The sequence below is a fragment of the Terrapene carolina genome, unplaced genomic scaffold (assembly GCF_002925995.2).
Source record: "Terrapene carolina triunguis isolate 2854851 unplaced genomic scaffold, T_m_triunguis-2.0 Scaffold120, whole genome shotgun sequence".
In the NCBI taxonomy this organism is placed as follows: Eukaryota; Metazoa; Chordata; order Testudines; family Emydidae; genus Terrapene; species Terrapene triunguis.
This window is the reverse complement of record NW_020664471.1, coordinates 663,033-735,121: the sequence shown is the minus strand read 5'-3', so window position 1 is coordinate 735,121 and position 72,089 is coordinate 663,033. Positions and strand designations below refer to the sequence as shown.

General features: G+C 42.0%; 1 protein-coding gene across 3 annotated transcripts; it reads left to right on the top strand.

The window, feature by feature from the left end:
• Positions 1 to 36,534: 36,534 nt before the first annotated feature.
• On the top strand, positions 36,535 to 47,970 carry ATF3 (activating transcription factor 3). Of its 3 annotated transcripts, none has more exons than XM_024197742.2 (4): positions 36,535 to 36,759; positions 41,647 to 41,890; positions 43,369 to 43,476; positions 44,966 to 47,970. In XM_024197742.2, the coding sequence occupies exons 2-4, from the start codon at positions 41,651 to 41,653 to the stop codon at positions 45,161 to 45,163; spliced, it is 546 nt and encodes a 181-aa protein (XP_024053510.1). In that variant the 5' UTR covers positions 36,535 to 36,759; positions 41,647 to 41,650; the 3' UTR covers positions 45,164 to 47,970. The 3 variants fall into 3 exon arrangements, with proteins under 3 accessions (XP_024053510.1, XP_024053509.1, XP_024053508.1); XM_024197741.2 differs by having other exon boundaries at positions 36,535 to 38,706; XM_024197740.2 differs by lacking the exon at positions 36,535 to 36,759 and having other exon boundaries at positions 39,470 to 41,890.
• The last annotated feature ends 24,119 nt before the right edge of the window (positions 47,971 to 72,089 follow it).

The window sequence follows — 72,089 nt, the reverse complement described above, 5'->3', positions numbered from 1 at the left end:
GCAATGTCTATATTGGAGTTTAGGTTGGCTTAACTACATCTCGCAAGAGTGTGAATTTTTCATACCCATGCGTGACATAGCTAGGTCAACTTAAGTTTTAAGGTGTCCTGTGCATACCTCTAGGTGTAGACCAGGCCTTAGTTGTTTCTTATCTCAGGTCATCCACTAAAGGGCTGTTTGTTGGTATCCTCTCTGAAGTTTGATAAGTGTGGAAATTAAGGTTTCTGGGTGCTATATACCTAAACACTGGAATTTGTTTTTATTAAGAATGTGGAGTCCCTGTTGTTTTTTAGGTTAGGATGGTTTAAAGCTTATTTTCTTTTACATACGGGCTCATTCTGGTTTTTAATCTAGAGTTTTAATGCAGCACTTAGCACTGTGCAAGATTCTGTTATGTTCTGTAATTGAACAGCAATTTGCTAAATAAAAATATGGCAATGACACAGAGTACTGTATCTATTATAATATAGATTTGCTTAACATAGACATTAGAAATAATTATTTTAAAACTGGTCAGCTAGTTTTCATAGTTCATCAAATTTATTACAAAAATATATTGTTAACATCTGTTTCATATTTACCTCATTTTATGTTAAATGCACTTGTGAATAGATAATCCCATTTTCTGGGTAAAAACAGATCTTTGTGGCCAATAGCTACTCTAGCGCCTACGGAAATCAGTGGGAACTTTTACTCTAATGGGAGCAGGATAGCCGCCACTAAGAGTGAGATTTTCAAAAGCCCCTACATCACTTAACTACTTTTGAAAAACCCCACCCTGAATCATTAATTTTCATACAGTAGGGACCTGAACTTATTACCATGGACTTCTATGGGAGCAGGAGCAAGCCAGTAACAGGCTATTTATAAGCAAAACTAGTCCCTTAACAGATGTGAGAAAATACATTTTTCCACCTCAAAATCTACAAATTGACAACAGGTATGAAAAATGAGAGTCACAGCCCTCCCAACACTATCTGTATTTTATCACAGATGTGTTCCTGTTTATAATACATGTAAAGGGATGCAATTTCTTTTAGTCTGAAATAAGTGTTTGTGTTTTAAATAGAACGACAACAACAAAAGTAACCGAAGACCTTGTCAGGCTAACACGGAATTTCCTTAATTGCACTTTCAAACATTTATAAAGACTTCACAAAACACAGTGGATACAACAACATTCCAGCACAACTGACTTGCAAATGGCAGCAGACGACTATTTAGTACTTGCAACAAAAATTATTAGGACTAGCCTGAGTCAGAGCCATTATATAGTGAAAACAGTAAGACATATGAGTGTTATGTGCAGTCTAATACACCTCTACCTCGATATAATGCTGTCCTCGGAGCCAAAAAATCTTACCGCATTATAGGTGAAACTGCGTTATATCGAACTTGCTTTGATCCACCGGAGTGCGCAGCTCCCCCCCCCCCCCGATAACACGCTGCTTTACTGTGTTATATCCGAATTCGTGTTATATCGGGTCGCGTTATATCGGGGATGAGGTGTATAAGGTTGAAAATACGTCTGTGTATGAAAATTTTAAAACCCATATTTGTTCAAGACTATAGAAATATTATCTTCTGAAGGACTGGCACAATTAATATTTCTAAAAACTTACTGAACAACTAACTACTGGTTAAGCACAGGTGAACACAAACAGGTTTTAGCACAGAGATTAGATTCACTGATTGTCCAGGAAAATATTTACTAAAACTCAACCTTTTAAAAATGTTTAATTATGAAATAAATAAATCAGAAAACTAAAAGGTTTCTATTTACAAGCACCTTGTACCTAAGATTCAAGAACAAATCAGTATCTTTGGGGGGGGGGGAATCAAGCTATAATAATAAATGTCCCAAACCCATCAAGGATTTGAAGTTAAAGAAAAGAATTAGCATAGAAAAGCCCCAGAAGACCATCTACATACAACAAAATAATATAAAAAAAGAAATATACACATATTAACATTTAAGTTCATAGAGAAATCACTAGGAAAAAGGACAATTTGTGAACCAACAGCTATTAAGAAAAAATAAATCAATTAAATGATTACAAACAAAACAAGAATATTCAAATATAATCTTAAAAAAATAAGTGATTTCTCATAAGGAGGCAGGCAAAGAAATATATAAACTTTAAACACTGATATTCACTTTTAAACATGATTTAGAGGGCATGTATTTTAGCAGCCAAAGCTCTGGCTTTTGATCACAGATCCATAAATATGAAAAAAAAACCCATCACAAGAGAAAGCTAGTTTTGAGCCTGATCCTGAACCAGTGAAGTCAACGTAAGCTTTGCTATTAACTTCAATGGGCACAGGTTCAAGCCCTTTATTAGCAAATCAGTTTTTATCATTATTTACATTACTTTTGGGTGCGGGGAGAAACAGGACACCTTTACAGGATCATTAAGAATATAATTAAATTCAAATACAATATTACACCTGAGATTTTAAATGCAGACAAGTCAAGGAATTAAAAGATGTGGTTCCCAAAGCAGCAGCAGCAGCAGCAGCAATTCTGTCCCCTTGTGTGTATGTCATATTTTATGTTTCTATTCATGGCATTTAAATATAATGCCTTAAAGGAACATAGAATGTAGGCCATTCTTACAGGATGGAGGAGTCTATCCTGGGAAGCAGTGACTCTGAAAAAGATTTGGAGGTTGTGGTGGATCATCAACTGCGTAAGTTCCTAGTGCAATGCTGTGGCCAAAACGGTTAATGGAATCCTTGAATGCATAAACAGGGGACTCTTGAGTGGGAGTAGAGAGTATGCAGTGGTGTTGTAGTCCTGCTGGTCCCAGGCTACTAGAGAGACAAGATAGCTGAGGTAATATCTTTTATTGGACCAACTTCTGTTGGTGAGAGAGACGCTTTCAAGCCACACAGAGCTCTTCTTCAGGTCTCGGAAGCTTGTCACTCTCACCAAAAGAAGTTGGTCCAATAAAAAATACTATCTCACTCACCTTGTCTCTGGGAGTAAATATAGGGTTGCCAGGCGTCCAGTCGGCAGTGCATTAGGGGCCCCGGCCTAAGGCAGGCTCTCTGCCTGCCCTAGGTCCGCGTGGCTCCCAGAAGTGGCCACCAGGTCCCTGCAGCCCCTGGAGGCATGGGTGGCCAGGGAGACTCCGTGTGCAGCAATGGGAGTTGCGGGGGCAGTGCCTGCCAGCGCGAGGGCAGCATGTGGAGCCTCCCTGGCCACCCATGCATCTAGGGGCTGCAGGGACCTGGCTGCCGCTTCCTGGGAGTCACGGTAAGTGCTCTGGGACCCTGCACCCCCTCCCGCACCCCAACCCTCTGCCCCAGCCCGGAGTCCCCTCCTGCACCCAAACTCCCTCCCGGAGCCCGCACACACCCCCAACCCCCTCCCCCTGTCTCAGCCCCATCCTGCATCCCAGGCCCCACCCCAGAGCCCACATCCCTAGCCAGAGCCCTAACCCCTCCCCCCCCCCCGTGCACCAACCCCCTCCCCAGCCCGGAGCTCCCTCCTGCACACCAAACACCTCATCCCTGGCCCCACCTCTGAGCCCACACCCTCAGCCAGAGCCCTCACCCACCCGCACCCCAACCCCCTGCCCCAGCCCCCTCCTTCACACTGCACCCCAACCCCCTGCCCCAGCCCAGAGCCCCCTCCTTCACCCCAAACCCACACCCCCAGCCAGAGCCCGCATTCTAAACCCCTCAGCCCCAGACCAGAGCCCCCTCCTGCACCCCAAACCTCTCATCCCCGGCCCCACCCCAGAGCCCACACCCGCAGCTGGAGTCCTCACCCCCCACACCTCAAACCCCTGCCCAAGCCCAGAGCCCTCTCCTGCACCCTGAACCTCCCATTTCTGGTCCCACCCGGAGCCTGCACCCCCGTCCCAGAGTCCAGAGCCCCCCACACCCTAACCCCCTGCCCCAGCCTGGAGCCATCTCCCCCACCCCAAATCCCTCATCCCTGGCCCCACCCAAGAGCCCACACCCCCAGCCGGAGCCCTCACTCCCCTCCTGCACCCCAACCCCCTGCCCCAGCCAGGTGAAAGTGAGTGAGGCTGGGGAGAGCAAGCAGGGGTGGGGCCTCGGAGAAGGGGTGGAGCAGAGGCAGGGCCTCGATGTTTGGTTTTGTGTGATTAGAAAGTTGGCAACCCCAAGTAAAGAGGATATTTTACTTCTGTATTTGGCACTTGTGCGATCACTGCTGAAATACCGTGTCCAGTTCTGGTGTCCACAATTCACGAAGGATGTTGATAAATTGGAGAGGGTTCAGAGAAAAGCCCCAAGAATGATTACAGGATTAGAAAACATGCCTTATAGTGACAGACTCAAGGAGTTCAATCTATTTAGTTTGACAAAGAAAAGGTTAAGGGGTGACTTGATTTATAGCCTATAAGTACCTACATGGAGAACAGATACTGGATTATGGACTGCAATGAAGCCAAGAAAGGTATAACACTATCCAGTGGCTGGGAATTTATGATAGACAAATTCAGACTGGAAATAAGACATACATTTTTAACAGCAAGGATAATTAACCATTGGAACAATTTACCAAGGGCTGTAGTGGATTCTCCATCACTGGCAATTTTAAAATAAAGAGTGGATGTTTTTCTAAAAGATATGCTCTAGGTATTATTTTGGGGAAGTTCTATGGTCTGTATTTTACAGATGGACAGACTAGAGGAGCACAATAATCCCTTCTAGCCTTGGAATCTATGCATCTATTAGCGTATATTTTCAATGTACCTGTGTTGTGCTTGCTGGCCATTTAATTAAACCTGTGATCACCAGATCACAGATTTACTTCAAACTGTGTGCACCTTGCAGCTGTGTTCCAGAATGTGCTGTGCCCTACAGATGGTGTGAAATCAGAGCCAATGCCATCATGGTCCAGCTGGAAGGTAGACAGACTGGTTGAGCTCCTTCTGCTACCACATTTCATGCTGGGATAAGGGTTCAGAGGAGGGATAGGCAGCCCAATTGCAGAAGGGTCTGAATCTAAATAACTATACACGAGCACTTAAGGAAAATAACATGGCTTTCACTTGCTGATAACTTATTTACACATTTCCCCCAAACGTAACAAAGCATATTCCTCATTGAGGACGACACACAATCCATGCTAAATTTGAATTTTCTAATCACAACTGTTTGACTTTAGTGCATAAAATCATCTGAAACATTTAATATCCGATGAAAATAATAAGCCCACATTCTATCAATCCACTAGCAACCAGGGCCGCCCAAAGGATTCAGGGGGTCTGGGGCAAAGCGGGGGAGCTTGTACTCATCAAGCGGCGCTCCGAGTCTGCGGCGGCGGCATTTCGGCAGCGGGGGGGCCCTTCAGTTGCTCCACGTCTTTGGCAGCACTGAAGGACCCGCCGCCGAAATGCCGCCGAAGACCCGGAGTGACTAAAGGGCCCCCCGTCGCCGAAGACCCGAAAGGGATTCTCGGCCAGGGCTCACAGGCCCGGGGCAAATTGCACCACTTGCCCCGCCCCCCGGGCGACCCTGCTAGCAACACTAAGGCCAAGTAAACATAAACACATCATTTCAGTGCAAACAAAATAAGACCTGCAGATGTGGAGGAAATGACACAGAAAGTTCCAGAACTAACAGAAAAAAACAAGAGTTTCAAAGAGCTGGAGCTGCATTAGAAGGGCTTTTGTGGTACTTTTTGGTTTGAAAGTGTTGGAAACCTGGATTGGGGGGTGACAGGGAAGGTTCAAAAGGGAGAGTGAAGCTATGGGGCTTAATCTTTTTCGGAGCTTTGAAGGTCACATTTAATGTAACCCTTCAAGTCATGCACCTGGAAAATAGCAGCGACAACAAAAACAATAATAACAAAAACTTTGCACTTGTATAATTCATTCAATCTAAGGATCTCCAGGTGCTTTACAGATATTAATGATTTAGGCAAGTCACTGAAAGAGCCAGGAAAAGAACCCCATACTCCTCAGTCCTGTACTTCAACACTTAGATCATGGTTCCTTTCCCTTTCTAGAACATTGGAGGAGGAGGATATAAATAGAAGTAATGAGATAATAATAAAAAAGAACTCATTAGACTGCATACCAGGAAAAATGTTGTGCCAGTGAGATCTCAGAATGTGGAATCATCTTGGAAGAGAAGTGAGGGACATCCCTCATTTAAAACATTTAAGACAAGACTAGACAAAGCACTAAAAAGTATACCATACTGTATAGGTATCAATCCTGGACTGACCTCAGGGGATGGACAGGATGATGTAATAGGTCTTTCCATCTCTAATTTCTATAATATACTAGTTTAAAGCTAATCCCAGAACTATGACTATTAATAATAACCTTTAATTTACAGACACCTATGACAAAGTCTATAAAAGTGAAGCATTCTGAAATCTGGTTGACATTTAAAAATAAAACCTTTAAAGGGTTTTCTTTTGACCAATTACATACCTTCAAAATACAATTCTCCATTGCCAATTAGAGAAACAAGACTGTAAGACTATGCAAATTGAGCAAATTGATTTGTGAGGCTAATGCACTAGAAGCTGATTCTATGAAAAGTCATGTTTTGGTTAATTCCTTATAGTCCTACAATATGGAGATTTTAGTTCTGCAGGAAACAGAAAAAAACTTTTCACTAGGAGTAAAAGTAAAATGAAATACCCAAACACCTTCTCATCTGACACCCCTTTTATCTATTTTAACTATTTATATGGCTCCCATAACAATAGTAACTGACTACCTCAGAATCTTTAATGTGTTTACCCTCACAACACTTCCGTGAGGTAGGGAAGCACTATCATCCCCCTCTTTATAGATGGGGAACTGAGGCACAGAAAGAATAAATGACTTATCCAAGGAAGTCTGTGGCAGAATAAGAAATTGAACCCAGGTCCCCTAAGTCCCAGGCTTGCACCCTAACCACGACTAGACCATCCTCTCTTCTCTTAGAAGAAATAAAGCCCAAGGCTTTTGCTTATAATTGCTGAAGGCGGAAGTATCATCACCTTGCCACAACCTATTGAATTAAAGAATTGCTTTATCTTTGGCCATGAAGTCATGATGTCTAAGGCTTTGGTGATGCACAAAAGATGGAGGAGACCACTGAATCCTTCCATGAAGAATAAGCTGTTGGCTATTGGCTCTTGAGTCTATATTTGAATAAGAAGTGCTCAGGTGTTATGGTAAACTGTATGCACTAAAGGACATGTAAACCCTACATTACAGTAATTTTCTCATACATCTTTAACATCCAGATTGTCCCTACATTTACAAAAACTGCTATCATGCCTTTCCTTGAGTCTTGTCTCTGCTCATTTGATTCAAGTATAGTGGGATGAAAACTAACTGGTATTTGCTTAACTTCTAAGTTTCAACAATGACTGCTGTCCCTCACCTTGCATAACCTAATGATCTAATGGGATAATGGTATTCCAGGTGGTCACATTTTGTCTGGAATGAAAAAGCTGAACTGTCAGAACCAGCTTAATGTTCAACTCTGGCTCATGATATTTGAGCAAGTAAAACTCCTAGTTCTGATCATGAAAGGGAGAAATAGGAGCCAGAAAGAAAAGAATTTCTCTTACCAGAGACAAAGCTTTAATTTACCTTTAAAAAAAGCTCCCATATAAGGGCAGATCAAACACAAATCAGAAGTGCCACATACCGAAATCTCTCTCCTGGCCAAGTAGCTGGGGGCAGGAAAGTAGCAATTATAATGTGCCAACAAAATAGCAACTCCTCCAGACTGAACTAATTCAGGAATATTACACTTGGAAAAAATAACCACTCCTATCCCTACCTTCAGACTTATAATTAAAGGAAACGTAGGAGATGAGAAACACAGTTGTCTTTACTTCTTATGCTTGAAAACAAGAGATCCTGTGGAGCCTGAAAACACCTCTCTGTGGGCTGAACAGAAAGATTACTCTCTCCCAACCTACTCCAGAGACTTCTTCTAGCCTGTGATTTCCAAGCATGACACTGCATTGTGCTGTCACTAAACCAACCAAATAAGGTAGAGTAATATAAACAAGGAGGCAATAGGTCTAAGCATTAGAATAGAAAATAGTGAGGCCAGATTTCCTGGATTCGATTACCAGCTTTGCTCCCCGGAGAACCATAGGCAAGTGACTGAACCTCTTATGTGCCTCAGTTTTCAAATCTGTACATTGGGTAGGCTAATGCTTATCTACTTTCTATTGAGAGAAATAACTCCTTGAGATCCTTGAATTAAAAGTCCTAGCTATATGAGACAGAAACAAACTAAGCATGATTAAACGAGAGTCACTCTTGGTAAATGATCCCCCAACCAAAAAATGGCATGACTTTTTCATTCTACCTTGAATGGCAAATACTCTAGTGTTCATTACTTTGTCCATAAAGAATCCAGAAATTGTTGCTGAAATAAAAGGAACTTGGTTGTGGGGTTTCTTTTCCTTTTATCATAACAGAATTTCATTCTTTCAAATAAAATCCCACAAAAATTAGGATAAGCAATTTTGTAGACTCCCTTGAAGATGCTGGAAGTCAATAAAAAGTGATGGCATTTAAAGGAGAAGCCTCCCCCTCCTGCGGTAAAATTCTAAATTTAATCAAGTAAAGTTGATCCAGTAACTCATAGACATGGCCACAAACAGAATGTAACACCTTCTCAGATCCCCACCAGAAAGAGACTTCCTTTTTAAAAAAAGAAAGAAAACTGATCAAACTGAAAGAAAAAAAAAGATTTCAAAAATACCATTTTCTAAGCTTGGAAGGTGAATCTCTGTCCTTTCAAAATGCTTGGAAAATACTATTTTACAGATTCATAACACTTCAGTGAGATCTGTCTAGCCCCAGATTATTATTCCCGGTCTAGTTTTTAAGTAGCAAAACAGGTTTGAACATACAGAACTTCTCATTGTTACAAGCTACGTCACTCATTTACCTCCATCCAACAGAAACCTGGGGCTGTCTCGGTCTCTATTCAGCCTGCACTGATTAAGAAGTCTGTAGAGATTAAAAAGATAACCCTACAGCATTTCAGACCTCATCAGAAGTTGTATGTTGTTTCTGTCACTTGGGAGGCTCTTTGTCAAACACTAAAGAGGACTGTGGATCATAGTGATTTATGGGTGATGATTTGGGGCTGATGGAAATCTAGACAAAGCTGTGGATCCAAGTAAACAGAAACAGGCCTTGTCTACACTAGACGTTTTCCCCTCAAATTTCCCAATGTGCCATTACTGGTCTAGCACCCTCTTAGTAGCAATGGTGGGCACTCTAGTGTGGTCAGTGGTATGGAGGCTACTGGCATTTTGCGCATCTGCCATCCAAGCCTGCAATGTCACAGGGACTAAAATCCTAGCACCCAATCTACACTAACTGTACATGGACACTGGGGAGCCCATGTGAATGCTTGTCTGGGCCTGGAAGGAGGCCAAGGGGCTACTGTGTGGATGCCCTTGAAGCTGAACACCATCTTTGTCAGAGGTCTGGAGTGGGGTAGGGGGTCCTGTACCAGCATCTGCAGTGGGGCCCCAAGTCAGTGCGCTTAGTGAGAGGAAGCCCTGAGTCAGTGCTCTTGGGGTGGGTTGGGGCCCACATTGGTGCTTTTGGGGTGGGGAGGATGTTGGAGCGCTAGAGCTGTGGGGGCCCATGTCAGTGCTCTCGGGGTGGGGGGGGGGTCCCATGTCCATGTTCTTAAGGTGGGGGACCCATGTTGGTGCTGGGGAGGGGGCAGTGTCAGAGCTCTTGGGGTGAGGGGGCCCATGTTAGTGCTCTCAGGGTAGCGAAAATATCAGTGCTCTTGTAGGGTTGCCAGTTTTGGCTGGACTTATTCCTGGAGGTTTCATCACATGGCATAATCTTTAATTAAAATTTTATCTTTAATTCCTGGAGACTCCAGGACAATCATGGAAGGTTGGCAACTCTATCTCAGGGGGGTGTCGGTGCTCGGGGGGGGGGCGTGTCAGAGCTTTTGGGGTGAGGGGATGTCTGTGCTCTCGGGATGGGTGGGGCGGGGCCCTGCCTGCATGGCCGGGTGGGTGCGCTCGGAGTTGGGGGCCTTGCTGTGCTGGGGCGGGCGGGGGGGCGCGCTGACCGACCCCTCGGGCTGGGGCCCGTGTCGATGCTCCTGCGGTGGGGAGGGCCCGTGTCGATGCTCTTCTCCCTCCCTACTCCTCAGTGTGTCAGCCTGCGTTGCTAGGTAACCGACAGTCCCTGCTGTAAACAGCTCGAGGCAGCGAGCCGGTGACGCAGCACGCACAGCCCCCTCAGCTGCTCCCCGCGTTACATCATCCCGCAAGAGACGGCTATAAATAGCTCGGTCTACTGCGCATGTGCACGGGTGGTCGTGGCGAACGGTGAGTTAAGGGGGAAGGTGGTTACCCCTGTGAGTCATTCCCCCCCCCCGTCAGCCGAGTGCCTCCCCCCGCGGCGAAGACTGGAGCCGAACAGCCCTCGCCAGCCACCGTACTCCGGCGTGGCTCGTAGCCGAACGGCCGTGGCGTGCCCCAGTTCCCCCGCCCTGCCGGTGCTATTTTTACTCCTTTGTTTCAGGTCCGCGCTGCTCAGTCAGCCGCCACCCGTCAAGGGCGGAAGGGACGCGATGACGCCATCCGTTTCCAGGAACGATGACATGTCAACTGGAATGTTCACTGGGGTTTCGATTCCTTAAAGGGGCATTGACCCGTTTTCTTCCCTCTCCCCTTGGCCAAGGCTGGAGGCAGCGTGGTGCGGTGGTTAGAGCAGGGATGACTGGGAGGCACTGGGACGCAGCTTCTAATCTCAGTGCCACACGGGCAGCCCGCTTTGCCCCTCCGTGCCTCAGTTTCCCCTGTACAATGAGAACCACATTTACTGGCCCTGTGGCAGGTAGGTTGGCGTGTTATAACCCTCAGCCATAGCCCCACACTAGAACTTGTGCCAGAAGATGGGGAGACGGCCAGATTTGGGGTGAAACACTGATGTAGTTACACAGTGCTGTGCCTGAATCCTCGGTTTGCCTACAGAGTGGGGGAGAAACAAACCTCCTCCCTCGTAGTAGGGTCTTGCTTACTAAGGGTCCCAGTAACACGTCTCCTCCAACACTACTGCTTCCCTACTCTAGCTAAGGTACTTATTCAGCCACTATCACCATAGTATCTGAGGGCCTCGCTGTCTTAATGTATTTATCCTCACAACACCCTGTGAGGTAGAGAAGTGCTATTATCTCATTTTACAGATGGAGAACTGAGGCACAAGCAGGCTAAGTGACTTGACTAAGGTCATACAGAAAGTCTGTGGCAGAAGCAGGAAATGAGCCAAGGCATCCCAAGTCCTGGGCTAGTGCCCTAAATATCCCACCTTTCCAAACCCTACACTCTCTTGTTTCCCTCCCAAACAACCCCACATTTTCCCATTTTGTCCCCCTTCATTCCCTAATGGACCCAAGTCTTTCTTCTCTGAAATCAACCCCCTTCTGTTTGCTTCTCCAGTGTCTCCCTGTTCTTCTCCATCTTTTCCAATATCCCTCTGTCTCCCAGAAATCTTAAAAAGTTACACTCACTATGCCCCCTCTCTGCCATTCAAGGTCACCCATCTCCCTTTTCTCTGCCTTTCCTACATGTCTATTCCATTCCTCCAGCTCCCTTGACTTTACCCGTCTTCTTTCTGCTACTCCCAGATCCCCTCTCCCCAAGTGCCCTCCCAAGTCTCTGCCTCCTCTCCTCAGTTTTCTCTCCAATTGTCCCCTAAGTATTTGGCTCCCTCTCCTGGGCTCTGTTCTTTCTCCCCAAGGTCCCTCTAGTTAGTACCTGTTCCCTCATCAGTCCAAGATTCCCCCATACTTCTCAGCTCTCCCTCCTCACAGTCCTCCCCTGTAGCTATCCCAAGGTCCCTATCTGTACCTGACCTCCAGGTCTCTTCAACCATATTTCTCCTCAGCTCCCTCACCTCCAACCTCTCCTGTTTCCAAAGTCCCTCACGGGGATTAGGGTAATGAGAGACAGTGAAACAGATAGAGACAACAGACTGAGAAATAGACATGCAGACAGAGAGGGACAGACATATAATGAATGAGGCCTAGCTAGAAAGGGATAGACAGATGATTGATAGAGAATGACAGATAGACCAATGATAGACAGACACAGGTGATAGCTAGATCGACAGACAAACAGATAACACTATTTTTTGTTCAAATACATAAATTCCCTGTCACATGGTATGATTTTATTTATATGTTTCACTGACGGGGGCAATGGGAATTTGTTGTGACCAATTAGATAATACATGAGACGGGGTCAGAGGCTGAGGGCTGATATGGCTTAATAATATCATGTAGGAACTGTGACTGCTTGAAAGCTGTTCTGGTGGTTTCAATACAATCCTGTTTATAAAAAACAATTCTGGGAACACAATAAAGATTCAGATAAACAAGTAACTGTTTATCTGGATAACTGTGAGAGGGGAAAGACAGCAGAAGGTGGAGTTACTGGGTATGTGCTTTGTGCCGGGGGAAGAAAATGAGAATTGGTCAAGAGGGAGTTTTGGATTACAGCTGCCTTTTGTGGGCAGTTTGATTTTACATCTTGCTTTTTAATGTAGGTCATGAATCCAGGTACTATGAGCATGGACCCATGAAAAAATCAATAAAATAGAGGAATCCAGGGTAAATTAAGTTTTACATTAATAAACATGGGCCATCTTCATCCCAAGTTTCATTCCATGGGTGAACTGGGATGATATCAGGGATGTATTTGTCCAGTTTTATTTGTAATCACTCTATTTGGGAGTCTAAACTAACTAACACACTGAATAGTATGAGACTCTCTTCCCCTCTTGCACCTGTGTGTGTAATGGACAAAAACAAGATGGGTTTAGTGTATTATTAATTATCATTATTATTATTCATAACCATTTATTTATTTAGAGTAGCTCCTAGAAGCCTCAGTCAGGAATCACAGCTCAATTCTGCTATGTGCTGTACATGTAGATTAGAGACAGTCCCAGCCCTAAAAGCTCTCAATCTAGGTAGCATCCCTTTATGGATATTTGTGTGTGGGCATCTTTGTAAGGACTATTTTAAAATTATAAATAAATCATTAACAAAATATAGACTTTTTCTGTTGTGAATTAGTCTATTAAAATGCATTTCATAAATGTTCTTTAGTTGAAAAACAGAAATACCCCGAATATTCCAAAAAAGGTTCAATTGAGAAAATAACTTGATTCTACTGTATCAAAGCCTGTAATAAATCAAACAAAAATAATTATAACTCAGAGCTCTGCTGGTTTCAACCTACAGGTATTGTCCATAGTAGGCTATCTTTGATTGAGAGATGTGCTGTGAAATAAAGCCCCTCACTCACTTTAAGGTCGAGATGATGCTGTGGCTTCATATTTAGATCATGGCTAGTAGATAAATCTAGGATGCAATTAGTCACCTATGACATGACTTCATATTTCCATTTAATTTAGTAACAACAGTTGGTTCCAGAGGGGGCAAGTGAGATTTAGTTTATTAACAGAGTTTCTAGGATAAGTGAGCAGAAAGATTTGAAAGGGATGATCTGAGAAGTCGAGATGCGAAGGGAAAATATTCTGAAAGGGACATAGAGTTTCTTAAGGATTTTAATACAGAGAAATGTAAGTCTTGTCTCATAATTTTCTCAACTAGGGCTGTATACATTAATATACATATATTTAATATATATTTACAATCAAACAATCTTATACATAATGTTTGTGTGAATTGATTTTACTAGTGCTTAAAATATTTTACTAGTGCTGTCATTTCAGCTGTTATCTGTTGTCTAGTTTTTTAGCTCACTAGTTGTTTTATTTTGATTTATTTTAGTACAGTGGGTTCTATTGAAACAATGAAAAGCACCTATGTTCTAAAAGTAAAACATGTTTTATCTGGAAAAAAGTGCATTCATTTATACTCAGATGATAAATTTTGTTCATAATCAGACTGTTAAGATCTGGTAAATTTATATATTAATTTATGTTTTAATTTATAAAATCCTGGTTAGACAAATACAAAAGAATTAGTAACTGCCTATTGTATGCTACAGAAGAAATTCCACAGTTTAGTGTTGAGATGTCCAGTGTTTCACAAATTTAGAATCCTTTCTTTTTTAATACTGGACCAAGTCCTGTTCTGACACCTGTTAATGGGGTTGTAAGTAAGTCAGAACAGAAGTTGGTGCAGTAACTGTTAACTTTTCAAGGACTTCCTAGCTCCTGGCAATTGATGGCCCAAAAAAATGAGCTAAAATAGTTTAACAAATGCAAATGATATTTAAAAGATAAGAAATACCCAAAGAAGTAAAATTCATAAGACATTAACCATATTAAATTTCAAAATTGATCATCTTTAAAATGTCAAATTATATAAGTCAAACATTGCAGATTAGTTAAATAAGCAATGGCAAAAGTTGTTTATGTTCAACAGATCTCTGCCAAGCTTCCCTCATTACTTTTTATTTTTTCTAATAAAGAAAGATCAGGTGATCTTTTTCTCTTAATAGTAACTTTATGTTCCAGTGAATCTGAATTTGATTGTCACTCATTCTCCCTTGTGTGTCATTATCATAACTTCACATGACTTCAATTAAATGAAAGGATTTTTTCCCCTAAACCTCCTGTCTTACCCCTCCCATGTCGGCAGGAGTAGACAGTATTCAGAAACTGGCACGAAGGTGAGGCTCTGATACAAGGAGCTTGCTGTTTCTCTGTGACTCATTTGACATTAACATAATTATGTTACAGAAGTCAAAGTGGTTTTCAAACTATGAGTAATGCACAATACTAGAGAGAGTGTTTACAAGACAGCAAGGCATATCAACTAGCTGAAGTAACCAGCTGCTGATAACTGCTGAAGTAAGTTAGGGAATTAAAAAGTCTTACAGTAAAATTATCCTTCTTTGGAATTCAGAATCATGTACAGAAATGAGATAGGTAGTGTATTTTGAAGAAGGATCCAGAACCGACATCATACTGTAATCAGGATCAGACTGAGACTGTGGGTAGTTCACACAAGAAGTCTTCCCTACATTTCTTCCCACGTGCATATTTATGGAAAAGTCGTGTTCAAATGATAACACTGATCTTTTCAAGAAGTGAGTGTGTACACAGAGTTCATTTCAAAATGCAAGTGACAAGCATCCTGTCAGCAAAGACGAGAGAGGATCAAAAACCAGAAAAAAAAATGAGGTCATCCCACAAATATTTTGAGTCTATAGTGAATGTGAATTGACTCAAAGAAAGAAAACAGATAACAATAAGATACATTTGTTGTGTTTGTTTGCTCTGATCATATATTTTTAAATAAGTACAAGCTTAATTCTAGTACAGAAGAGAATCTTTGCTTTGTAATACAAATATTTAACTGAAAGGTTTATGATGCTGAGCATATTATGAATAAATACTAAAATGGTGTCTGCTAAATAGATTAAATGTAAGGAAAAATAAAAAAAAATAGTGGTGCCTACTTCATTCAAATGTAATTCTGCTCTGTTTAAAAAGCTATAGACACCTCATGGAAATGTTAGAAAAAAATTATTGAAAAACAATCTTGACAATATATTTTTTTCTGTTGATTTTTCGAAACTTGGTTTTTATTACAATAGACATTTGAATGAAAGTGGGACACTTGCTGTTTAGAAGTTTATCTATGTTGCCTTGCTATTCCTCACACAGGGCCTGACTCTGTGAGGTGCCGAGCATCCCTTGAGAAGTGCTGAGCACTGTGAACTTCCTGTGACTTCAACAAGAGTTGAGGGCACTCAGCACCTCCCAGGATTGGCTTATCAAACACAGTCACTCCTGTGGAGAAGTAAGTTACAGAGGACTGTCATTTACAGTAATCAGCAAACAGCTTTCTTGTAAAAGTGTCCGTAGTAATAAAAAGAGGGAAGGGAGAGCAATACAGAAAATATGTATAGATAGAAGTTTACCATGAGGCATCAGAGGATCTCTAAACAATTTTAAAAAATCAGGAACTCCAAACTTCACCTAAGCCACTCACATCGCTATGAAAAAGCTGCTCAGAACCCAATCAGACACTTAATATGCTGACATTAATCTCCACTGGCCTCTTGCAAAGATGGAGCAGTCCCAGAAGTGGTAAAAAAGAAGCATATGGGAAGGAAAAGTTGCAGAAAAAAATATTGCAATGGTGTCATCTGCTGATGATAATATTAACATGTTTCAGCGGACTGAGAGGCAGGACTCGTGGGTTTGCTGTTTCCTGTTCTGCCATTGATGTGTTGTGTGGCATTGGGCAAATCACTTCACTGCCATCTGCCTCAGTTCCCCGTCCCAGATGTATTGTAAGGTTTATTGTATACATAGCACATAGAGATCCTTGAATGACAGCTGCTACAAAAGTGAAAAGCATTATTATCAACATGCATGTACAGTGTCATTTGGTCAAAGAAAATTAAAACATTTCTTTCCAAAGCACAACCCTGCATTCAGAAACCAACCCTGCTTTGCAGTAAACATATCCAGCAGATTTATAATTATTGATGCATCAAGTGATTTTAACAATTTCTGTACTGTCATTTCATTGTGCTACACCACTGCACTGACATATCAAATGAAACTGTCTTTACATTTTATTTCAGTTGATTAGGGCAAAAAAAAATATGGAATTACAGAAGCTCACCTATCAAAGTGTTAGGAAATGTGTCCCACCCTTAGAATGGCAGGTTAATCTTCTATAGTGAAGATTATGTCAACACTTTCATTATAAAAACTTGTTTAATTCTATATTATTATTATAATAGCTCTTCCCAGATCCAATCTTAAGTACAGAGGCTTTTTGAGGCCCAGCAGTCAAGTACTCCTGTGATTAACTCTGAAGAGTTAATTGCAAGATCCTTCACCTCTAGCCCCTGGTTCCTCATAATGTACTTGATTCCAATGGAATTTCCTTCCTACCCTAGTTCTCAGGGAAGTTGCACCAGTACTTTGTTTTATTTCTCTAGAGGTGGCTCTGTGCAGCATCCATCTTGATGGCCTTTCTCTTTCCCATAAAATAATACCAATTCTGCCATGACTTACATCCTGTGAAAATTCCACATAACTAATTTGTGTTCTTACTTGGGGCTTTGAAAATTGTAAAGCTGTCCGCAAGTCAGCCTTCAAAATAATTTGGGGTAAAGCAGGGCATGCTGGGTCTTAGACCAGGTGTGATTAACAAAACTAAACCATTTCAAATAAAGTCCCACCACTTTTAAATCTTGTGAACTTTGCCGACTTTGTTCTTCTTTTTGTGTGAACTGAGTGAGCAAAATAGTCAAAGACACTTTTTTGGTGTTGAATGTTGTGAGGGTGCTAGAGACCAAGGGAGAATGAGTGAACATATTTACCTGTTTTAATTTAATTTTCTGATTGTAACAGTGTGAATTTACAGTTGGAGAATTGTCTACAGAGTGTATAGATCATATATAACATGTCTCTTTTTAATATGCTAAAGTAAACATAAGACATAATTAGGCCTCCAACTTGCAAAAAGTGCCTCAAAAAGTTTCCCTGGGATCCCTGTATACATGGACCTCTCCTTGACCAGTGCCGCCCCGAGGATTCAGGGGGCCTGGGCAAAGCAATTTCGGGGGCCCCTTCCATAAAAAAATGTTGCAATACTATAGAATACTATATTCTCGTGGGGGCCCCTGCGGGGCCTGGTGCCTGGGGCAAATTGCCCCACTTGCCCCCCCCCCTCGGGCGGCCCTATCGTTGACTGAAAGGAATCGGGGGGGGAGGGGAGTACTGTCTTAATGTCACCATGCTAGCACCTTGGGACCACATGGAAGCTCCTTCACTATAGCTCCATGCAAAAGAAGCAGCACAGGAAGTTGTAAGTATGGTCATTATGGTCAGACCACAGCCAGGAAGGGAGGACAGATGTGCTATGAACATAATTCATCCCAGGTAACATGCAGGGAATCCTCAGGGAGACCAGAGATAGTTGCCCTCAGAAAAAGCCCTATCTACAAAATTTCTACTGACAGGGGGGTGTGTGATAGCCACAGCGGGCTGGAAGCAGTGAGGAGACACAGGAAGGATTTCTGTAAGGTGGGACCTGGCCTTATGGGAGCTGCGGGTAGTGCAGAGGCATTTGTGTGGAGAGATCTGGTCTCTAGCAAATTCACTGAGACCTACAAATTCTGGGGCTGAACCCCCGACCTGTTCTGTGGGAGGAGAGTAAACTCTACAACAGAATGACTTTATAGAACTCTGCAAAGGACTCTCTGAGTTTTCCTTCCTTAATCACCCCCAGGGGTTTTTCTATGGGGTCTGATGATCTGGCCTAGCTGATGGATCTGAACATATTTTATGTTCTGTGGTCTACAGTGAGTACTGTATTACCATACTAGAGTTGGTTATACTCTAAGTTCTTTTGGGCATGAACTGTCTCTCACTAAGTGTGTGCGCAGTGCTTAGCACAACGAGGCCCAAATCTCAGTTACAGGCTGGGGGCACTACCATACTACAAAAAATAAACAATAAGAATATCTAATTATGTCCTTGATTTATGCTTTATTGTATGTTTGCTGGGAAATTGAGCCTCCAAGAATACACTATATGCATTTGTATATAAATGTTTAAAACGATAAAAAAATAAAGTTTCAAAAATATTCTTGGGACAAAGGCTTTATTAGATTCTGATGCATTTTTGTCATTGGTTTTATACAGCACAATTTCTGTTCCAAAAACATTTTTCAAGTTCTTTGGTCAAATCGCTTTTGAATTTTGAAAAATTAGATGTTAAATCGAGTGATATATTCAGGCCTAATTCTGCAAACACTTATGCATGTGCTTAATTCTGAGCTCATGAATAGTGCCTTTGGAACCACCGAGATTACTCACGTGATTAAAGTTAAGCACATGCCTAAATGTTTGCAGGGTCAGGACTTTAAAGTTTAGAATGCTGTCACCTTCTATGTACAGTAAAAACATTAAAGAAATTCACAAGTTTTATGTGAATCACTATTTATTTTAAAGGGCCCATTGTAGTTTGATGGATAAACTGTCACATAAAGTATGTGTCTTATCAAATTAAACATAGTGCAATATTCAGATAATGAGATTGGTCGAGTGGCTGAACCTTCTATTAAAAGAGAGATACCTCTATGCAAGAGGGGAACACTGCTTGTCATTATTTGGAAGAAGGCTTTTAATAAAATTAATTCTTAATACCTTTTCACTGAAACAAAGTCATTGATCTATGGGCAGGCACCAAGGGCCTGATCCAAAGCCCACTGTACACAGTGGGAATCTTTCCATTGTCTTCAATGGGCATTGGATCTGACTCTAAAAGAGTACCAGTTGCCTACGCATGGTACATCACCAAAAGTATCACCCTAGTAATTTCATTTGCAGATAAGGGAGAGGAAGCACTGACCTGGGAGTCATGTCACATATTTGCTGCAAGACCTTGGGCATGTCACATAATCTCTCTGTGCCTCAGCTTCTCTATCTACAAAGGGGGATAATACCTTTCTTACAAAGGTGCTGTGAGTCTTAATTCATCAATGTTTGTAAAGTGCTTTGAGAGCTTTGGATGGTAGGTGCTAAAGAAGTGCAAAATTGTTGTACTATACAAACACAACGGAGTTCAACTCAGATGGAGAATTTTCATCCATCCACATGCCAGAAGGATGGGAAGATGTTTTTCCACAATGAGCTGTTATCAACGAGTAAAGTCCAAGAGAAGATTAACATTTGTATTCTTATTACTTTATGTATGTAATGCTATAAATGTTCGTGTTGCTTGACAGATACAAAAAAAAAACACCACAGTTGTCTTGAAAACTTACAATCTAGATCCTAATTCTCTTACACAACCCACAAATGAGACTCCTCATGGGTGTGGGTGTCTGCCCTGCGGATCACATGGCAGGTGGTTGAAATATAACTTGTTGAGTGATGTTCACACACTCTAGCTGGGTAAGGAAGAGGAAATGTAAAATGGAGATCCTACAGGAATAAGATCATATAGTTGCTTTGATAGGTGGTAGTCTATATTTCATGGAGATTCTGACCTTTCTTTATTTTATTTTTTACATATTAATCTAATTGTTATGCTAATATTAAATCTGATGTTTCCAAAATTAAACTGAATGTTATACTTCAAAAGACCTAAATCCTTTGTTTGATGGGCAGTTACCAAATCATCCTCCTGAGCCATGAGCCAAGAGATTTTGAAAAGAACAGCTTCTCTACTCTCCTTTTCTGTTCATCAGCCTCTTCCCAGGATTCTGCATGTTCTCTCTACTCCAAATAGGTCCCTATCCAGAACTGAGAGGAAGGATCTTTGCAAACATTTCCAGTTTGTAAAAAAAAAAAAAAAAAAAAAAGCTGTCAACATTTTCATAAAAGAAAAAAATCTATAAAGGTTAAACTTTAAGGTGCTCTTTAGTACTATCTATTAACCCCACATTCAGGAGATGTCTATTTTCCTATCAAACTGCAATACAAATTAGGGCCCAATCCTGCAAATATTTACTACCTGGTGTGGTACTTACAGTACTATTACTAGTGGTTCCTTGTACTTCAATTAGAATACAATATAACTTTAATTCATACAAACTCTAAAACAAACTGCTCTTCATATACAATTACAAAGTTAAAAAATAGCAGGAGAGTGAGAAAATTGGGAAGTACAGCAAGGGAGAAAATCCTGATTCTCCTCTGACCAGCATTAATCCGCAGTGACCCCTTTGAAGTCAATGAAATTACACCGGTGTTTGTGAAAGGAGAATGAGGCCCATATTAATTGGGATATGAGGTGAGATGGAAAGTCGAGGACAAAGCTTCTTAAACCAACAATTGTGTAAGTCCTGGTCTATATTTAAAACTTAGGTTGATATAGCTACAGTGCTCAGGGCTGTGAAAAATTCACACCCCTGAGTGCCGTAACTACGCCAACCTATCCCTCAGTATAGACACAGCTAGATTAATGGAAGAATGCTTCTGTCAACCTTGTTATCAGCGCTTGGGGAGGCAGAGTTCCTACTGAGATGGAAAAACCCCTTCCATTGCTGTAGTCTGCATCTACACTATGGGGTTACAGTGGCATAGCCACAGCACCATAGCTACGCCTCTATTGTGCCTGTAGTGTAGACATGGCCTAAAATAGGTGGCCAGCGCTAGATTCATAAGTATGTCTTCCCTGTAAAAGAAGGTGCATTCTTACCTTAGGTTAGCTAACTTGAGTTAGTTAATTAGATGTAGCAGCTGGCTTTTAACTTTTAAAGTCTAGTTGGCTTTTAACTTGGGTTAGCAGCCTGGGGTTCATAACCTGAATTAAAAGCTGAGTTGCAGTGCCTTCACTGCTATTTTCACCCATTAACTAACCCGAATTGAGAACACACCTTTTTTCTGAAGCAAAAACATACCCATAGATTTTAAGATCAGAAGGGACCATTAGATCACCTAGTGTGACCTCCTGAATGTCACAGACATTACATGTCACCCAGTCCACTCTGTATCTAGCTCAGTTAGGTGAGCAGATGAAGTGGTGAAAGGCAAAGACAGGACTTGAACTGATGAAGTACCAGGGGAGTCACTCATTAACACTTCCCCAATTTTTGTAAGCAGTCTATTGGGGTCGGCACTTGTCAAAATAAATCTGAATGAATAATGGAGAAAAGATCAAAACTTATGCAAGTTTTTCTTGTGCATTCTATAGGTATTCTTTCAAACCCTGAGCACAACAGAAGAATTTGTATTTACTTTGTGATCATTGGGGTATCCCCTAACTTATTTTTCCTGGCAATGCTATATCAGAAAAAGTATCATCCCGGAGTGGGGGGAAGATAGCAGCATAGGGGACTATGGAGGGCTGATGTGGTTCGGCCACACTGGGGAAGGTGACTGCTGAGGAGGTGCACAGAGGGACTCCACATCATTTGTGCACAGCAGAACTGGTCTCCGTGTCCTCTCCGCAATAGGCCAGACCTGAGGGGAGAGAGTTAGGGACAGGCTGGAGTAGGAGCACTCAGATTTTTTTATGCTGACTCAGGTCTTCTGTCTGTCCATGACTATATGCATACAGTGGCTATAAACACCTGCCTAGGATGAGGTAACAGGCATACAGACCCTGCTCCAGTTTAGAGGCTGGAATGGTGGCTATGGTGGGGCTGTTTGGATGCTTCATATCCTGCCTGCAGATAGGCAAAGTCTTATAAACTTATCCCTTGGTCCTCATATGGGTCGAGGCTGCTCAAAATAAATGTGAGACCTGGAACAGCTCCATTTGTGTATGATCCAATGGGCTAACACAGAAGCGCAGTCTAGAGCAGCATCCAGGCGTATTCCTTTATAGATCTTCTCTAAGGAGACGTTCAGCTCTTTCAGAGGTCCCATATTTTGTTGCTGACACATATCTCCCAGATCATGGCGAGGCTGTTTGCATCAGCTCATGAAGCCTTTTACTAGCTACACCTTTTTATAGATGAATTCTGTCAGCGCATACCACTTAACTTCCATGCCTGTGGCAGCCATTTTCAGGCCTCACTATAGCAGTGTCCCAGTGGGTCAATGGGAAACCTATAAAGTAAGAGAAGGATGGTGTAAAAGTTCCTGAAAATGTCAATATTCTCTCTATGGTTCCAATTCAAAAGTTCCACTGTGCGTGAGGACTGCAGGATCAGCCCTAGAGTTGTATTTAAGAAAAATAGTAGGCCCGATCCATTTGTCATTAAAATCAATGGGAGATCTGTTGTTGACCTCAGTAAGAGCAGGATTGGGCCCTTTGACGCTGCTTTTACAATTCCTTTCATAAAGGTATGTATGATGCATATTTTAAAAAAAGATTACAACCATATACTCAAGTTGATTATTAAAGCCCTAAATCTGCAAACACTAGAGCACCTGCATGGCTATTTTAAGGATCTGGGCATAAATGAAATAAACATTAAAAAAAAAATTATAATGACCTACAAAATTGTAATACCACAAACAATCTCAATACATATTTAACTCAGGCAAAGCAAAACAAAAATAGTATGCATTTTATGCTTACTATGAATGTTCTTGTCTTTTCAAATACATTGGGCCCAACTCATTGCTGACATACAACCTGATTTTGAGAGGATTGCACAGAACATAAGGGAAACTGTTTAGAGAAGTTAAAGTCTAAACACACCCTTTTGAATAGCGGGCAAATCAGCTATAAATATGACCCATCAAATATATATTTGACTGTTAATTGTAAAATTCCTTTGCTTCAAACTCATGCTTACAAAAACAATTAGCAGCTAAAAAATCAAGGGCCAGAGTCTCAGCTGGTGAATATCAGTGTAGTTTCATTGCAATCGGTGGAGCTATGCCAATTTATACTAACCGCTCTTTAGTATCTGGTAATTTGGCACATCTCTAGTGTCTGCTATTAATACCAAAAAGTTGATTTTTATATGGTTGGAAAAGTCATGCAACTGTAAAAGTAATGTTAGAAGATAAGACTGCCAAAGCCAGAAGTGTCAAATTGAGCCCCTCCATTCTCAAAAAAGCAAAGAGTCCTTTCTCAAGCAAAACTCCCAGTAAAACACTGACCATAACACTATAAATGAGGAATGGAATGCCAGTCTTAACTGTGAATTTCCTGACATTTAACTGTGCTATAACCCTGATGTAATTTCAATGTATATTTAACTAAACATTTTACGATTTCTCTGATCCAAGGATCATACATCTTGGCCTACACCCCGTCTAAATGCAACCCTCTGTCTAAATGCTCTTGTGTTTGTAGTGAAAAGATTTTCTTCTCCTTGAAAGTTGTTTAGTATGGCAGACATCTGCCATACTTAAAATGGGATACTGTTCCATGTTTTACTTTGATCAGCTTTCACTCACAGGAAAATTGCTAAGTATAAGTATGTTTGATCTAAACTTTTTTTTATTAGAAACAGAACTTAGAGAAAAGAAAAAAAGTGGGAATCTGGTTAAACATGCAGCTGCACAGAACTGAATTCTGGAACAGAACATAGATTTAAAATCTCACAATAAAGTCAGTGTGAGATCTGCAAAACAGTTCTAAGAGGCCCTTCAAATGAGTAGTTTATGTTTTACACCTTTTCTTTCTCACATTTGGTGTTCAATTGTAAATTACAATACAGTTTCTAAATGTATGGGTCACATAATGCCCTCTCTCCATGAGGGAATGCTTGCAGACTTAGAAGAGAGCAGTTTTAGCCCTGAGTGTACTTAGTGTCATTGATACAAAAAGTGTCACCAAAAATCCTTCAGTGTTTACATCCAAAAGCAAGTAAATTATGGAAGTCACAATATGTTATTCTGATTAATTATCCCTCAGGCTATATGGGCTCAACCCTGCAAAATTATCTTAGGCAAATGTCACATTGAACTTCACAGGAGTTGTGTCTGAGTAAGAACTCCAGAACTGGGTTCTTTCTTTCTTTTTGCTTCATGGAGGGGAAAAAAGTATCTACTCTGCCTATCTGTCTAACCATATACAAGAGGTCACCTTTACTAGGCAGCCTTCTGTCTGGAGAAACCGCCCCCAGAGTACTCTCAAATGCAGTGACTAAAATTCTGGTCTGCCTTTATTAGAAGATCACCTCTGTTAAGCAATATTTTTTAAATTTTTGCTGATCACTTGAGCAGTAGCTTAAAGCAGAATTTTACTGTCTGTGACCTGCATATATTATAAGTTCCTAATGGTCAACTGGAGCACTGATAAAACAGTATTATGAACTTATGAGTAAGGATCATAGACAATTTATATAAACAGACAAATAGGTTAGAAAATCAGGCAGCTCGCTCCACTTCTCAGCAAAGATTTAATAGCTTACTGCTAAGTTTCAGGTAACTGAGAATGCCTTACTTTTACAAAACGTACTACCATACATTTGCTGATCTACTGTAAGAGCCTGAGTTTGCTCCCAATCAAGACAGTGGAACTAAAAATAATTAATAATATCATTAAAACTAAGCTTGACAAAACAAGCAAAGCCTATTTTGTGCAGCAGTTGCCTTGATTAATTTCTTGGTTTTCTTCATTTACTTATTAATTTGCAAAATCCAGTCATAAGCAATAGCTCTCCCAGTCATCAGAGCAAATTAAAGAAGTTCTTCTGTCATTACTTTTGGCTTAGGTCTATTTCTACTTACATGGGGGCAATCCTTGTTTGCTGCAATGGGAGTTGCACCCACATAAGTAGCACAGAACTGGGCCATTTATTTTTTATATTTTTATATATTTTATATATTTTTATAGTCCCATAATTTACAATAGTTTTAATGACTGACAGGGAGGGAGGGGATTTCTTGTCAGCTGATGATTACACCAGGAAATGCTTTTCTCATCGGTCTTTATTGCTTGTACATAATATACGTTAGTATCCCTGCTGCTAGAGTGGAAGTCACTTCAGAATGCAAAGCTTCCAACAGTACTTCAGTCAGCAAACCCTTCATTTTCAGAAATATGTGCATTCATTTGTGCATGCAGTTACTGAGATTGTGTGTGCAAATGGCCAGCTAGAGGCCTAACTACTCCTGTGTATACAAATTTAATTGTATGCACACACAATTCTAAACAAATCTAAGTGACCCTGCTAAATCCTGTCTCCAACCTACTGTCTTTGGAGAAACCCACTGGCATTAAAAAGAATACATATGAGATTTAGTATGAAGACATGGCAATCCGTTGTTAAATACATGGAGGATATCCAAAGTAAACTGGCAAATCTTACTAATTTCTCCCTTTACTAGTATCATTTTTTGCTGTTAAACATGTATATCTTTTGTATTGTTATGGCACAAGGTGCTGAAATTCCCCTAAAGATGACATACAGTAACTGCATCCAGAGGGGCAGGTCCTTAACTGGTGGAGATTGTCATAGCTCCATTGACTTTAGCCAGAGTATTGTGTGGGCTAAAGGGCTCTGGCAGTTGAAGCTCCGAGGTTCCTTTGCGTTGCAGACCAACTGCACAAAACACTGTAGACACCCAAGCTCATCTTTCTAGGCCATGTGGTCTCTGTGAGCAATCTGGGGTTCCCGGATGTAAAACTCAGGGACTGGTGCAGCAAGATGAGACTGAAGCAATAGAGGTGTGTGATGACCTGTTGAGAAACAAAGGTACAAGAGAGCTGCTTCGGGGAACAGGGCCTTATCTGAGGCTTCTGCAGGCAGGAGTTGCCTGTGCTGCCATTAGTTACTACCCCATCCAAGGAACCAGGATTTGTGTACATTCTATAAATAAACAAACTGCACTAAAGGATACCTGATGGTGAGTAATCAATTTCTGCTCCAAATGGGAAACTAACCCATAAAGCCTCCAAAATCTGATACTGCTCAGCAAAGGGGTAACAGTATTTACTCTCTGGACACTTTATGGGATATTCTGTAGACCCTGGTATATAATTTCAACCTTCCACAGTACACCTATATTTATTTCAGTATAAAATATTGTAAACTATTTAACACTTTTTATACATAGCAGCTGGTCTGTGCATTAGCTTTGCTTCACATGAATTCTTTAAAAACAATGTACTTAGATTACAAAAACATAGCATGGCCTAACCCTGAATTCCTCTTGCATTCATAATTCCCACTGAAGTCATTAGAAATTTTGGATGCATGAGAACTGCAAGATCAGGTCCTACAGACAACTTATCTTAGAATCATAGAATCATAGAACTGGAAGGGACCTCGAGTGGTCTTCTAGTCCAGTCCCCTGCACTCATGGCAGGACTAAGTATTATCTAGACCATTCCTGACAGGTGTTTGTCTAACCTGCTCTTAAAAATCTCCAATGATGGAGATTCCACAACCTCCCTTGGCTATTTATTCCAGTGCTTAACCACCCTGACAGTTAGGAAGTTTTTCCTAATGTCCAATTTAAACCGCACTTGCTGCAACTGAAGCCCTTTGCTTCTTGGCCTATCCTCAGAAGTTAAGTACAATTCTTCTCCCTCCTCCTTGTAACAACCTTTTATATATTAGAAAACGGTTATCATGTCTCCTCTCAGTCTTCTCTTTTCCAGATTAAACAAACCCAATTTTTTCAATCTTCCCTCATAGGTCATGTTTTCTAGACGTTTAATCATTTTTGTTGCTCTTCTCTTCTCCAATTTGTCCATATCTTTCCTGAAATGTAGCACCCAGAACTGGACACAATACTCCAGTTGAGGCCTAATCAGTGCAGAGTAGAGCAGAAGAATTACTTCTCGCGTCTTGCTTACAACACTCCTGCTAATACATCCCAGAATGAGGTTTGCTTTTTTTGCAACAGTGTTACACTCTTGACTCATGTTTAGCTTCTGGTTCACGATGACCCCCAAATCCCTTTCCTAGGCAGTAGTCCTTCCTAGGCAGTCATTTCCCATGTTGTATGTGTGCAACTGATTGTTCCTTCCTAAGTGGGGTACTTTGCATTTGTCCTTATTGAATTTCATCCTATTTACTTCAGACCATTTCTCCAGTTTGACCAGATCATTTTGAATTTTAATTCTATCCTCCAAAGCACTTGCAATCCCTCCCAGCTTGGTATCATTCACAAATTTTATAAGTGTACTCTCTATGCCATTATTTAAATCACTGATGAAGATATTGAACAGAACCGGACCCAGAACTGATCCCTGAGGGACACCACTCATTAGGCCCTTCCAGCATGACTGTGAACCACTGATAACTATTCTCTGGGAATGGTTTTCCAACCAGTTTTGCACCCACCATATAGTAGCTCCATTTAGGTTGCATTTCCCTAGTTTGTTTATGAGAAGGTCATGCGAGACAGTATCAAAAGCTTTACTAAAGTCGAGATAAACCACGTCTACTGCTTCCCCCTATCCACATGGCTTGTTACCCTGTCAAAGAAAGCTATCAGGTTGGTTTGACACTATTTGTTCTTGACAAATCAATGCTGTCTGTTAGTTATCACCTTATTATTTTCTATATGTTTGCAGATTGATTGCTTAATTATTTGCTCCATTATCGTTCTGGGTACAGAATAAATACTTATGTATACTTATGTTCGTAGGATACAATTTAACTTATTTTTGAATAACTTGGTACATCTCTTGTGTCCACTATTACTACAAAAAGTTTCCAGTGTTTATATAGATGGAAACATGGTTTTTTTCTTTATGTCAAAGAAACCAACTTTTAGCCTTGTTATTTATTTATTTATTTATTTTAATCGATCAGCATCTGCCTCAAATTCCAGGCATTTCACAATTTAAAAAATATATATTTATTACAATATTGCAAAAATCTGTAACTAACTGATCAGCCCATATGTATAATAAAGATAGACTCTCCAAAAATAATGATCCTGACACAAAATCAATATATCCCACCCGATAAACCACCCCATTCCCAAACGCCTGAGAAAAAAATATATGACCTAAATCACAGAGATAAGAAGTAATATTTATAGAGGACTTTTTGAGCTATTTACTAAACAGTAAGACCCACAATTCAGCAAAGCACTTAAGTGGACTCGGATAACTCATGAGCTGAAAGTCAAGCATGCAATTAAGTGCTTTGCTGAATCTGGTCCTATATTAGTTAGTTAAAGTTTTGGGGTGTTACTGATCCTTTTCCAAATTCCATATCAAACGTTTACACATATGCAAACTAAATCTAAAATAGAGTATAAGAACTTCAGGGACTGTCTCTTCCAGGTAAACTCTTTGGGGAAAGGATTGTCTTTTTGTTAGATACGAGTACAGTGTGTAGTACTATGGGACCCTGATTCCTGCTTGGGAGCTCTAGATATTACTGCAATACAAATATTGAATAATAATGTGTTTGTGCAGCACCCAGCACAATGAGAAGCCCCCATCTGATTGGGCCTCTGGGGACTAAGTTACTAACATAATTAAAATGATATCTAACAATAAAATATTTAACTACATAACTTTTCATCTGTGGCACTCCAGATTTTTCACAGTGGAAAGTAAGGGTATGTCTACACAGCAAAGAAAACCCGCAGCTGGCCCGTGCCAGCTGACTCAGTCTCACAGGGCTCAGGCTGCAGGGCTGTTTCACTTCTCTGTAGACTTCTGGGCTTGGGCTGGAGCCCAGACAGTAGGACCCTACAGGGTGGCAGGGCCCCAGAGCTCAGGACTCAGCCCAAGCCCAGAAGTCTACACAGCTATGAAACAGCCTCGCAGCCTGCGTCGGCTAGCATGGGCCAGCCATGGGGTTTTTTTTTTGCTGTGCAGTGTAGACATATCCTGAGTCTCATTATCCCTGCCTCACCGTGGCAAAACGGAGGCACAGCCTTCCCTACCCGGCCCTCCATCCAGTTTTGCAACTCCAATGTGGCCCTCGGGTGAAAAAGTTTGCCCACCCCTGGCATAGACCAAGCAACTGGCTATGACATGGGGGCTCTGTAGTGGGCAGGTGGAGTGTGGGGAGGTTGGAATCATCCTCCCACACTGAGGAGCATTTGCAGAGTCATTCCACAACCACTAATGCAACCTCAGAAGTCCTCACAGAAGCCCTCATAATTTATGTGCACTCTTTTCTCCTCCCCGGTGAACTCCTGCCCCATCCCTGCCAATCTGTCTATTGTGACACTCAGGGAGACCCTATGGCATGGCACGTTGAGGATTTGCATCCCCAGTGTGGGCTCCTTAAACCCTGCTTCCTCCCTCCTATTCAGTAGACTTGCCCTTGTTTTACCACTGTGTCCAGAGCTCCCCATGCCCATGGAGAGGGGTCAGGGTTAGCCCTGGTTGTGCAGATGATAGCAGAATGCTTTTGCATTTGTAATTAAGGTTTTCCCATTTAAAAACTGCATCCAGCCATTTTCGTTTCATTTTCCTTATGCCTTGTCCTTTCATGTCTGGACAAGTTACGGTAAAATTAAAGCCACAAAACAAGTCAGCACTGTCAAGAAACTGAAAGTTAAGACTCACCTACTTGTCCCTGTTACAGAAACTCTCACCTACTGTGGGGGAAGGGTCACTATGATCATCTGACTGAAAGATGAAATGTCAGCCTTGACTTTGAAATTGCTGGAGATTGTAAATCTGTGTTGGAGATTACTGTTATTTAAGATGAATATCTGTCTAGAAATTAACTTTTTTTTAATGCTTAAAATATATATTTGTAATGACTACAGCAGATTATAAAGTACACATTTACAGACAGGTAGGAATATACTCCATCACGTGTGACTGATACCATAATGAGTCCAAAGCATTTGTAATCTACCAGGTAAAAATACACAAAATCTTTGTGTGTGTGAGAGAGAGTGCATGTGTGTGTGTGATTGGGTGTATTTTATCTGGTAGATTACAAATGTGTTGGATCACTTATTATATCAGATCACTACAGTGAAACCTAGATCTCCAACAAGCAATTCCCATCTTAAAATACTCCTTTACAGTAAAGTCCCTAGGACACTTTTGTATGTAGTTAAGAACCATCTCTACTGGATCCAGCTTCCACTGAAGTCAATGGGAATCTTTCCATTTACTTCAATGACAGTTGAACCAGACATTTAGGTAGTTGATTAAATCAGGTTTTACTGATATTTTTGTACACACATAATCCCTGGGCCAAACTCAGTCGGTGTTTATGATTGCTTCCACCAATTTAAACTATTATGTGGGACCCCATAATGGAAAATCTGCTGGGGGTGAGGAGTTGTGACCACAAAGAGTGACGATAGCCTTCTCTCCCTTGAGGGGAACAATGCTGCAGGGTTGTAACTGAGGACTTGATCCAATGGCAGCAGGTCTAGGAGGTATAATCTATACTAGCCTGCATAAGCATTGGTGTATCTGACCTCGTATTTTGCATATTCAGTGGACACAGTGATTCTTTTGGAGCTAGTATAGTTTATTTGGTCACTTTTTGAGAAGTGGGTCTTTTCCATGCTGGACCCTAGTAACTCCCGAGGAGACCATCACATGAAATTTTCTTTGCTGATTACTGACTAGATAGACCATATCAGCTCCAAAGGAGTATTCATAGTCCATTGTGATAATCCAGCTACTATGCAAGAGTGCAAAGTCCATATGATAAAAACCTCAGGAAGGTTTCAGAGGAAGGAAACAGTGAATTGGCTCATTCAGCCAAAGAGCATGGCCATCTGCACTGTTTTTTTCCAAACACCTAAAAGCACTCATGCATATAAAAATAATGGGCCAAAACCTGGTGTCTTTAAATTGAGTAAAACTCCTACTGAAGTCAATGAGAATTTTGGCCCACAATTTTTGTTTGGTCTATTAGTAATTAAGTCTCCTTGCATCCCTGTGAAGTAGGTAAGCACAGTATTATTATCTCCATCTCACAGATGGGCAAACTGAGGAACACGGGGTAAAATTATTTGTCAAAACTCAGGGAGCTTGGAAGCTTGAGAGGCAGGACTAAAAGGACCAAGGGAGAAAATAACAGGAAAAAGGGAACAGAAAGAAGAAAAAAGAGGAATGACAAAGAGGTTAGGGACACAAGTGGGAGAAAAGGGAGAAGTGAAAGGAGGGGAAATAGAGAAGAGATAAGAGACGAAAAGAAAAGGAGAAGTTTCTGTAATCAGGAAATAGGGAGGAGTGCTATTGCTCAAACATAAAGCAAAACAGAGACCAGGAAAGGAGAGAATATATGAAAAGGAGATAAAATAAGACAGGAAGGAGGAAAATGAAGTTGGAGAGAATAAAAAATAGAGATGGAAGTAGAGACAGTGAATAAAGAAACATAAACAGAGGGACAAGGAGGAAAGCAAGAAAAGATGCTCACAAAACTGATGTGAACTAATCTTGTTTTTAAATATTTTACTGCTAATAATACAAGTGGTAATAATCCCTTACTTATTACATGCTAAATTCCCCCCTGAGGTGCACATACACAAATCTCATTGACTTCAGTAGGACTGTATGTAACACATTGGCAGTGTTTGTGTTGCATGCCCCTTTAAGGGATGTCTATACTGCATTTTAAACCTGGGTCTGTGGGACCCAGGTTTGTGTCTCCAAGCCTGTACTTGAGCATCCACACTGCATATAAACCTGGGCTTACACTTACTGGACCCGGGTCTCACAGAAATGCTAACATGTTCATACTGCACCACATACATCTTCTGATTCAGGTCTGCAGCCTGAGACATGGCTTGGACCAGAATCACAGCAGGACTCGGGCTCTGACCCATCCTCTTAGCAGGGTCCTAGTGCTTGGGACCTGAGTGCTTGCTGACCCAAGTCAGACTGATGTGCATGGATGGAAAGGGGGCTTAGGCTCAAACCTGAATCAGAGCCAGGGCTTAGTGTGCACTGTAGATATACCCTTCTTAATGGCTGCTACTGCTACTACTAGGAGTTACTACTTTCGGCCAAGATCTGTGATGCAGAGATCTGTGATGCAGAGATAATGGACCCAGGTTTATGCTGCTTACAACACATGCTGCTGACAAAACATGCATAAGCATCTGAGGTGGGAATTTGATGCCAATACAAATGCAAGAGCAAATATAGGAATCTTGCAATTCAGCTTTGGAACAGAAATATACTGTATAGGAAAAATCATAGCAAAGTGACTGCTTGGCCTGGAACTCTAGAATAGCTCTGCTGGCACAGTCAAAGAGCCCAGTTCTGTAATGGTTTTACATTGCTGTAAGTAACCCTGCTGAGTTCAACAGAGTTATTCCTCAGTTGCATGTGCAACTGAGAGGAAAATTAGGCCTGTTATGTTTATAGTAATATCAAAACTTAACAGCAGTAAAACCACAAAGGACTCAGGAAACCAAATTTCACCTAAGAAGTCACTAAGCAGGACAGATACTTAGGAAAGTAAATTTGATATATTTATATTTCATGAGGCCTGTGATATTTACCAGAGGAAATCATAGGTAACTTCACTGCTTAATGGAGTTACACCACTAGAAAACAAGTGAGAGATGAGAATTGGGCCCCTATATTATATAGCTTTCCCCTGGCAGATATCCCACAGCTCCATGCATATAATGGAAGGGGGAATACAGAAAGCTTTTGCTGCAGGGATTTGAGCCTTATTGCTTAGTTATATTACTGGAGGCCATATTTTTATTTTACTGACATACCCACTGGAAATGAAGAGGTGTGGGGGTGGGAGAGGCAGGATTTGGCCCAGAAGATGGTGAATAAAAGAATCCTTTTCTCTGTGCCAATTCAGGTTGGAGATTTTCTGAGAGTCTACAATAACAGAGCAGCAGGTTATTATTTAGTATGATTGCTCTTTGTAGAAATACCCAGTGAGTAATACTGTAGGTACTCAGATGATCATATACTGTACGTAGATCAAGACATAACAGCAATAATTAAAACAAACTTCATCTCACTGAAACTATTACTGTTTCAGTCAGACTACCTCCTGCGGTTTCTGGTAACACTAGAGAGAGGAAATCTAAAAGGATCAGGGAATATTTAGCTAGAGGAAGGTAGAATTTTTTTTGTGTGTGAAAAGTTGAAAAGTAAAACTACCAAAAGTGTTTAAGCATCTTGTGTATCTATTGTTTGCTTTTACTTCCTGACATTCTTGATAGCTATATTAGTTTGTATTAAGTTGAATCTAGCCCCAATCCTACGTCCCTTGCTGAGGTCAATGGGAGTTTGACATTGATTGAAATGGGAGCAGGATGGGGCCCTATATGTTAATGAAACAAAGCGTAAAATTCTGTTTTCATTTTTATTATAGTTCAATTCTTTCTTACTGAGGAATGCCATGCCATGAAATTTTACAGTGAACTAATTTTAAAACATGCACAGTTGCTACCGCTATGTTTATTCTAAGGGGAGGTGCTCTCTCATATCAAGGATTTGGTAAATAACACCTACTGTCAACAGCATTTTTCATATTAAACATATTTCCTTGTCAATGATGATACTAGAAGTAATGAAGATACATGAAGCATAAGCATCTGTCTGCTTCGTACTATATTATATCTGTGAAACACTGTGATCATGAAATAATTTTTAGTGACACTTAAAACAGGTTGACTATATTTATCTTTGTGAGGTGTTTCTAACCACTCTGAAAGATGAAGTAATGTATTTAACCTTTCTAATTGCCCCTGCTTATTTGTGTGACTTTGCTCTATTTAATTAAAAATGCTCCCTCCAAATAAATGTGCATGGATAATAAAAGTAGTTAAATAACCCTGGATAGTTGCTAAAGCTCTCTGTCTGTATTACAGCAGGCACCTGGTCATCACCACTCACTTAATGTTGCAAAACAGCTTCCATAATAACTCCCTGTTTCCACGTGCTCAGAACTTTCCACAACATTTACATTTTGGGATGAAATTCTCCATGTTTGCCTCTGCCTTCTTTGTAAGTCTGAGCAAACTCCTTCCAGCTGTTTTTGGATGTGGAATGAGTGAAGAAAATACCCCTCTGCTGTATAAACAATTTAACTACAGGGCTACCCCAGAAAACAGAGCTGAAGTTTGAAGTTTGAAACTTGTCATAGACAAGTTCCCACTAAAGAATAATGTTTTTTGCTTGGTGTTGAGATAATTGTTTTGGGTTTACAAAGATAAAATCCTTAGAAGGGTGTGAGCTGGATGAGATTTTGTTCCAGTGTCTGTAGGTGTGTACTTAAAGAGATATGACCACTATATGAGTGCATAGCTAGGCAGTGTGCAGCAATCAATGTTTTAGATCTTGCAAGGGGTCTAAAACTGAACAGGTGTGGAATAAAGACCTTGCCATTAGAATCTATAAACTGAACACACCACATAAGTGTAGAGCAAGGAACAAACTGTACCTACACACTGCAAAGATGATCTTCTAAACTGTGCAAGCCAGATTTTCTTTCTCTGTTCCCAACCCTTTCTCCTTAAAAAAAGTAGGAAATTAAATGCAAAATGCCATTGTTAATGAAGTGTTAAGTTTGTGAGATCAAGCGTGCAAAAGTCATGACATTTCAAGATTTAAGGCTATTATCAGGATTAGATTGCCCCCAATGCACATATATGGTCCCTTATTAAATGCAGACCTTAAAGTAGTGCTCTTGCTTGTTAATGCATTGTATGTATTTATTGATGTATATCGTAATATGCATGTACACACTCAATACACAAAGTGGCTGAGTTAACATGGCTTGAGTGCCTGAGTTTGCAAGTGAAAGTTGTGTTCATGCTGTTTTTTGTATGTATTATGTAAGTATTATATTATGTTGTGTATATATGTGTGTGTGTATTTATGAATACTGAAGCACATTAAACAATCTGTTTCCCAGCTTTTGTGTTGTGGCTGTTAGAAATTAATTCTTGTTGTTTAAGACATTAGGATGATGTGAAATGAAAAAAGGAAAACGTTCTCCTCCCCTTAAGTCCTCCTCCTCCCCGAAGGCAGAAGGATATTGTTAGTTGCTTTGTTTAAGGAAAGATATTTTTTAGCTCCCTGATGTGTCAGCAAAGGGGTCTTTAATCTTTACGGGTAAAAATTAAAGTCAGCCCACTCAATTTGTACACTGAACGTTTAGGTGGCATCTGAAATTGGGGGAACTACATCTCAGTGACACAGGATCACATTTTCAGTTCTTTTGAAAACTACATAATCCTTCAAAAATTATCGTAAAACGGGCTTTGCTTTTATTACTAAAAAGCCCCACTCGCCCACGCACCCGTTTCCTAGTAAAAGCCTGTAAAGGTACGGAATTACAAACAGCAGATCACGCCGAAAACATCTCAGGAAGCACATCTGCGCCGCATGGGGGAAAGGGAATGGGGAAGTGATTTTTCTCTAGAAATCTTCTCAATCTTCACCCGTGGATCGGACAGTTTTCTGAGGGGAGGCTACTTTCCAAAGTGAATTCGATTCTCTGTTAGAAATGCCCCTTTCCCACACGCTACGGACCCGTCCCCGCCTCTCATCCCGTTCGCTAAATCTCCAGTGGAGACGAACTCTTCAGAGCAGGCGCTGGAGACCCAGATCGGTGCGGATTATAGTATTTTTGTGTCAACGCGCGAGCCGCACGCTGCTCCCCTTGCACAGGGGCTGCCCGGGAAGGCTGACGCGCGTACACACCCGTATACAAACAGACACACAATATCACACACACGGTGCTAGGGTCGTCACACGGGCACAGATGCCTGATGCACAATTACACATTCGCCCCCTACACAAACGCTGATCTAATGGGGGGGTGGGTTTCAAACCGTTTAAATGGCTACAGAAAATGACAAAGCCTTTCCTAAAAGGTCCCTTCAGCGAACCAGTTCTGCCCCCTAATTCCACCGCCGCCCCCCGATCAGTTATTGCCCATCCCCGTTGCAGCAGGATGCCAGCGATCTGGAGTCATGCAGCTGGCTTGGGCACCATTGGCTCATGAGGATGACACGCAGCTGCAGGAGTTAACATCTGGCGGCTAGCCCAGGCGGCTGCAGTCCTGTTATGGAGCGGGTGTGCATGCGAGCCAGCTCCCTTGCTCCTCCTCCTGGTCGGGATGGGGGGAACCTTGCATCACCGCCCAGCGCTAGCTGCGCTCCCCCTTCCTTCGCTCTCTCGGCGAGGCTATTAATAGCATGACATCAGCCCGGGACTCGCAGCCAGAGTAAATACCAGCGCTGCCCACTCCGCTATATAAGGAGGGTGATGCAACCTCTCGCCGAGCCAGAGATTCAGACACACACCGAGAAGCAGCCGCCGCTCTCCAAGCGGCAAACTCGGAACTGCCCGGCAGGGACTGGAGCCCCTCCAGCCAGCGCGCCCGGCAGGGACCCGGGCGGACAGGCGGACGGACCGAGCCGTCCTGCTGCTCCCCGGCGCTGCCTCGCCCGTGCTCGCGTCTGCTCCGTCCCGCTCTGCTTGTCCCAGGCGCGGCAAGGCGGCGTGAGAAGCGGCGGGGGAAAGGTGAGTGAGTTTGGAAAGGGGCAGGGCGGGGGGACGGGGACTCGCCTCGCCGGGGAGCGCCCGGACTTGGCTAAGGGACTTGATGGTGGCGAGCTCCGGGGGACCCTCCTCTCGGCCCCGCTCACGCGGGTGGGCTGGGGAGCTCGCGAACCGCAACTGAAAGCAAAAGTGCGCTCGGAAGAGCGAAGTTTTTGACTCCTGCTGGGGCCAGGCACAAGAAGCCCCCCCGCCCCCCTATTTCTCCTGCTTCGGAGTCTCTGACCCGCGCCCTAGACATCCCCCCGCTTGGACAGTGCAATCGCGGCTCCCCCCGCTTCGGCTTAACCCGGGGCGCTCAGCCGCGCGTCTGACCCCCCGGGAGCCGGGCGCTCTCACTGGGGCCAGGGGCGCCGCTTCGGGGGGGGGGGACCCTGCGCATCTGGCCCTCCCCCTTCACCCGAGAGACGGGGTTTCTCCCAGCTGAGCGGCCAGGGTCGCTTTACTGCCCGATTCATTCGTTTCTCTTGGGCAGGGGGTAGCGCTCGAGTCCGTAGGGCGGCGCATTGCTCGGCAGTAGGAGCGCGGCTCTGCGGGGCGCCCGGTGCTCGCAAGCTGCTGCCCAAGTTGTTGTGCCTGCGATACAGTCCTTTAGAGAAAAAAGTTAGTAACCAAGAGCTCAAGGCAGCCGCAGACTTCAGTTAATGCGGGTCACACAGCAATGGCTGTGTCTGTTGAGAGCCGGGGCTACATATAAGTGTTGTAGGGTCCCAAATGAAGCTATTTTCCTTTATGTTATTTTGGGGAAATATTGACCTCTTTTGAGAATTTGATTAGCGTACACACAGACGAGAAGTAATATCATCCTGCAAGGTGGTGAATAATTAAATAGTGGGGAAAGTCACTAGGCGATAACAGTCATTTTTTTGCCCCGCTACTGATGACTGACATGAACAAGATCAGTTGCTGACCTGTTGCCTAACTGAGCAGGGTTGAGTGACGACGCAACAGAAAAACTGTTACACAGAACGAGTTTCCTGTGTGAAATCGATTTTCTTGGTAGCAACAACAGCAGAGAAGTTCGGCAAATAAGGAGGCAGATACGATCTGGGATATCAGAATCCTAAAGGTCAATTTGAGTGCACAGAGGTTGTGAACTATAATTGCTCATAATGCCGTTTCAGATTAACCTGTATAGCTCACAGGGTTTATTGCGTCAGCAGCAGAGGAAAATGAATTCATCTAAGGAAATACAATTAAATCATTCATCTGCAGTTAAGCTAAAGGAAAGCTAGGAGTGAGGGTGACCTGAAGTGTTCACTTTTAATATTAGCATTAAACTGAAGGACACGTTAAATAACATAAAGGCTGAGTTTGGATTTTGGAATAGAGAATGTGCCCTGACACATCAAATGTCAGAATGTGAGAGGTGAAAACTAAAAGTGGGGGGGGGGGAATCATTACACAAACTGTGGAATGGGATCTTCATCAGGAAATGTCCTTTTTTTTCTTGATCATAAGCTTCAAATGGAGTGGCTTGCACTTGCGCCAGGGATGAATTGAGCCTCTGTGGTGCTATTCTGTGGGGTGTTCAGCACCTCCAACTCCCAGTGACTTCAATGGGAGATGAAGGTGTTCAGCACCTAACCAGATTGGGATCCATGTAGTTGTATGGACTTGTAGTTAAACAGAAAGGTTTAGATGTGATTATTTTCTTGGGCTAATTATAGAGCAAGCCAAAGTGTGTTAGGTGCTTTACAAACAGAGTAAACCAGGTCCTTGCCCCATATAACTTGCAGCCTAAGATAATTTACAGACAGATGACTGGGAAAAAGGGAGGCAAAACACATTTTTAACTCTTGCTTATACTATTATAGGAAGTTGTATGTTACATCTTGAAGAAAAAATGTTTTTGAACAGAGGAAAATACCAACATTACAATTTTATGTCTATTTATCAAGTATACAAAAGGTATCTATCTAGCACTCTCCGTACCTCTGATATAGTTCTGATTTATTATTATTTGTATTATCATAGTGTCTGGAGCCCCAGGCATAGAGCAGGACCCCACTGTGCTAGGTGCTGTACAAACACAGAACAAAAAGACAGTCCCTGTCCCAAACAGTTTACAAAAAACAAGCGGAAACTAGCAGCAAACCCCACCAAAGGAAAACTGACCCAGAACAGTACTCCTACAAACCTACCCACCCACAAACCCCTTCTCTTTCCTAAAGCCTGAGTAAGTAGAGATGCCTTCCAGCATGTTTTGAAGGTCAGCAGACTTGGGCTATTTCAGACCAAAGGGAGCCGCAAGTTCTAAAGTCAAGGGTGCCCATAGAGAACACTCCCCCATCACTCTTACATCAAGGAGACACCAGTAAAAGCAAATAGGGTTATAAAAGGGATTTTAGCAGAGTTTTGTGGATATTTGAAAATAACTCCTCAAATTACCAGTGGAAATCCAGCATAGACAATATTTCTTATGATATTTTCCCTGAAAGCTCTGAACATTCTTGGTTTCTTTTGGTGGTAATACTGATTTTAATTAAAAGTTTATTCACATATTTAAAAAAAACCAAAACAGACCTATCACCAGTACTGAAAATTAAGGGATAGCTCAGTGGTTTGAGCATTGGCCTGCTAAAGCCAGGGTTGTGAGTTCAATCTTTGAGGGGGCCATTTAGGGATCTGGGGAAAAAACAACACTGTTAGGGACAGTACTTGATCCTGCTAATGAAGGCAGTGGACTGCACTTGATGACCTTTCAAGGTCCCTTCCAGTTCTATGAGATAGGTATATCTCTGTATATTACTTGGGGTGGGCTGGAGAAATGGCTTTGTTAATTTAGATCTCTGATTGGAATGAATTAAACAGAATTAGCCATATAGAATTAAGCCATCACCATGAGCTAAAACAACAGTGACAGCTAATGCACATAGCTAAGGCTTCCTCTATCCACATACAATGATGGGTTCAATCCCATTGGGAAATAGAAAGAACCTATTTGAATGTGTTGGTGAAATGCTAAATGCTGTTGTTGGTTTGTCAGCTGGAACTCAGAGGGATGTTTCTAACTTGTTGGAGATGAGTATCCTCTAGCGCTCTGAGATTATAGGATTAATGAGTATCAATACTTAAGATGACTCATGAGCAGGGGCTTCCTGAAGTGAATAAATTTACATAAATTTCCCAAGGTCTGTTGGAATAACAAATAGTTCCAGGGAATTTTCCCTTCTTTAATAACTGACGGTAAAATCCTGAACTCACTGAAATCAGTGGGAATTTTCCATTGACCTCAGTAGGGCCAGGATTTCATGTGGAGAGTTTGGGAACTCCTCGGTATTTCTATTTTTATTGAAAACGAGAAAGTGCTTGGAAAGCCTCCAAACCTGGGATTTGGTGACCAGGGCAAGGGAATTCTCCATATCGGTAGTTCACTAACTTTAGATTTTTGTATTTACCCTTTACAAATATTTAGCTCTAGCCCAGATTCTGCTCTCAGTTATCCCAGTGTAAATCTAGAGTAAATTTCTGGATAACTGAGCGAAGAATCTGGCCATTTGTTAGAGTACATAATCTTCACCACCACCCAAAGCTGCAAAGTTAAAGCACTGACATAAAGGTGAGTGCACAAATCTAGGCTGACTACACAGAGCCTTCCTTTATGTACGCAGATGGCCCTGAGGCAGTTGTCTACTTAGCTGCTAGGGAGTTAATTGCAACTGATTTTACTATAATTACCATACGAATCAAGAACAGGTAATACTGCAGTAATCCCATTACTACAAGATATACAGTTGACTGCATCCCGTGAGGAAGTAGAAAAAGCAAATATGGTAAAATAATCTGAATTTTATCCAATTTTTTAAAAATAAGGGTCAGATCCTCCACTGGTATCAACAGGCATAGTTCCATTGAACTTAATACAGCTACATCAAGTTACAGTGATGTTTAATCATTTAAAATACTTAATTTTAAGGGTGTGCAAGGGCACTTTCAGATTTCACAAGAGCAAAAGAATAAAATATACTTCAAATTTTGCATTATTCCTTCCCTCCAATTCTACCTTTGGCTTGATACCTCTGAGCATATATAGCTCTTTACACTTGAGCCAACTTTTATTACAAACTGCTTTGCAGGAATTTATCTTTTGATTTGAACAATTTTGGGCCAGATTCTAATCTTGCTCAGTCACTCCCATGTAAATCTAGGCATCCATTGGAGTTACTTTGGATTTACACAGGAGTAACTGAAGCCAGGATCTGGCCCATTCCTTCCAAGCTCGAATATAGCGGTATAGCTCTTAGTATGAGAGAATCATTTATTTTGTGTCTTTTTACAATTTTAAAATTTAAAACCTCTTCAATTGCCATTTTTTCCTTCTATGGGTCCTTCTCCTTTCCTCCCTCCCACCCCAATACTATCCTCACACACCCTGCCATGCTTGAAGGATTCACAATGCCATTTTACTTTGCAGAAAAATCCTGAAAATGGACTTGCATAATAAGATAGAATCTAAAAAACATACATCCATTTAAAAATTGACTAAATATAGATGCATTCACTTAGGATCTGAGCCTGCATTGCTTGATTTCAATGGAAGTTTGGATTGCTCAAGGAATACACAATCAGTCCTTATAAAGTAGACAGTAACCGTTCTCTTGCAACCATTATGAGCTACAGTGTCAACTCGCACACCTTTCCATGAGACTCTAAAATAAATCTATAAATGTGTGTGTATACATATATGTACACATACATAAATAGTGTAAGAATGTCATCTCAACCTATGCAAAAAATATACAGGGATTGGTTCATAGTTATGAAAATGCAGCTCTCTTCTGTCAAATCTGTTTGGCTTGTTAAGATTATTGAAAGACTATTCAATGTTTTTATTTTGTTCCTTTTCAGCAAAATGATGCTCCAAAACCCAGGCCAGGTATCTGCATCAGAAGTCAGCGCCTCCGCAATTGTTCCCTGTTTGTCTCCTACAGCGTCACTGGGGTTTGAGGATTTCACAAATCTAACCCCACTGGTGAAGGAGGAATTGAGATTTGCCATCCAAAATAAGTGCCTATCCCACAGGATGTCTTCCACATTGGATACAGTGACAGTGTTGGAAAGACCTGTTGAAATGTCTGTTCTGAAAGCAGAGGTATCATTCCTTCGATAATATTTCCGTTTGATTGATTAGTGTTCTGATTTAATGTACCACAAAATATCCCAAAGACCAAGAATGATATAATCTCAAACACAGGCAGTCCTCAGGGGACTTAATCTGTCAATGTGTTCAGTGCTCTAGTGTTTCTTTATTTCTGTTTTCTTTAGATGCTACTGTGAAACACTATTTCACCTTTCATTTCAGTTAGGGCCAGTTTATTTTTAGCCTGACACAAGTAATAACTTCCCTTATTAATGGAAGGGAGTATCTCTAGAGGGTACTCTGTATCTGGCTTCACTACTGACTTGCTGTAGGGCCTGGAGCAAGTCACTGCAATTTAACCTTGATGTAGTTAGTTAAGGTCATCTGCAGGTGGGAGGTAAAGGGTTGACTTTCCTCAACTCGCTACAGGGAAGTAAAATCAACCACTAGGATTTTATATCAAAGTCACTATCTCAAATTAGCTATCTCAATATAAAAAGACACCTTTTATTGCAGTGAAGTTTGGTCAATAGCCATGAATAGGGTGACCAGACTGAAAAATCGGGATGGGGGTGGGGGGTAATAGGAGCCTATATAAGAAAAAGACCCACAAATCAGAACTGTCCCTATAAAATCTGGACATCTGGTCACCCTAGCCATGAATTGGTTGTAAACCAGTTTTCTGGTTGTGAACCTACCAGGTGGCCAAAAAGAAAGCGCTAAGCTGTATAATAGCACCCTCTTCTGAAGAAACCAGCTGTACCATTCCTAGCCTCGGGGGAGGTGGGGCAGATTGTGAACTCATGCATATTGGTCTAAGTCTGAGTAACTCCACTGAAATCTATGGAGTTATACTAGTGTAAAATCCAAGTGAGATGAGAATCTGGTCCATAGGTCAAAGTTACTTTGGGTTTACACTGGAGTAACTGAGAGCAGAATTGAGTGTAAAGAGTGAAACTTTTTGTGAATTCCATACACAACCATTGATCCCACTCCATACTCCTATTGGCATCAGAGGGTATTCAGTGTGTAAAGATGGCTGGGTTGAGTACAGCTAGTAGATCTTAGACACTGGCATAGTACTCTGCTATCCAACCACCAGACTAGGGGCCTGATTCTGCACATCATTATTACTCAGACAAAACTCCTCCTGACTTCAGGGAATTAAACATTAGTCAGTAGAATAAAATCTGAATATATTTTAATTTAAAAATGTTGGCTTAAATAACTCTTCAGAATGTGACACATAAAGGACCTCATTCTGATCTGTTACGCCAGGTTTACATTGATGACCTCAGAGGTGATACTCCTGATTTACACTGTTGTGAGATCAGAAGCATACCTCTAGAGTGTCTGATGCTCTGTGTTGGTAACACACCTATTAGTGCTAACCTTTAGTGCTACCATTATTTTAAAAGTCAGCAATTATCAACATGATTATTCTGCATTTACTGCATCATGCTGAGTATGTGCATCTTGAATCTTGCTAGTTTTCGCCCCAAGAAGATGAAAGGAAAAAGAGAAGAAGGGAAAGGAACAAAATTGCAGCTGCAAAATGCCGAAACAAAAAGAAGGAGAAAACAGAATGTTTGCAGAAAGTAAGTTACTGACTTTGACTGTTCTCAACCTATTTCCTCTTTCTGTTATTTGAGCAAATAGGACAATGTCTTCGGGCTAAAGGTCAGGACTGGGAGTTAGGAGATGTGGACTCTCTTCCTGTCTCTGCTACAGACTTCCTGTGTGATCTTGGACAAGTCATTTACCCTCTTTTCCCTAACTGTAAAATGGAGATATTTAGCCACCTCACTTGAGCGGTGGAAAGCTGAATTCACCAATGGGTGAAATTCATCTCTGTGCAGAAGGCTGGCACAAGGCCTATGCAAAATCCTAGGACACTGGGGTGAATTTTACCCAAATGCCTTTAGATCAAATTTGGTTAACAATGAAAGATATATGAAAAATAACTGAAGAAGGAGAAGAAAACATTGTTGAAATTTTAGTGAATGATAGTGTTATTTATATGGATAATAGTAATCTGAAAATGTAAATGAGGAATTAAAATTACATTTCACATAATGTACATTATAGATTCTAATAAGCTATGCTTACTCCATGCACCAAAACTTGATTTTTCTATGAAATGGCTCTCCAGTTAGAAATGATCACTGATGTAGTAGCTTAACAAATTAAAGCTGCATCTCATTTGGTTTATAATTAACACTACTGATTGAACTTTTCAGAGAAGTAACTTTTACAAATCACAAGCTTATTTACTATTACTATTACTTATTGATACCGTAAGCTTATGCCACTGCAAAACAGTAATGATGTCATAAGAGTCCTATAGACAAGAGCCCTATAGACAGGGTAGCACAGAGGACACAAGAATAGGCACAAAGTATCCCTTATGGTGCTAATGTCTGTCTCCATTAGCAAGTTTGTGATTAGTAGTGTTTAGTATTTAGTGCATTAAGAGTACTAAGCAGTCTCTCAAAAGCCCCATATCAGTGACTGTCTCTTCAGAAAAGTGCAGGGAGCCCATTAACATCACTCCTTGTGTTGGTCAGAGGGGCTTATCAAAGAAAAGCAGGGTGCTGCTTCTTATCCTACCCCAAAATGAACGGACTGCCTCCACAGGCTCTAAGTCCCTGCTGGCCTGGGAACAAGGAACCAGGCTAGAATCAAGGATTCAGATCCTGGGGTGCAGTTCACTGAAACTTCTACTCTGCTGTTGGACTGGCCAAGTGAGTTCATAATGGCTTTTTTTTTTTTTTTTGTGGTGGTGGCAAATAAGCTTCCTTTTGGCCAAAGCAATGTTTGGCAGGTAGCTCTATTGAATTTGGCTTTGTGACCATTGTCATATTTCTTTAAAGGGCAAAGAGGGCCATTGTCTGAATCTGTTCTCTAGACTATTATATACTGGTGAAGTACAGTTGCATAGTTATGACTAATTAAGAAGCAGGTAGTTTCTTTCTAACCCAGCCATCATGCTTTGCTACCATTAAAGGGTGGCAACCATCACAATAACATTATGGTTAACTATGTAAAATACTCACTGTAATACTTATGTCTGTGCTCTGTGACTAGGAATCAGAAAAGTTGGAAACTATCAACGCAGAACTAAAGGCCCAGATTGAAGAGCTAAAGAATGAGAAGCAGCATTTGATATACATGCTCAATCTCCACAGGCCCACTTGCATAGTTCGAGCACAGAACGGGAGAACACCCGAGGATGAAAGAAACCTCTTTATTCAACAGATCAAAGAAGGAACATTGCAGGGTTAAGGCAAACCAAGAGTTCTCATAGTGCATCTTTACACCAAAAAAACAGAAACCATCGAGGATTTGACTCAATGTGTATCTGTAGGATCCTATTAGTCTAGAACCGTTAGGCAGGGGAGATTGCTTTGTTAAGCAGGAAGGATCATGTTGGCTTAGCTGTGATTCTTCCTCTCCAAAGATGTGGTCTCGATCAAGTCGAAGAGTCCTTTGCCTCAACTCTAGGTTTTAGTACTTGTCATACTTGCTGTTCCTAGAAGCTACAGACAACAGCTCCGGAAGTTTTAGGTCTCTGTAGTGTACAGTGCCTGCACTCATGATGTTTGTGTTAGAACACTATGACTTCCAATGATGCACATCGTACCGACAGCTGTGCTGGATGGACACTATCTTTCCTTGTTGCTGGTAGGGAAAGCACACTGAGAGTGTTTTTAAAGTTTTGCAATGTTTCCAGAATGATGCTTTCTGGCAGAATGTGTTGCTATGTGATGGGACATACTGTAGTCTAACCTAATGCTGCAAAGACTTTCGTTTCAAACTAAGCATTGTACTTTTTTTTTTTTCACAACACTTGTGTGGGTTTTTTATGACTCAGCGGCAGATTCTGAGAAGTCTGAGAGATGTGACAAGTGTCAGTTTCTTGCCAAATGTCCGTGTAACTAAGTTTGCATTTACTGAACTGGAACCTCACTCACTGTTCTTCAGGAATTGCAATTTTGCATGAAAAATAGGAAAGCACCTTGGCCTTTGCGCACCCAAAGTATAATGTCTCATATGTGTGATATTTCAAAGAACTTTATGGAAACAAAATTACACAGTAAAAATAGACTTGAAAAATCTAATGATTCCCTAATGTCTTGGGTTCTGAGCATGCAATCTTTATTCAGGCAAAACTCCCATTTATCATTCATTCTGGGTGAAATTCACCCCGTGCAGAGGGCAGGTGCAAGGGCTATACATCATGTAAGCCCTATTTTGATGCTATAAATGTAATTTAAATAATGCATCCACCTTATGCTGGCCCTCTGCACATGGGTGAATTGCACTTTTTGGGAAGAGGGAACTAACCACGAAGGGACTTCAATAAGACTTTTGCTTGAGTAAGGATTGCAGGATTGAACCCCAAGTTTGTGAATCACAGAAAATAGAAATGGAAAAGACTTACTACATTAGATCACACAGGGGCTGATTCTGCACACCTTTACTCAAATTAGTAATCCTGTTCACACAAGTAGTCCCACACGTAGCTCTTATTCATGTGAGCAATGGTTTGAAGTCTCTCACCCTGTCAGGATTATTTCTTATTGCCAGATGATTTATACAGGGGAAAGAATTCTGACTGTAGTAATTTTTCTTTCACATTTGAGTGGTAACTGCAGCCAACCAAAATGCTGTTTAGAATCCAAGAATAGCCTAGAACTTGGTGATGTAGTGAGTAACTATTTTTTACTTTTTTAAAAATCTAACCTTAGATGTTTTGAACTATTAGTTGAGCTGCTGGACTAAAGAGCTAGAGTTATGAGTGTTTAAATTCTGATGTTTCTGTGAAATCCTCAGATTGTTTAATCCTATTAAATATTATCATTACAGTTTTCTGTAAAAGAAAATATTATCCTTATTTATCACTAATATTCCTAAGAAGTTGAAATAATAAATATTGCAAACAAGAAAAAACTGAAAACACAAGTGTTGTACTGTTTTTTATTTTTACTTTTTGGTGTCTAATATTATATATTTCTAAACTTCAACGCTTCTATTTGGGACACCACTATTTAAAAAGTATAAGTGCCTGATTCTTGCTTCTCATGAGGTGTTCATCATCTTGCAGGATTGGGTTCAGAGATTTCATATCTCAATCAGTGGTGTCTAATTGCTTAATAATGCATTTTAAATGAAATAAATCATAAAAATGGAGCTTACAGTACATAATATTTTACACCAGTTCTGCAGTGTTAAAAATACAATTTCAATCTAAAGGCTAAACCAATAGATACCTCAACCATCAGCTTCTTACTTTACAAGCCCCAAATGGGTAAACCAGATATCATACCAGATCCCTTTTTATTTTTATATTCTGCAACAGAACTTCTTAATACACTTTCCTAAGATCTGGATATATTGTAATGTCCTATATCATGTTTCAGATATGTACTTCAAGCACCTGAAAGGTGAATGTATAAAATACAACATATTGGGCCACATTCAGTCCCGGGGACCAAGTCTCTCGTTGCAGATTATATGGAACTCCCAATGACTTCAATGAGAGTTTCTCAGATCCTGTGGTTGGAGAACAGAGTCCCCTCATGCAATTCCACTGGCTTAACTGGAGTTACACAATGGATAAATTTGGCCCATTGTTTGTCTGACACAGGAAATACATAGAACGTGTTTCAATAACCTTGTCAAATGAATTTTCATTAGCATTTGACTTCTGTAATATAGAAGCAGTAGATCTAAGCATAATCCAGATACCAAACTCCTTGGCTTTGTCCTTTGTGCAACAAATATCAGCAAAGGCAAAATAAAAAAAAAGTTTGTCCCTTATGCTGTTATAAGGTATTAGTACAGGGACTGGCTTCATTTACTGTTCAACATAATCACAAAATTCATGTCTCTTCTTTAGGAATTTTGTACAGTTGCTATTAACTGTATTACTGGTGACGCAGGCGTCATGCATTTGCTACTTGAGTTAAACATAAATGTTATTTACTAGCATGCCAAATGTTAATGTGGTATCACTACTTTTGTCAGAAGGTATTCTGTTTTTATTTCTATCTGTTCAGTCATTGCTGCTTTGCACTGTGAGTGTGTGTGTGTGCATGCACCCGTGTGTATGTGCAAGTATAATTCATAAGTTATGGTACTGCAGTTAATTTGAATATACCCAAGAAAGCAATGTCTAAAAAGGCTAGACATGAGCAATGCATTGCATGGGTTTAGTAAATGTCTACTTTATTCGGGAGAACCTTTAAAACAGCATTAAAAGCAATTTGTTTTCTATTCTCAAGGTTATGTTTTGATACTTTAATAAAAAATAATTAATATACATTTGCTCATGTGTGACTTCATTCTAAGATTCATTCAAAATCTGGAAACAATTTCTTTTCTTAGAAGAACAAGAAGCTATTTTAAAAAATATGTTTCCAACAATAAGTTTTTGGAAGTTGAAACTGGCATTGTTTACTGAACTCTATACTCCTCTATATACCCCAGGAATGCTAGGCTGCTGGCTTCATACACAGCATAGTAGTTGCATCAGGGGACTCGTAGCCAGGACTTTTATGCTGTGAGATGTTGGGCAAGTCACTTTAGCCCTCCATGCCTCCGTTTACTCATCTGCCAAATGGGGATAATACATATGTTAGAGGGCTGCTATAGAGCTTCATATTTATAGATTGTTTTAGGATGATAAGATGGAATGTGCTATATAAGTGCAAACTGTTAAAAATTACAGGTTGGGGATCTGGGGATTTTGTTATTGGTTGTTTATTTGGGAAAACGTTAAGGATTATAGCTAAAATATGCAAGCTTGTATATTCGGAACCGAACACCTACATCCATACTAAAGTTCCTAAATAAAAGTGTCCTGGCACTTACAGGTAGGTGCTGACCAAAAATTTTAGCCTGAATACTTTGCAAATAAGAAAAACCCTCAACACAGTGGAAATTCCAGTAGATTGGAGTTATTTAAATATCAGTAGCCCCAGGATCCAGTAGACTAATAGATGCATTGCATCATTACAAAACCTATTTGGCCAACTGAAACCAGTTTAAAATTTCAACTGGACTTTCTACTAGGAAAGACAGTGGAGAGAGAGGTGGAATTTGGGACTACCAACTTCAACAGCATCTTTTTTCTTGATAAATGGAACTTCCCTATCAATATATCCCTTTAAAAGACTTGCACCAGCCAACATGCATATATTCAATCTCTCACCCATTTTCTTCTATCTGCTCTTATTTGGATGGCAATCATGCTTTAGCTAGTGTGGTTTTGACTTCTTGTCTCATTTTATCTTTGCTAAATTTGTAAGCCACCTGCTTGCCTTCAACACAAACTATTAATCACAGGTTTGTTTTAAAAAACCTCATCAACAGGCTAGGCATTGCTGATGTTAATTGTATTTATGTTATATAATATTTATTTTAAAACATATGATCTGAAAAAATCTAATTGTGTACATCACTAGTGTATGTAACATTCTTATCACTGTTACTCTTGTTCTCCTTCCCCTATTCCCTCTGATAGTTTGTTATACGTGCTTGTTGCATTTTGTCTTAAATTAGGGCCTGATCTTGCAATTATATCCATGCAGACCCATGCAGATCACATTGCAGAATGGGGGCTTTCCAAAAAAATGTTTGATGGGGCTCACCATGACTGAGACCCACTAATAAGTGTATTTTGTTCTGGGTCTTTTCTATCCTCATAACCTATTTTTACACATTTTGCCCAAGAAAGCAAGTTCAACAACACTGGGATAAATAATCAGTGAGTCAATTCAATTAATTAAAGGGTAGAAGCTCCCACAAAGTGAATAAAAATAACCATTAATTCCATGTTTTAGAACAGATTAAGGGGCTGTTTTAGACTCTAAGAGTATAGGTTGGCATTTTATAAGTTTGTAGCTTTACCTATTAAAATGTTAACAAGATCACAGACAACAGATATTCTGGTCTTGATGTTTTTGTAGAAGAAATCTTATAGGTGGTTACAAAACTCATAGAAAGAAATCACCCACAAATGTAATTATAGGAGGGAAAACACAATCCAAATTATGTTAAGATGAACAAAAGCAAAAAACAGAATAACTAGTTATGGTTATACTATGCTTTTTAAATGTTACTGATGGAGATCACCTAGTGGTGGTTAGCAGTAACTTCACATGCCAGCTTCAAATCTTGTGAAATTGTTAAAAGGTGCACAGTTAGGCACCTCTCTGTCCTTTCTTACCCCTTTCCCCTCCCTGAATCCTGTAAATATTTATGTATATGTTTAACTTTATTACTGGGAGTAGTCCCAAAATCAAAGTAATTACTTGTGGAAGTAAAGTTAAGCTAATGTACAAGTGTTTGCAGGATTGGGCCCTGAGATTGTAGTTGACAATGTGGACCGAGACTTGCTGCTACATTTATCTTATTTTATTCAGCAGGTGGCCAGAGTTTGCAGCTGACGTTCACAAATACTGTCAAACACAGTTCAGTAGAAAGGACCATATTACTAGCATTGGCCTCAATCCTGCAAATGCCTGACTTCAATGGGACTATTTCTATGGGTAAACTTACTCACATGTGGATGAAAGTGCAACTCCCACTGGGACCGTGCTCTCCCTGGCTTGGGTAAACAGAGCTCTCCCATTGCACCCACTCCTCCTTTGCTGGTGTAGTGAGAGCTCTTCATCCTGTTTAAATCTACTTTAACCATCAGAACTGAGGCACAGAGAGATTAAGAGACTTAGTCCAGATCACAAAGAAATCCAGAAAGCCAGTGGTGGATTTAGTAGCAGAACCCAGAAGTCCTAACTCCCAGTCCCAGTATTGCCAACTCTTGTGATTTTATCACGAGTGTTCTTCTTAAAGCCCCAGCTCCTACAGGTATGCAATTAGATGAGCATCTCAGTGTTCATGGTTGCAGAGAAAAGCTTGACAATGTGACCGGAGTTACCATAAAGACTCAGAAATGACAAGACAAATAAAATGAACCCAAAATATATTATATTTTTAAAATTTCATTATTTGTAAGCAAATCTCATGATTTTTGGGCCTTACTCATGATTTTAGAGTGCTTGGGGTTGTCCATGCTGCATTCCCTGCTCTAACAAGCAGGCACTCTATGCTCTTTCTTGCATGACACATCCTAATGATGCTGCTGTTAGAAAAATCAATTATCTGTGGAGATTCTGAAAGGGTCTAAAGACTAGACTTCACACCTAATAGTGAAGGGGGGGGGGGAAAGTTGGGTATTGTAAAAAATTTACTTGTTTTTAAAGTAACATTCAAACATCGTGCTGCTCTCTGCACCCAACCAACAGCGGTGAGCAAAGCTATTTCATTGTACATTTATCTTAGTAGTTATTTTTATCTTATTTCTCAGGGCAGCATTCAATTGCATTCTTGAGCCTCCTCTCCCTTTGTGCACTGACCTGCCACTTCACTTCTCTTTAGAGATTGTTACTTGAATGAACATAATGTTTCAGTGTCTGCTTATAAGGTGATGGCATGACCATCCCATCATGTACAGAAGCCATTCCACAGGAAGCTTAAACAACATTAAGGTTGTATAATTAAGCATTCAAAAGTCAGGAAATGTCAATGTTAAAGTTGCAAGCAGAAGCTTAACCTTGCCCCCACTCTGTATATGCCAAACAATAGTTTTTAGTTACATGATCACTTATTATTTCTCAAATAATATAATAATTACACTAGCTCAGTGGTTTGAGCATTGGCCTGCTAAACCCAGGGCTATGAGTTTAATCCTTGAGGGGGCCATTTAAGGATCTGGGCCAAAAGTTGGGGATTGGTCCTGCTTTGAGGGGGTTGGACTATATGACCTCCTGAGGTCCCTTCCAACCTTGATATTCTATATGCAGTGTCTTGTAGACTTTTGTATTTCTCTATATGCCACACTAAGAGAGCCCACGAAAGTTATATATATATATATACACACACACACAAGATGTGAAGCGAATAAGGCAAGGGCTTCTTACAAGAAGCAACTTGCTATCATGATATATGGAATCAAAGACATTCTTAAACGGGAGACATTTAGAAAAGAAAACTACAACTACAGACACAAACAGGCTTCCACATAGCCTGTGCTCCAGCTTTGTCTCCCTTGTTTACCAGGGACCACACTTCGTTGGAAACTGTATAGCACAGAGATATCTCATGGTTGAATAATATATTACAAGTTAACATATCATTGTATGTATTGTGGAGGTCACGCATACAACCCCACGGGGTTGGAGGGGAGTGAGGACTGCAGAGGTTAGTGCATTCAGTTCCTCCAAACTCCTTGTGTGGCTCTCAACTGATTCCCCTCCAGCTGAGCCAAGAGCTATGTCAATGTACTCCAGAGGAGACATGTCCAGCCCTCCTTGGCCAGGATACCTCGCTGTGATAGAAGTTGCTGAATGGGGATTGGAGATGGAAGATGAGGGTGTGAAAAAAGTCCTTCCTAATAATAAACTAAACTAAACATACGTATCTCCAGCAAATGAACTTTCAATTCCCTTGCAAAAAAAGCAGTTCCTTCTCTTCAGTTCCTCCTTCGCTCTTCCTCTTCTCCCCTCTCCGCACTGCAGCCAAACCCCACATTCTCCCTACCACTTCCACAGTATCAGCAGGAGCAGCTTTAGGCATAGGCTACATAAATGGCTGTCTACAGCACAAGGTCTAAAGGTGCACTGGACCACCACTGGAATAGCCACAGCCAGACACCATCAGTACAGTTCTGAACATCACTGTCTGTGGCACTTCTGTGCACCCAGTATCCTCCCCGTCCCAGAAATGTGTTATCCTTGCCAGGGGCGGCAGGGTTGTAGAAATTTTGGTGGTGCCCAGAACGCTCAGAGCCCGCCCCCCTCCAACATTGCCCCCCCACCTGTCTAAGGCTCTGGGAGGGAGTTTGGGTGGGGGGAGGAGGACTGGGGTGCAGGCCCTGGGCTGGGGCAGGGGATTGGGATGCAGGAGGGGTGCAGGCTCTGGGAGGGAGTTTGGATGGGGGGAGAAGGTTTGGGGTGCAGGCCCTGGGCTGGGGCAGAGGATTGGGGTGCAGGAGGGGTGCAGGGTGCAGGCTCTGGGAGGGAGTTTGGGTGCAGAAGGGGTGAGAGGTTGGGCTCTGGGAGGGAGTTTGGGTGGGGGAGGGGGTCTGGGGTGCAGGTTCTGGGATGGAGTTTGGATGGGGGGAGAAGGTTTGGGGTGCAGGCCCTGGGCTGGGGCAGAGGATTGGGGTGCAGGGTGCAGGCTCTGGGATGGAGTTTGGGTGCAGGCGCTGGGGTGGGTGTGCAGGCTCTGGGAGGGAGTTTGGGGGCGGGAGGGGCGTGTGGGCTGGGGGGTGCAGGCTCTGGGAGGGAGTTTGGGGATTGGAGGGTATACGGAGGGAGGGGGTGCAGGCTCTGGGAGGGAGTTTGGGGGCAAGAGGGGGGTGTGGGAAAGGGGAGGGGGTGAAGGCTCTGGGAGGGAGTTTGGGGGTGTGTGGGAAAGGGCTGGGGGGGTGCAGCACTTACCTGGGGCTCCTAGGCAGGGCGGGCCGGGGGGCCTCCGCGCTCTGCTACCCCCAGGCACTACCCCACAGCTTCCTATTAGCCGCGGGGCGCTTGGGGCGGGAGCAACACATGTGGACACAGACCTGACCCACCCCGCCCAGGGGCCACAGGGAGGGGCCAGCAGCCATGTGGAGCAAGCAGGCAGGAAGCCGCTCAGCTCCGCTGCGCTGCTGGTGGTGGGTGGGGGCCCTGGGCTGTTTTAAATTCCCCGGGGGACGTGAGGGGGGGAGCACCTGGGGGCAGAAGGCGGGGCCGAGGGACAGACCCAGCCTCAAACAGTGGTGGAGCCGGGCCCCAGGCTCAGAATATTCCTGGTGCCCAGGCACCACGGGCTCATAGAACTCGCCGCCTATGATCCTTACGTCCTGTTTACTCATGAGCAGCAGGCTCCTCTGGGTCTCAGGTGAGCCCCAGAATCCGGCTGCACTGGTTGCAGTGGTACCATTGCAGTCAATGGAAAGATTCTGGGATGTGTTTGGGAACGAAAGGTTCCTGTCACAGATAACTGGGCAGGAAACAGAGACAAATGACTTGGAGAAAAAATGACACAGGTGACTGGGTGGGTAGGGCTGTGAGAGAAAGGGAGCAGGGAATGACTGGGATATGAGGAGGTACAAATTCCATCTTTGCCTAGGGACTCAAGGCACCTACAACCATCCCTGAGTCGCAGAAGCATCAACATGATGAACCAGAGTTTGTCTTAAGCAAAAAGAGGACAGTTTGGCCACTATTATAGCTGGCCCCTTCACTCTGAAAGCTCACTGATGCCGAATGTGAGATAAGATTCTACTCTAGTATATTAGCTGGAAGCCTCTAATTCTTTTCTTCCACAAGCACATAAACAGTGAGCTGGCTGCTGGGAAGACATTCAGTTAAGTCTGGCATTTCTGACATTGCCTCAGATTCCTGCTCCCGTGAGTAGCTAGGTAACTTTGTGTGTGTCAATGAGAGTGATGTGGCTGTCCTACAGATAGAAAATAGTTTATGCCCAAATAAATTTGTTAGTCTCTAAGGTGCTACAAGTACTCCTCGTTCTTTTTGCTGATGCAGACTAACACAGCTACCACTCTGAAAATAGAACCTGTTACTAAAGGAGCTCTCTACTACTTCTAAAGGAGTGGGAAAGGCCTGTGTTCTTAGAGATGAACTTCAAAGTTTCTACACCTAGCTCCTTCTGTGGATGATTTATGTAGTCCCAGTGGCCAAAATGTTCAGATCGGAGTGTCTGAAGTTAGGCTCCTAAATCCTATCTAGACCCCAATTCACTTAACCACATGCTTATGTCCATGGAAACCACTTAAGCAAGTGTATAGCTTTAAGCATATGCTTAAATCCCATTAACTTCAATGGAATTTGAGCATGTAATTACAGGTAAAAATGTGCTTAAGTGCTTTCCTAAATTGGGGCCTTAGGCACTTAAATAAAAGTGGTTTGATTTTCAAAAGTCCTGAGTACCCATGAATCCTAATGAAGACAATGGGAACTGCTGGACTCAAAACCTTTGAAAATCAGTCTGCTTTTATTTAAGTGCCACAGATCTCAAAATGTTTTATAAAAGTGGGCAAGTACCAGTACCCCATTTTACAGATGGGGTAATTAAGATACAGCGAAGTGACATGACTGCCCGTACACTAGATGCCTGATGAGCTCTTGAGACCTTCTGTCTGCATCATTACACGTGACATTGATGCACTGAATTAAATTAAAAGAAAAAATATACATAATGCCACTAAAAACAGCCAGTTGTTGCCATCACTAGTTATTATTCTGGTAAGAATCTGTCCAATCTTTTTTAAACTTCTGAGTTGTACCTGATATTGCTAATAATGTAACTGTGCCATTGCTTATTCTACTTTAATGCCAGTAAAATAATAATAATGATGAAGAAACAAATGCTGTCCTCACTTCCTCCAAGGTCATGGAAAGCTGTAATCCAGTGGAACTGTCTCAGTTCGTCTGCATGAATTGAAGGACCGGTCACTAAAAGGCCACACTGGTGATTCCACACCCTGTGTGTGCCATCAATATCTATAGACTCCAAAAGCATTGGAACCAGGCTCAGAACCAGGACCATCAGCACCAAAAACACAAGCCCTTGTGTACATGAGATCAGAATTAAGAGAAAGTCATAATCTAGTCATCTGCTCTAATCCAGTTCTAACATTGGCAGCCTTGGTCAAGTCACTTCTGTGCCTCAGTTTGTTCATAAAATCAGACTACAGGAGGGTTGGCTAGTTAAAGTTTGTGAAGTTTTTTGGAGATGAAAAAACTCTACATAAGTGTTAAATATTGTTAAGAAACAGTATTAAAATGGCATCTGAATGCTAAGTAACAAGAATTGGGAAATTAGAAAGTATTTCTAATTTTAGATAGATGAGTACATGTATTATTAAAGGAATGGAAGGTGAGTATTATGCCCAGACTCCTTTAAAAATTATTTCTGTATAAAAGGACCCAATTAATTTTATCGGGTCACTCTCGTAACACCACCTAGGTTACCATAGCAGCATCTTGTACGGAAAGACAGATTACCCAAACTTTATGAAAAGGTAATTCTGTTTCTCTAAGTCATGGTAATAAATCCACATTCATCGAGTAAAATGGACACTCACCGACTATCTCATGTGCTCTGTAATGTCAGGTTAATTGAACGTTCAATATATGTACATTGAAAAAATATAAAGTGTCATATTTTGATTTATAATCCCCAAGTGACAAACTGTCTGGGCAATTAGCACAGAATTATTGCCAGAGATGTGAAATATTAGAATAATAAATCTTTTAAGAGATACACCTGTTAAATGTGCATGAGCTATCATGAATAATGTTAATTGTTTAAAAATAACTCCAGTGGTTGGTGCAATCAGATTTCAAATTAAAATATTAAAATAAAGATCCGAGTCTGGCAGGCGAGTCGGTGTTGTTTGCGCTGCACTACACTGTGCTGGTGAGCTAGATTCAATCTCTGAAACTCGTCTCTTGTTCTCCCAGCCCCCGCGACAACAGTGGAGACAGTGGGCCAAATTCAGAAGTGGTGTAAGCACACAGGTCCCCTGGAAGTCTCTGGGCCAAATTAAATGGTGACTAAATGGTGGGGTAAGTTATATGTTGGGCTTGATCCTGATATCAGATTGGAGTAAATCGGGGTAATTCCTAGGGTTGCCAACCCTCCAGGATTGGCCTGGAGTTTCCAGGAATGAAAGATTAATCTTTAATTGAAGATTATGTCGTGTGATGAGACCTCCAGGAATATGTCCAACCAAAACTGGCAACCCTAGTAATTCCATTGACTTAAGTGGTCTTACTTGAGTATGAAAGACGGGAATCAGCCTGCTGGTTATACATTGCTCATAAACACATGGAAAGGGCAGAGTAACCTGCACAAATCTGCCATTTGTTGGGGTGCAACATGAATGTAATTTATATGCCATGGGGCAGAAAGTGGAGATATAAGAGGCAGTAATGGCAGGTGTTAATAAGTGATGTGGCTGCAGGTAGCACGTTGCCCTTATCTTCTTCCAAACACACTGTTCTGCCCTCCCCTGCAGGATAATCATACTTTCAAAGTCAAATCCAGGGACACTGTAGCAGGGATGTCACAAGGAACCGTTCTGGTGGCAGATGAGGGTGGAGAGAAGAGGGGAAATGGGAGGAGAATGGGGTACCCACCCCCTGCCTTTCCAAAGGAAAAACTGGGACACTTTTCAGTAAAGCAGTTTAGGAGAAAACACTATTTATCTCTCTGTGACCCTTTACTGTTTTATCCTGGTCCCCACTCTCCCCTTGCGGTGTAGCGGTCTACCATCTCTCCCCTGATACATACACCATTCCCCCCTGCACTCAACCCAGAACTTCCCCATTGTCCTCCATCTCAAATCCCATGCACACCACCCTATCCTCCCCACGCTGGGGGAAAGAACCTCTAACCATTCTACCCCATCAGCGCTGCCCCGTCGTCCACATGCTCCACCACAACTTAGAGCACACTGACCACTCTGCAGGGTCAAGAAGCTCATTCCCACCCTCAGCCCTTTTCTTCCCCTGCCTCTACCTTCAGCCCATGCACACCAGGGCTTCACATGGCAGGGAGCCCCTGCAGAGAGGCCTGCATTCCCTCTGCTGTGCCTTCCTCTCAGTGACCTGCAGCCAGGCACGGTGAGGAGGGCCTGCTGCCCCCTACTGGTAGCCAGGCTGCTAGAGCCCCAACAGGAGTCCCGCTGTGGCAGCAGGTGCTACTGCGTGCTGCCTTGCTACACGGTGCCTATAGTGTGGCTAGCAGCATTATTGTTGCAGATTAGCCCCATTAGTGTCTAGTAACCAACCACCTCCGCAGGATAAGTACCTAAAAGGAGACTGAAAGTAGAAGAGTCCTCCCTAAACACACACTCTGTATCTTACACTCTCCCGTTAGCTGATGTCCCCCCTTTACCAACTTTCTTCCACTTTAGTATCTGTTAGGCTTGTTTTGCATACCCACTGCATACCAAATCAGCTCAAGTTACTGCATTTTATCACATACACTCATTTTAGGACCAATTTCCCCCCATGAGTAACTCACGCACTATTTAAGTCACCATTAAATGAGGCCAAACATGCTTAATAACATAATATAGTAATAAGTATTATTATAACTTTCATTTATTATCACAATAGCACAGAGATGGGCAAACTACGGCCTGCGGGCCACATCCGGCCCATGGGACCGTCTTGCCTGGCCCTTGAGCTCCCGGCCGGGGAGGCTAGCCCCGGCCCCTCCCCTGCTGTCCTCCCTCCCCTGCAGCCTCAGCTCGCCGTGCTGCCAGTGCTCTGGGCGGCGTGGATGCGAGCTCCTGCTGGGCAGCATGGTGGCATGGCTGGCTCTGGCTGGGTGGCGCGGCTGCCAGTCCTGGTGCTCTGAGCGACATGGTAAGGGGGCGGTGAGCGGGGGCGTTGGATAAGGGGAAGAAGCTCCCGGGAGGCAGTCAGGGGACAGGAAGCGGTTGGATAGGCGTGGGAGTCCTGGGGGGCCTGTGAGGGGGCGGGGGTGTGGATAGGGGTCAGGGCAGTCAGGGGACAGGGAGCAGGGGGTTTGGATAGGGGGGTGGAATCCCCGGGGGGGGGCAATTAGGTGTGGGGGTTCCCAGGAGGGGGCGGTCAGGGGACAAGGAGCAGGGGGGGTTGGATGGGTCGGGGATTCTGAGGGGGGCAGTCAGGGGGCAGGAAGTGGGAGGGGGCAGATAGGGGGAGGAGGCCAGGCTGTTTGGGGAGGCACAGCCTTCCCTCCAGTTTCGGAACCCCGATGTGGCCCTCAGGCCAAAAAGTTTGCCCACCCCTGCAATAGCATCTAGAAACCCCAAATGAAATCAAGGCCCTATTGTACTAGGTAACATACAAACACATAGTGAGAGGCCACTACTCTGAAAAGCTAATAACCTAAGTAGAATAGAGAGACAAACGGTGGAAGAAAGTAGTGTTACTATCCCCATTTTACAGATGGGTACCAGAGAGGGCCTTGTATTACTCTCTAGTGACCCACTGGGTGGGCTTATTGTACAAGAAGTAGTTTTCTTAGTTTAGATGGATGAAATCTGCTTGGAGGACAATTAAAGTATTCAAAGGGTTTCATTTTGAAAATAAGTTTGATAACATTTTTTGGTTGTCACAAATGTTTTGAAAAACAATAAAAAGTCATGAAAATGGGTCTTTTCCATATCCTCTGAACTGAAAAGAGCTTTAAATATTTTTACTAGGCTAGTTTTTCATTTTTTTGACTAGCTCTGATTGCTACATAATTGTTTTCTTACCAGACAGATACAAAACAAATCACTATGATCAAGGGCCTTGAGGGAGCTGGGACAGTATGTAGGAGAAAGGATAAGATTCTGGGGTCTTGGAAACACATTCAATACTCTTCCTACCACCCTTCCTTCACCTCCCTGCTAAGAAAATAAATCAAGACAAAGTAATGCCCCTCAGACTTAAACAGGTTCTGGGTGAAGCCTAACTGATCTTCCCGGGGCTTCTGCCATCTTCTCATTAAAATGTTCTAGACACAATCTCCTATAGGTGATATTTTAGATGGGTACATGAACAACAACTAGTGAGCTAGAAATGCAGTTTCAAACTAAACACTGAATCAGAAAACTGAAACTAGCTTTTCATAAACTTGAGCTAGCCAGTTTCTTTTCACCACCATTGTCATGAATCTCTATTTGATTAATAAAATGAAAGAAGATGCTTTATTGTACCTGGGAAAGACAAGGACAGATTGTTACAAGCATCTCTTTCAGAGAGACCCAGTAACATTTATTAAAAGATTTGGGACCAGGATCTGAGTCTGGGCCTGGTTTAGGTCTTAATCTCCTGGGCTGGCAGAGATGGGAAGCACTGTAGCGGTAGTATCAGTTATTCCTGTGTGAAATTCTTCAGGGGCAAAGGAAGAAATGCCATACAATATTTTAAGTCAATGGACAGAAATTAATGGCATGTCATAATCAACAAATGACAATACAAACCACAGAAAAATATAAAAATGACATGGGGGAAAATATATCCTTTGGGGCCGGGAAACAAATGAACATTTACAGCCAGGAAGCAGATCATTCAGAAGAGGGGATTTCCCTGGTTTAATCTTACTTCAAATAAATCACTGGGCAACACACACACCCTGTGGGAAGAGAGAGAGAGAGCGTCTTGCATCTAGTGACCTTTCTGGCTGACTCAGGAGTGACACTGATAGACCTGAGAAACCACATGCCATCTTCTTCTATCAGAAGAATAGCTATCCTGCATATGGATGAGGGTAGTGGGAATAAAGAAGGGAAACACAAGAAATCCTTGGGATTCTGCTGGAGTATTGGAGAATATGCTGGGAAAAAAACATTCTTGAATTAGTTCTTCTCATAGCTGGTATTAATGATAAGGGGCCAAATTCTGCCCTCACTTATAATGACTGACTTCGATGGGAGTGAAATTAATGGCAGATTTTTAACAGGCATATAATTGTGGGCAGGATTTGGTTCGTGAACCCCGTCTTTTACTCATATTTAGTGGATAATCTATTTCTGATATATAATTTGATTACTCGAAAATAGATACTAATAACTGTGACTCTGAGAGTCTTTAATACACGTATGTGCATGCATCTCCCACTGACTTCAACAAGAGCTGTAGGCATTCATCTGAGAGTAGCATTTCATGAATCATGTAAAGCTGTGGAGGTATTTTACCATTTCTACTGTGGTGAATAAGAAACACAGCAGTCAACAGCCCAAATGCGGAGTTTCCGTTCACCATCTCCTTCTATGAAATGTGGTATTTCAACCACACGCTTCTTACCAAACAGTCCTTATATGAGCTCTTGTGAACAGTTCAAAGGCTGCAACCAGATACTTGCTTGGTGGATGGCAGGCAGACAGAGCAGAACTGAAACAGAAACTCTCTAATGCACTTGCTCACAGCAGCCTTCTCCCTTAATAACTAAGTACTACCCTCCCCCAAACAATAGCACAATTCGTTGGAACAAATTCTCCACTGATTTTACATCCTGTGCATTTCCACTGACATCAACATCATTCAGCAAAGTCCAAGTACTGTAATGTGCAGGAAGCGAAGAGGCAAGGATCATGAATGTAATATGCAAGAATGTCTTTAACCACTCATGATCCTTGCATATCTCTTGCATTAAACCTTGAATAATTTATCTTTGCAAGCCTTGCATCATTCATGGGGGAGACTTGCACTTTTGTCAGTATGGTATACTGTTTCATAGGAGGTAAGTCAGAGCAGAATTTGGCCCCTTAACTATAAAACAACACTAAACAGTCACTCAAACTAACTGCTCAGACAGTATTGGTCTTGGCTGCTTTTAACAGGCTTGACAATATTGTAAAAATTGACTTTTTGTAACTCAAAAGTGTTTCCAAAAGTTATAAGCCAAATCAAGTAAATTGGAAAAGCATTTAAGAGTTTTCTATTTTTGTCTGACAACAATTTAGTAACTTTGTCACCAGTCTTGCACTTTGACTGCCATAGGCTTTCAATGAGACTCTGTGCTGATACAAGGTCTAGACTGATCAGATTGTGGGACTGGGGCCTCTGTGTGTGTGTTTTGCTCTTGTTCCTCAGGAACAGGTCCTTAGGTAAAAATCAGCTTCTTTTATTGTAATTTCAAACCCCTAGACTTTGAACTGAAACACTTTCACTTTTCTGTCAACATCAAGCACTTACATCCTAGTAGCAGTTGCCACTAGATGACACTATAACTCAGGATACCTTGCTTTGGGCTGTGCTCCTTGAAGTCACGTTTTTAATCATGATATAATGAGAACTAATGGAATGACACAGAAGTATTTTCCAAAACACAGAGCAGACATTTTTCGTCAACTACGTAATAGTGCTGTAACATTGAACTTTACAGAGCTAACAGTATAAAGGTTCTAAAGGTTGCAATGAAAGTCATGTGAATTTTTGCTTAATGAATTCTCTCTCTCCATATCTTTGCACACACAGAGTTATTTTTAATCTACATAGATATGTCATATGTTTCAAATATGATACATATGACAGTAATAACTGTAAAGGGACACTTTCATAATAGTTCATATATGAATCAATATGAGCTCACATGAAACCAATCTGAAAATGTATACCACTCCTATAACATATGTATATAAACTACATATATTTTTATTACTCACGTAGGTCTGTCAGAATAGAAGAGATCTCTGTGGAACTAGTCATATTCCCTTTCTCCCTTATTCATGGCCATAATGAGAAAGCAGGAGCTAGGGAGAGCAAGGGAAAGAGATAAAAGGCCAAAAAGAAAAAAAAAGGGGTAATGTGGATAACATTCTTTCCCTCTGCCCTGCTTCTTAAAAAACACTCAAAAAGTTCTAAAGACAGGGGTGAAATGGGGAGGTGTCATGTCAGATAGAACATTGGGGCCTGAAGGCTCTGTGGCAGTTCGATGGGCATTTGAAGATTTTCTGGGTGGAATGCTGGGGCCTGAATGTTCCATGGCAGTTGAAGTGACAGCTGTGCAGTTCACCTGGAGTGAGGAGAGACATCTAGAGTTCTGCTTTCCTCATCCAGTCAACTGGGGCCCCACTTGCCAGTCAGAAATCCCCATAGAAGAAATTGGGCTGATCTCAGCTCTCATCCTCCAGGGATGACTACCCAGGGGCAGGGTTGGATTAACTTTTTGTGGGCCCAGCGCCAAACATATTTGTGGGCCTCCATTGGGGAATTAGGGGGTGGTCCGCAGAGCAAGGGGCCAGTTGGGGGCAATGAGGTGCAGCACAGCGGGAGTGGTCCCACTCAGCCCAGCACAAGGGCACTGTTTACAAACCCACAACTGCTAGACGCACACTGGCCTGCCCAGCCCTGCGCTGCCAGCGTGCCCCTTCCACACTGCCCCCCTGCCCAGTGCCCCCCTGCCCAGTGCCCTGCCCTTATGCCCAGAACCCCCTTACTCAGAGACTTCCCCCACAGATCCCTATGCCCAATGCCCCCAGACCTGCTATGCCCAGCACCCCCTGCCCAGAGACCCCTCCCGCTGACCTCCCACCACAACTGCACAGCACCCTGCACACCATACTCCCTGCCTAGCTCTCGCACCCACAGATCCTCTACTGTCCAGCACCCCCTTCACAGTCCCACCAGCACAGCTGTACAGCGCCCCATATTCCTGAGGGAATTCTGCATCAAATTCTGTGCATAATATTTTAAAACTCTGCAATTTTTTTTTACAATAAATAAATGTGGAAGCTCCACCATGGCAGTGGGGAGCACGGGCCACTGGCTGCATGGAGGTGGGAGAATACCCTGCAGCCTTCCCCGCCCCCCGGGGACAGGGACTTGGCAGTGAGGCTGAACATGACCCTGCAAAGCACAAGGGCCAGGCCTGCCACAGAAACACCCTGCAGCCCTGCCCCTTTTGCGCCAGGCACACCAGATTTGGGCAGGGAGGCTCAGCCTGGCAGCAGGATCCAAGCGCAGAGGGACTTAGTGTGTGTGTGGGTCCAGATGGGGGTAAGAGGGTTCCGTGTGGGGCAGTCTGGGTGCAGGCAGCTCAACAGGGGATCTGGATGCACAGGGAGGTTCCAGATGCAAAGGCAATGGGAGTCTGCAGGGGGGACCAAGTGAAAGTGGTTGGAGCTCAGCGGGGGGTGGGGTCTAGGTGCAGGGGCAGTGGGGTTCATTTGGGTGGGGGTCCAGGTGTAGGTGGTTGGGACTCAGTGGGGAGGGGGTCTGAGGGGGCTCATCGGGGTGGTACAGATGCAGGGGAGGTGGGGCTTGTCAGGGTGAGGGTTGATGGGCCTGCTTAACAGGGGAGCCCCAGCTGCTGCCAAGGAGATCCGCATCCTGGGCCCCTGCTTCCCCTATCCCCTTCTCTTCCCCATCCCATGCCCCTTCCCCACTGCTCCATCTCCTTCCCAGGCTTGGGGGCAGGGGGGAAACTGCCCCCCAGCACAAGCCAGCAGAGCGGGCTGGGGCCGGGTCGCTCCACTTCCTGCCTCCCAGTGATTGCAGGGCGGGCCCGACCCCGCACTCATGGGGCGGCAAGAAGTGGAGAGACCCGGCCCCAGCCCGTTTCTGCTCTGCTCCCCTGGCTCCCAGCCTTGGGACTGAGGGGGTAGGGGGGAAGCTCCCCTCAGCACTCACTGGCAGCGCAGAGCAGGCTGGGGCTGAGTCGCTCCACTTCCCGCCGCCCGGTGACTGCAAGACACACCCGACCCCTGCTGCAGTCTCCCGGGATGTTGCTCAGGGGAAGGGATGGAGTGGGGGCAGGGCTGGGGCAGAGCAGGGGTGGGAAGAGTCGGGGCGGGGCTGAGCAGAGGAGGGGGCAGCTTTCCTGGCCAGCTCAGCCGTCCGGGGGATGGGGCTGGCCGGGGCCCCTTCTGACTCTGGGCCCGGCGCCATGGTAAACCCGGTACTGCCCAGGGGTGAGTAAACCTAATTCTCTGTTATGGCATGACTGGCAGCAATGCTCACTTAAATGCATCTAATTTTATACGCATGCCACACTTCCATTGGTATAATGTTGGGTACATATGACCAAACCCTTGCCAGTCATGTTTTAAATGTAATTTATAATTCATTCTCTGCAGCTTCATTGTGATTTAGTCTTAGGGTCCAATTCTCAGTTACACCAATGCAACCACATTGACTTAAGTGGGGTTTTACATGTGTAATTAAGGGCAGAACTTGGCCGCATGTTTTCTTCTGACCAGGCTACAGAATTAGAGCCAATTTATGCCCTTACCGACAACCTGTGAAGCCCTGTCCACATCAATGTGGATGCAAGGGGTGTAAATCGGGGCAGAATTTGGCACTTAGAGTAACTTCCAGCCACAATAAATGATTTGCAGATTTCCAAGGCTTGATTACAGGGATTTCCCCTTATTTCAGCAAGGCCAGAGCTTGTAAATGAAAGCTCTTACCAGTGTTAACTAGATGGATAGCCCCTAATGATACTTCACTGATCACATTTCATGACTAATAGAATATGTTCATTGGGATTTTCTCATGACTTCAGCTATAACCGAAGATGTTGTCATTGAATTATGATAATAAGATCGCAGGATCATACTGGTTGCAGGCGGACAAGGCCTGTATGATCACTGAGTCTGCTCTACTGCAAGGGTAGGAAATAGTCCCATGAGCTATTGAGTGGTACCAAGTACCCTGAACCATAAATGAGCAGTCTTGGTGTACCTAAACAGTGAGTGAAAAAGCTTTACAATATCAGAAAGATACAGACAAGAGAGCTCTTACAGCATTGGTCAATTTAAAAAACATACATTTTAAATAAAAAAGAAAAAGGATAAGGAGACAATTTTCAAAAAGTGCATATGCAATTAAGGAGCTTAAGTTCCATTTTAAAAAATGACATAGGCACTTAGGAGTCTAAGTTCCACTGACTTCCAATGACACTTAGGCTCCTGCATGCAAAAGTCACTTTTGAAAATGGGACTTAACTGCCTAAGTCATGTAGGCCTGGCAACGCTGAGAGGAGCAACACCTAAATCCTTTTAAAAATCTGGTCCTTACACTCCTAAGTAACTTTAGCACTTTTAAAAATGTTACCTCAAAATCTTCCTCTCATCATTGGAAATGGCTGTTATACTACACAAGATGCCATCTCTTTTTCAAAAAAGTGGTTTAGTTCAAGCAATCTCATCTGACAACTTTGAGTACTTCACTTGTACAGGTATTGTCACATCTGTAGCTAACATTGGTTAGTTCTCATTACTTAAATCAAGGTACTGAGGCCCAGATCCTCAAAGATACTTAGATGCCTAACTCCCATAATAGTTTAGGCATCTAAATACCTTTGAGGACCTGGGCCTTCATAGTGAGGCCTATAAACTATGAGTTGTATTCAGGGCCGGCTCCAGCATTTCTGCCGCCCCAAGCAAAAAAAGAAAGCCGCGATCGCGATCGGCGGCGGCAATTGGAAAAAAAAAAAAAAAGCCGCGATCGGCGGTGGTAGTTCAGCGGCAGGTCCTTCACTCCTAGAGGGAGTGAGGGACCTGCCGCCCCCGAACTGCCGCAGGTGCCGCCCCTCTCCCTTGGCCGCCCCAAGCACCTGCTTGTTAAGCTAGTGCCTGGAGCCGGCCCTGGTTGTATTTATTAAAAAGAACCAGGAGTACTTGTGGCACCTTATAGACTAACAAATTTATTTGAGCATAAGCTTTCATGGGCTAAAACCCACTTCATCAGATGCATGCAGTGGAAAATACAGTAGGAAGATATATATACACCGATAACATGAAAAAATGGGTGTTGCCATACCAACTATAACGAGACTAATCAATTAAGGTGGGTTGTATTTATTGTGTCTGCTCTGCATGAGTATTCACCGAACAAATTCCCAAAGTCCTATCCCAGCAGACAGTGGGTTCAGTGAAAATTCTGGAATGATTCCTGGGCATGGTTGGTCTCTCCTTCAGGTGTTCCAAAATCCCGGTCAATAATCTGAAGGACAGGTCCCCAGGACATTAGCATTTGCTTAGATGTACAGCAAGGTTCTTAAGTGCCAGAAGAAAGAAAGATGAAGAATATAGGGGAAATTAAAAGTAAGCAAGGTTCAGGGCCAAGTGTTAAGGGTTCTTTATGGTGGCCTTCCTCTAGCACATGAAGCCCTCTGATGCTGTGTAAGAAGTTCTTTTCCTGCTATTGTGCATTATCCTGCCCTTTTTACAAAAACAGTTTGAAGAAACCATAAGGGCACATTTGGCTCCAAAATAACCAAGTATACTAATTTCAGAGTGCTAGCCATGTTAGTCTGTATCAGCAAAAACAACGAGGAGTCCTTGTGGCACCTTAGAAACTAACAAATTTATTTGGGCGTAAGCTTTCGTGGGCTAAAACCCACTTCATCAGATGCATGGAGTGAAAAATACAGTAAGCAGTATATATATTACAGCACATGAAAAGATGGGAATTACCTTACCGAGTGGGGGGTCAGTGCTAACGAGGCCAATTCAGTTAAAGTGGAAGTGGCCTATTCTCAACAGTTGACAAGAAGGTGTGAGTATCAGCAGAGGGAAAATTACTTTTTGTAGTGACCCATCCACTCCCAGTCTTTATTCAGGCCTAATTTGATTGTGTCCAGTTTGCAAATTAATTCCAGTTTTTCGTTGAAGTCTGTTTTTGAAGTTTTTTTGTTAAAGAATTTCCACTTTTAAGTCTGTTATTGAGTGTCCAGGGAGACTGAAGTGCTCTCCTACTGGTTTTTGAATATTACAATTCTTGATGTCTGATTTATTCTTTTGCGTAGAGACTGTCCGGTTTGGCCAATGTATATACACAAACCTGCAAAGCCTAATTACATACAGATTGCTGCTCTGACTGGTTTCTAGCAGTTTTTATTTATTTATTAAAGGTATACTGCCCTATTACTATACATTACACCAAGAAATCACCATTCATACTTCAGATTCTGAGGCTAAAGATTAGGGCTAGAAGGCAGAAATGCAAAATAGTAGTAATATTTAAAGGTTTAAAGAGAAATCCACAAACACAACATAGGAATTACAAAATCACACATGATCCTGACAATTTACAATTTGCTTTTTGTTGCTCATATTGTTGGTATGTCAAAGCTACTGGGAAATTAGAATTTATATATTAAGACTCACTTTTAGGATAAAGAATTAGCAATTTCATATTGATAAAAATCCAGTTTTGTTGAAACTCTACACTGAATGATTGATAACTCACAAAATCCTGTCCTGAAATACACTTGGTCTTGTGTAAAACCTGAGATGGATTTTTTTCAGGGCTGTCTCTACTTTGGTTGTTCTTAAGCCTTGACCAGAAAGGTAGAAAGGTTTATTCCAGGATACCACATGTAAGTCAATAAAGTTCCAGAGAAATGACAAATATTAGTAATGTAGTGCTGAGAAATCATGTTATCATCTTAATCTGTGAAAGTGGTTTTTTTCAGGAAATCAGTGGTTGCAATTTTGCCACCAACATCCAAATGTTTATGATCAGCAGTTCAGCTATTACTAATTGTGGTAACAATCAAATTGAGATATGTATGCAGAGATCATACATACATCTTGTAGTTTAAAAAACATACATACATACATACGTTTTGCTATTTAAAATACATTACAGGTCTCATGTCAAATGTTTATCTAAACATCTCAAAATGTTATTTTTTTATGATTAGAGGATAATATGGTCCTTGATTTGTAATCTAAGAAGATCCACTTTCAAATCACATACACACAGATTAAATCAACTGTTATTACTCTCTGTGAGCTGAGGGTTGAAAACATTTTCCTCATGAAAACTGAAGACTACAAAGAAATCTGCCTGCACTGCGCTAAACTGTGAAATGATAACCCAAGAGAACAGCCCATTAGTTGTTAATTGAATGACATCAGAAAGCAGCCCCAAAATTACCATTAATAGCATTCTGCCAATTTTCTATACTCTGGAGAGTGTTGGTAAGAGTTTCATTAAATGAACTGTCATCAATTCTAATACTCTTCTATCTGTATTTTACTACTTGGGCTTAAACCGGGCCTCTTGGAAGGAATGAATTACTGGCACTAGTAAGCAATAATGAGAAAGTGATGCATGGTATAAAAAATAAGACAGACAAATTATATATCATATGGGAACCATTTAAAAAACTATAGGAAAATATGTCATATTATTTGAAAAAGAGCAAATATAATGTGGGATGCCATCTAAACAAAAAGGAATCCCCTAAATGAAATCCCCTCATTTCTCAAATCAAGAGGATATCAATGTAGGACCTTATCCTTTGAGCAGCCTGCAGACAGATTGCTGTGCCTGCACAGAGCCACGTTGACTTCAATGGAGCACTGCATGGGCGCAGCAGTCAGTTTAAATGCTGCATATTGCAGGATCAAAGCCTTATTTTTGATACATATGGAAATATTTGTGCGTAAAACATTCTGGTGCAAAGTCTCTCTTTTAACATTAGTGTGGATGACTAGTGCCTCTTTGATTTCAGTGATGTTGCATAGGGTTTGTGAGAACAGAATTTGGTTCTAGAAATATATGACACTGATATTATTAAATTGTATTTAAGACAATATTTAAACAACAAAAAAATGAAATAATAGTGAATTGTTATAACACACCTCAGGTAACCTAACTACTGTAAAAACAGGGACTGTGTATTGTATGGCACAGTAGGAAAACTACCAGGAACATATTTGATGGGCATGTTAATGATTAGATAGATCAATTATGATTTTGAAATCTATCTAATTATTAGAATCTACCAGTAAAACATATGGCTAACCATTTCAGAACATGGGACTTCAGCTCAGGTGTTGTGGTTTTCTGTACAATAGCATAACAAGCATGAATAATGAAAGGGAAATTTGCCAAGAGTGGATCAATGCATGGACAAACCAGGAAAGCACTGCAAGTTAGGAAATCTCCCTGAAATTGCTCCAGTACAGTAGTTATTTGAGGATGCTTTCCTTACTAATAGTACAATCAAAGTATTTATTATTATTTGTATTATGGTAGTGCCTAGAGACCAACCAAAATTGGGGCCCTGTTGTGTTAGGCACTTTTTTTAACACAGAATAGTAGACAGTGCCTGCTCCAAAAAACTCACCATGTAAATAGACAAGACAGATGTAGGGTAAGGGAAAGAGTTATAGATAAAGCTTATACTTCAGGCATAGACACTGAAAAATAATTAACGGGATAAGAATTTTAATTGTCCATTTGGTAAGCATTTATTTATAATTAATAACAAAAAATAATGTACCTCACAAAGGTGTTGCAAGGATGAGTTAGTACATAATTCTTACCGTATGTGCAACATGCCTCAGATGGCATGTGACCAGGATTCATCACTGAATTCGTTCAGTTGGTTGGATCATTAGCTTTCCTGCCGGGCCCGGGCTGGGTACTGACAGGGCATGCGACATGAACGCTGATCCATGCCCTCCAGTATATAATTAAACAGCACTTTGTAAACCTCTATACTAAAAATGCTAAGTATTATTATTTGTCATGATACCAAAATTTACAGATATAGTGCAGTGGTTTTCAACCTGTGGTCCGTGGACTGCTGGGGGTCCACAAACTATGTCTATGATTTCAAAAGGGGTCTGTACCGCTATCTGAATTTTTAAAGGGTCCACAAATGAAAAAGGTTGAAAACCACTGATATAGGGAAAATGTAGATGCTGCATATTGATTCAGAATTTATAATTTTTTAAAATATTAATTCAGTAGTTGAATTACAGCCCTACAGTTTGAAACCCTTTATTTAATGGAAAAGGTAAGTGGGCTGTCTAATGAAATTTTTATTAAGAGATCAAGAAACAGTTTAGTGTTTAATAATAGCACAGTGTCCCTGTTTCTGGTAGCACACTGTACAATACAACAAGGCCACTAAAAGCCTGAATTTAGTGAATGGGTAAGTGAGGTGCATCCCTGTATGATATATTGTTAACAAAACAAAATTACAAACACACCATAGATCATTTATGTCTAGCCTTACTGTTTAAAGTAACAAGATTTCTTTATCAAAATCTCATTTTCATTAACCATAATAAAAACTACAAACAGGAAATTTAAAAAATACTAATCGGTTACATGGAAACTTATCTAGAACTGTACATAATTCCCCTGGAATTTTTTAGTTATTTTCCATTTAAAGTTGGAAAATGGAAAAAAAATGGAAACAAATAGTGGGACAAAATCAATCAGTGAAGAATATGGAAATCAGTTTAGCTGTAAATTTAGTGAAATTTTGAAAAGAATTATCAGGCAAAATTCAACAACTGGGGAAAGAATATGAGCTACAGAAAAGAAAAATTTATTGATTATTTAGTTTATTAACATAATGGTAAATATGTATATAATATGTGTGTGTGTGTGTGCCTGTAAATGTCATCTACAAAAATCCATAACAAACTTAAGTAACCATGTAACTATTATTATCATTCTCATCCTCCATTACCCTTATTTATAACCTACTGTTTGAGTCATGTCTACAATTAGGTCCTGACCTTGCAAGCTGCTCTACATGGGCTGACCCTATGCCTGTTCTGAGCCCCATTGATGTCAACAGAGCTCCTTGCACGAGCAGGGGTCTGCTTACATGGAGCAGTCTGCAATATCAAAGCCTTAGTTTACATGCTGTCTGAGGCAGGTGCTGTATATACTTTATTTGTCTGTAAAGCAGAACCTTTCCACATTTTGTGTACTGTAAAAATAATAAAGACTAATAATTAATACCCTAAAATCACTACTATCACTATCATTACTATAAGAAGCCTTTTCCAAACTTTGTGCATTTTAGCCACTAGCCAAGCTCTCAAACACAGTTAATGGTCAATTCTCCTCTAGATAGGCATGGGTGATGGATAGGGCCCTACCAAATTCATGGCCATGAAAAATGCGTCACAGACTGTGAAATCTGGTCTCCTCCTGTGAAATCTTGACTTTTGTGTGCTTTTATCCTATACTATACAGATTTCATGGGGAGACCAGCATTTCTCAAAGTGCAGGTCCTGACCCAAAAAGGAGTTGCAAGGAGGTTGGAAGGTTATTTTGGGGGGGGGGCATGGTAATGCCACCCTTACTTCTGCACTGCCTTCAGAACTGGGCAGCTGCAGAGCAGCAGCTGTTGGCTGGGCACCCAGCTCTGAAGGCAGTGCCCCGTCAGCAGCAGTGCAGAAGTAAGGGTGGCAATACCATAGCATGCCATCTTACTTCTGTGCTGCTGCCTTCAGAGCTGGGCTTCCGGAGAGTGGCAGCTTCTGACTGAGGACCCAGCTCTGCAGGTAGCAGCGCAGAAGTAAGGGTGGCAATACCATACCATGCCATCCTTACTTCTGCGCTGCTGCTGGCGGCGGCTCTGCCTTCAGAGCTGGGATCCCGGCCAGCATCCGCCGCTCTCCAGCTGCCCAGCTCTGAAGGCAGAGCTGCCATCAGCAGTAGCGCAGAAGTAAGGATAGCAGTACTGCAACACCCCCTACAATAATCTTGCAATCACCCCCCACAACTCCTTTTTGGGTCAGGATCCCTACAATTACAACACTGTGAAATTTTAGATTTAAATAGCTGAAATCATGAAATTTATTATTTTTAAAATCCTATGACTGTGAAATTGACCAAAATGGACCTTGAATTTGGTAGGGCCTTAGTGATGGAGCATAACTCCT

Bases quoted from the DNA above. Each gene is read 5' to 3' on its own strand.
- ATF3 (XM_024197740.2), top strand. From the start codon at position 41,465: ATGTGTGTGTATACATATATGTACACATACATAAATAGTGTAAGAATG. The intron at 41,891-43,368 runs GTATCATTCCTT...GAATCTTGCTAG, and splicing joins TGTCTGTTCTGAAAGCAGAG to TTTTCGCCCCAAGAAGATGA. The intron at 43,477-44,965 runs GTAAGTTACTGA...CTCTGTGACTAG, and splicing joins AAACAGAATGTTTGCAGAAA to GAATCAGAAAAGTTGGAAAC.